The sequence below is a fragment of the Quercus lobata genome, chromosome 7, assembly GCF_001633185.2.
Source record: "Quercus lobata isolate SW786 chromosome 7, ValleyOak3.0 Primary Assembly, whole genome shotgun sequence".
NCBI lineage: Eukaryota > Viridiplantae > Streptophyta > Magnoliopsida > Fagales > Fagaceae > Quercus > Quercus lobata.
In genome coordinates, this window is record NC_044910.1 from 13,669,923 (window position 1) to 13,726,761 (window position 56,839).

The window sequence follows — 56,839 nt, forward strand, 5'->3', positions numbered from 1 at the left end:
TTAGTTTTTTTTTAGCATCAATTATTTCTTATTCTAAAAATTTTAAATCAAGTATATCATATGTCTTACTTTAATAATGTTATCTATTTTTAATAATATCAATATCACTATTTTAATAATGTTTTTGTCTTATTGAATATGGTGTTATTTGTTTTAGCATGATGGTCTGAAGGGGTTTTAAAGGGTAAAGTTGGGTTTTTAATAAAACAAGTGGGCAATTCGGTAATTGAACCAACAATTCCTGAAAGTTGAAGTGGCTTTTTTGCAAAAGCTAGCCGAAGGTCCTTTGGCTTTTTGGGGGTCTTGCACTTTTTGAAAAAACAACTTTCTTTCTAAAGCAGCTTTTTAATACCCACCTGTAAGGGTAAAATTCCCAAGTCAAACAATGGGCCTTGGGCCCCATACAGAGTCCAGCCACAATCGAGGAGAAAATGGGGCACCAAAAAGACTTCTAGCCCAACCCTAATAAGTCCAAACTTATTTAAAAAGACGTCCGAGGAGGAATGTCTCCTCAGACGTACCAAATATAGGCCCAACGTGCACCCTATCCATAATGAGGAATCACTCCAAACGAATATTGTAGTAAGGATGAGCCTCACAGAGTCGGGAGAAGGAAGAGAGTATAGGATGTCCAGGGGGAGACCACAGCTGCCGCATTAAATGGAAGGAAGCTACTTTTCTGGCCGTATTAATGTGGAGAAGACAGGCGAACAGTGTTACCTTAGCCACTGCAACTCACAGAAAGGTAAGGTAGATGTCCGATGAGACAGGCACTCAAGTGAAAGTCCAGATGATCAACAAGTGTAAGACTCTTATTACTTTAAGGAGGCTATATAAGAGAAGGGCATCCCCATGAAGAGGGGATCAGAAAAAAGGAGAAAGAAAGGAGAGAGAGAGAGAGAGAGAGAGAGAGAGAGAGACTATAGTCTTTAATCAGAAACCAAAGTGCACCCATACGCCTCCTCGGACCGAACATCTAGTGGACATAAAGGAGGTATTCTTACGTTCAAATCGCTGCACCCAAAATTAACTAACATACACTTCGTTAAGGCCTAATTCTGTAACCCATTCTCTATAAATTCATTGTCTAGGGCTCTTTGGGCCAGAGTCACTTACTTGTTGGGCTTGGGCCCCAAAAATTGCCCCTACAATTAGCGCCGTCTATGGGAAGAACTTGTGTCTCGACAAGTGAAACCGTTAGAAATGGAAGGTTCAGGTCCGCGCCAAACCGGACACACAGACTCCCAACGGCAAGACAACTTTTTGAATCTCGAACGGGGGAAAGATCAAGATAAGCAACGAGAGGGCAGTATGAACACTTCCCACACGGGCAGAAGTCGCTCGAAGGGGAAAGGTCACGCATCCCATAAGCGAAACGATCGCAAGGCTTTACAACAAGAAATCGATGACTTGAAGAAGAAGCTGCGCCGAGCGCAGCGAAAGCGTCCTTCACCCGGCTCGGACACTAGTAGTGAGGAGGACAATGAATACAGGCAGAGATCAAAAACCCCTCCAAGCGAGACTTTTTCCTATGAGGAAGAGCAACCTCGTAAACACGGCCACAAAAGCCCATTTTACCAAGGCCTGGCCAACGATGCCATGAGTAAAGCCCTAGACCGCATCTCCCAGTTGCCTTTCACGCGTAGAATAGAAGGAGCAGAGCTTCCTCGGCGGTTCCATCAACCAACCTTTGCCATATACAATGGTCGGACAGACCCAGTAGAGCATGTAAGTCAGTTTAATCAGAGGATGGCCGTCCATTCCAGGGACGAGGCGTTGATGTGCAAGGTGTTTCCGTCCAACTTGGGACCTATGGCGATGAGATGGTTTGATGGCCTTAAGCCAAATTCCATAAATTCCTTTAAGCAACTGACACAGGCTTTTGGTTCCCGCTTCATTACCAGCAGCAGAGTCCCTCGACCCCTAGATTCCCTCCTATCCCTGTCCATACGCAAAGGAGAGACACTGAAGGCCTATTCAGACAGGTACTGGGAAATGTATAATGAGATAGAGGGAAACTACGATGACGTTACCATTAGCACATTCAAGAGGGGCTTGTCGACAGAGCATGGTTTAAGAAAGTCCTTGACTGGGAAGCTGGTCACTAGTGTGCGCCAACTCATGGACAGAATTAACAAGTACAAAAGGGTCGAGGAGGACCAGCAGACGAGGAAGGGCAAAGCGAAGGTTGTCCCTCAAGAGAGGAGGGACTTCAGGTCGGACCGCTTTAACAGCAGTAACAGGCCGAGAAGAGACTGCTCGGAACAGTCTGGATCCACTGGGGCACAGGCAGTCCATGTTGTGTTCCGAGAACCATTACACAAGATCCTAGAGAAGGTAAAGAGTGAACCGTTCTTTCAATGGCCAAGCAGGATGGCAGGTGACCCCTCGAAACGTAACCAGAATATGTATTGCGCATACCACCAAGAGCCCGGTCACATCACCGATGATTGCAGGAATCTGAAAAACCACTTGGACCGGCTTTTCCGAGAGGGGAAGTTGAGGCATCTATTACATCACCCTGTGGGATGGCAGGAACAATCAAACATCGAAACCAAGCAAAGCACATTGAGGCCACCCATTGGCACAATAAATGTCATTCTTGCCGCACCTAGAAGGACCGGATCCAGTCCTCTCAGAGTGATGTCAGTGGGCAAGCTCCCGCCTGAAGCTGACGACAGGGAATCCAAAAGGGCCAGAGCGATGGCCACGCCCTTAATCGGATTCTCGGATGAGGACAAACTGGGAACCCTTCAACCCCACGACTACGCCCTAGTCGTCACGCTCAGAATTGGAGGTTATGACGTGAAAAGGGTGCTAGTTGACCAAAGCAGCGCCGTGGAAGTAATGTATCCTAACTTGTATAAAGGATTGAACCTGAAGCCAGAGGACCTGTCGGCATACGACTCCCCTTTGGTCAATTTTGAAGGAAAAACCGTCACCCCGAAGGGCATGATTAGGCTGCCTATACAAACAGACTCAGACATGGTGGAAGTGGTCTTCATTGTGGTAGATGCATACTCCCCCTACACAGCCATCGTGACCCAACTGTGGCTTCATGCACTAGGGGCTGTATCATCAACCTTACACCAAAAAGTGAAGTATCCGTCAGGAGGTCGAGTGAAAGAAATAATAGGGAACCAGGTAATGGCCCGGCAATGCATAGTGTCAGCAATCTCACGATGACCAAATAGTGAGCCCTCCACCTCAGCCGAGAACGGCTTATAGCAATTAACGACCCCGGTCCCAGCCCCAGGTAGTGGACGATCCACCATGGAGGTGAGTTACGAGGATCTAGAGAAAGTACTTGTCGGATCAGACCCAAAGAGGTTTTTTCAGGTCGGCTCAGAATTACCGCCCCAAGAAAAGGTGATACTGATCGATTTTCTCAGGCAGAATGTGGACGTATTTGCCTGGGACGCCTACGAGGCCCCTGAGGTTGACCCAGATTTCATTTTCCATCACTTTAATGTTAACCCTGCCATAACGCCTAAGAAGCAGCCTCCTCGGCGACCATCGAAAGAGTATGCAAACGCCGTGAGAGAGGAGGTCACAAAACTGAAGAAAGCAGGGGCTATCAAGGAGGTATTCTACCCCGAATAGTTAGCCAACACAGTCGTGATAAAAAAGAAGAATGGGAAATGGCGGGTCTGCGTAGATTTCACGGACCTAAATAAGGCCAGCCCAAAGGATCCTTTCCCCATGCCATGGATAGACCGATTGGTGGATTCGACCGTCGGACACCCCTGAATGAGTTTTTCGAACGCCTTCCAAGGCTACCATCAGATACCCCTAGCTGCCGAGGACCAAGAAAAAACATCTTTTGTCACCTCCGTCGGAAATTATCATTATAAAGTGATGCCCTTTGGCTTGAAGAATGCTGGGTCAACCTACCAAAAAATGATGACCAGGATGTTTGAACAGCAGATGGGTAAGAGCATCGAAGTTTATATAGACGATATAGTGGTAAAAACCAAATTGGTGATCAACCACGTCAAAGACCTTGGCTATATCTTCCAAATTCTGAGAAAGTACAGATTACGCCTAAACAAGTCCAAGTGTTTATTTGGGGTGGGATCAGGGAAACTCTTAGGTTACATGGTGACCCACAAAGGCATCGAAGTTAACCCTGACCAAATTAGAGCTATCCATAGCCTACAGCCTCCTCGGAACCCCAAAGAGGTCCAAAAGCTCACCGGCATGATTGCCGCTCTAAACAGTTTCATTTCCCGCTCAACGGACAGATGCAGGCCTTTTTCCCTCCTATTGTACAAGTGGAAAGGATTTGAATGGACTGAAGAGTGTGCTTTAGCTTTCCAGCAGCTTAAGGAATACCTCGCCCGGCCACCAATTATGTCCAGTCCTGAAGCCGACGAGATGCTGTTCGCCTACATTGCTGTAGCCTCTCATGCAGTGAGCTTAGTACTGATCTGAGAAGACAATGGCACACAACGGCCCGTCTACTACGTAAGCAAATCGCTGCACGAGGCAGAGATCCATTACCTCCCCCTCGAAAAGGTCGTCTTGGCAATCGTACAAGCCACGCGAAAGCTCCCCCACTATTTCCAGGCACATACTGTAGTTGTACTAACCCAACTCCCCCTGAGGACCATACTCCGGAGCGCCGACTACACGGGCAGAATTGCCAAATGGGGGACGATTCTGAGCGCCTTCAACATTAGATACATGCCTTGCACCGCTATGAAGGGTCAGGTCCTAGCAGATCTAGTAGTTGAATTTACGGAGCCCATACCAAAAGGAATGGGAGGAACACTAAGCCCTGACGGGAAACTGATCAGCGCAATCTCGCAGCAAGAGCCCAGTTGGTGGAAAGCACACATCGACGGCGTGGCCAACCAAAGGGGCTCAGGGGTAGGGCTTGTTCTGGTCTCCCCTGAAGGGATCACCGTTGAAAAATCGTTGAGGCTTGGTTTCTCGGCCACGAATAACGAAGCAGAGTATGAGGCACTATTAGAAGGAATGTCAATGATCCAGAAACTGGGCAAAAAATCCGTGAACATGTTCTCGGATTTGAGACTCGTTGTGGGACAAGTAAACGGGGAGTTGGAGGCAAAGGATGAAAGAATGCAAGAGTACCTCGTCCAAGTTAAGCGCCTACAAACCCATTTCTGTCACTTCAATCTGGCGCACGTGTCCAGGAGCGGGAACACCCATGCTGATTCTCTTGCAACGCTTGCCACCTCCTCGGCTCAACCACTTCCTCGGGCTATTCTAGTAGAAGATCTCTACCGCCCAACGACGAAGAGGGCCAACCCAATACGGGTCTACAATGTCAGGGCTGGACCTAGCTGGATGGATCCTCTAGTGCTGTTCTTAAAACATGACGTCTTACCAGATGATAAGAACGAGGCCGACAAGATTAGAAGGAAGGCTCCTCGATTCTGGTTGTCCGAGGACTCCAAACTGTACAGGCGCTCATTCTCAGGGCTGTACTTGCTGTGTGTGCACCCAGATGCCACTAAACTCATCCTAGAGGAATTACACGAAGGAATTTGCGAAATTCATACGGGGGGTAGGTCCCTGTCCCATAAGGCCATAACGCAAGGTTACTGGTGGCCGAGCATGCAGAAAGAGGCGCAGGAATATGTAAAGAAGTGCGACCAGTGTCAAAGGTTCGCCCCGAATATACACCAGTCGGGCGGAAACCTTAACCCGCTGTCCAGCCCTTGGCCATTCGCACAGTGGGGCCTAGACATCCTAGGACCATTCCCCAAAGCAGTAGGGAACAAGAGATTTCTTCTCGTCAGCATAGATTATTTCACAAAATGGGTCGAAGCTGAGCCGCTGGCAAACATTAGGAACGTTGATGCCAAGAAATTTATTTGGAAAAATATCGTCACTAGATTCGAAATTCCTCATACCCTGATCTCGGACAACAGTCTCCGGTTTAATAGTAAAGCTTTCAGAAGGTATTGTAACGAGTTGGGAATTACCAACAGATACTCCACACTGGCTTACCCGCAGGGTAATGGGCAGGCGGAAGCCATCAACAAAACTATAGTGAATGGGTTGAAAAAGAGGTTAGACGACGCGAAGGGGAGGTGGGTAGAAGAGTTGCCCCATGTCTTGTGGACGTACCGCACCACACCTCGCAGGTCCACAGGGGAAACCCCCTTTTCAATGACCTACGGGGCTAAGGTTGTTATTCCTTTAGAGATAAACTTCCCGACACAAAGGACCACCGCATTCTGCCCCAATGCTAACAACAAACTTCTGGAAAAGAGCTTGGACCTCATCGAGGAAAGAAGAGAGGCGCAATGGTCCAGCTTGCCTACTATCGGCAAAAGCTCAAGTAAGGTTACGACGCCAAGGTGAAGCTAAGGCCCTTGGCGCCTGGGGATCTGGTATTGAGGAAGGTCCTGGGCACTGCGAGAAACCCTGTGTGGAGAAAACTCGGACCAAATTGGGAAGGCCCATATCGTATCACCTCCATAGCCGGCATAGGGGCCTACTTTTTAGAAGATTTGGATGAACGTGTAGTGCCACACCTTTGGAATGTAAATAACCTGAAAAGGTGCTGTTATTAATGAAAGACGTAATTCTTGATGCCATACTATTGTGCAGCTACTTGGGCTAAATGTTAAACAGAACCCAAGTCCTGTCTGGCTCCTCGGACCACAGTCTTAGGGGAAATTAACAACTCTACCATTTTCGCAAAGTGTTAAACAGAACCCAAGTCCTGCCTGGCTCCTCAGACCACAGGCTTGGGGGAAATTAACAACTCTACCATCTTCGCTAAGTGTTAAACATAACCCAAGTCCTGCCTGGCTCCTCGGACCACAGGCTTGGGGGAAATTAACAACTCTACCATCTTCGCTAAGTGTTAAACATAACCCAAGTCCTGCCTGGCTCCTCGGACCACAGGCTTGGGGGAAATTAACAGCTCTACCATTTTCGCTAAGTGTTAAACAGAACCCAAGTCCTGCCTGGCCCCTCGGACCACAGGCTTAGGGGAAATTAACAGCTCTACCATTTTCGGTAAATGTTAAACAAAACTCAAGTCCTGCTTGGCCCCTCGGACCACAGGCTTGGGGGAAATTAACAGCTCTACCATTTTCGCTAAGTGTTAAACATAACCCAAGTCCTGCCTGGCTCCTCGGACCACAGGCTTGGGGGAAATTAACAGCTCTACCATTTTCGCTAAGTGTTAAACAGAACCCAAGTCCTGCCTGGCCCCTCGGACCACAGGCTTAGGGGAAATTAACAGCTCTACCATTTTCGGTAAATGTTAAACAAAACTCAAGTCCTGCTTGGCCCCTCGGACCACAGGCTTGGGGGAAATTAACAGCTCTACCATTTTCGCTAAGTGTTAAACATAACCCAAGTCCTGCCTGGCCCTCGGACCACAGGCTTGGGGGAAATTAACAGCTCTACCATTTTCGGTAAGTGTTAAACAAAACCCAAGTCCTGCCTGGCCCCTCGGACCACAGGCTTGGGGAAATTAACAGCTCTACCATTTTCGCTAAATGTTAAACAAACCCAAGTCCTGCTGGCCCTCGGACCACAAGCTTGGGGAAATTAACAGCTCTACCATTTTCGCTAAGTGTTAAACAGAACCCAAGTCCTGCCTAGCTCCTCGAACCACAGGCTTGGGGGAAATTAACAATTTTACCATTTTCGCTAAATGTTAAACAGAACCCAAGTCCTGCCTAGCTCCTCGGACCACAGGCTTGGGGGAAATTAACAACTCAACCATTTTCGCTAAATGTTAAACAGAACCCAAGTCCTGCCTGGCCCCTCGGACCACAGGCTTGGGGGAAATTAACAGCTCTACCATTTTCGCTAAGTGTTAAACAGAACTCAAGTCTTGCCTAGCCCCTCGGACCACAGGCTTAGGGGAAATTAACAACTCTACCATTTTCGCTAAGTATTAAATAGAACCCAAGTCCTGCCTGACCCCTCGGACCACAGGCTTGGGGGAAATTAACAGCTCTACCATTTTCGCTAAGTGTTAAACAGAACTCAAGTCTTGCCTGGCCCGTCGGACCACAAGCTTGGGGGAAATTAACAACTCTACCATTTTCGCTAAGTGTTAAACAAAACTCAAGTCCTGCCTGGCCCCTCAGACCACAGGCTTGGGGGAAATTAACCTCGAAACAGTCTTATCTAATTATTGACTATCATTTTTTACACATTCATTCATGCTTGCCCACATTGTGTAAATCTCTAACAATGCTTGGTTCTCAACAGTTAGTGGCAGAATAGATATTCATTCATGATGAAAGCAGAAAAGGAAGCAGTGCAACAAAATTTAAAGGAAAATGACATCATTCATTGAAATCCAAAAGCTTTTCTTTTACAAACATTAACAGGACAAAATGTAAAGGGTAAGAAAAGCAGCTACAAATAAAGTCCTACACTATTTTCCTAAGTCTTAACCCTGAGTAGGCTCAGGTTGATCATCTCTTGCCTGAGGTCCCGAAACAACCTCCTTGGCTTACGCGACAACATCCCTGATTGTGAGACTGTCCTCGGGCGATTTATCCTTCGCGGCCGGTTGCATTTCCTCAGCTTCAGGCATAGGGGAGTCCGAGGTTAAGGCCTTCGTAGGGAGAGGCTCCTCAGGAGCAACCGAGTCCGGGATCTCACGAATATCTTCCGGAAAAAAGACATTCTTAACTTTCCAGAGATCGGAGTCCGCTGGAACTGCTGCCCGATCCAAGGCTGCATACGGTGGCCACCTCCTCAGTTAGCCTAACCTCCGTATCCCTGACTCCACGATCATATGAGGTCGTCACTGCTGCCTCGGCCGCCTCCTTGGCCACGCGAGCCGCCTCCTTGACCTTTGATAGCTCGGCCTTGAGATCTAAGACCGTCTGCTTCTCTGTCGTGAGTTTTGCCTCGGACTGATGGAGCTGTTGGCGCAGATCCTCAGCCTGCTTGGTAGTGTTTTTAAGTCCAGCCTCGGCGCTAGCGCGACCCTTTTGCGCCTCCTTCACTTCGCTACTCAGGTGATCCTTTTCCTGCCTAAAAGCGTCGGCAGCCTTCTCAGCAACGAGGTGGGACTAAGCCTCACTGTTCAGGTCCTCGCGAGCCTTCTTGGCCCACTCCTCGGCAACAAAAATTTATTGAGTGACCTGCGCAAAAAATAGAGGCCTAATTAAAAGAAAATAACGAATAAACAGATACGGAATAAGAAAACTGGATAAGTGAAGTCTTCACTTACCATAGCCATATCTCTCTTCAGCGACATGAAAAAGTCCGGTTGTCGAGTAGCCTGGAGACCCTCCATATCGCGAGGCAAAAGAAGGGGCTGTTGTAGGGCCTCCGCCAGGAAGGACGCCTGTCCTCGTTGGGACTCCCATAGAGTCGCGTCCCAGGAAATCGGAGCGCCATCCAACTCGAGTCGTGGCGACCAGGTCTGCTATTCCCTCCGAATAGCCGCCTCGTCTCGGCTGTCAACGGACCTGGTCCTCTTCTCCTTGGGCTCTTTGACCTTCTTCTGGTGCTTGGCCTTTTCAGGGCCAACCTCGCCCTCCTCCAATTCTTCCACAGGCCTCTTCCGCCTCAAATTGTGCATAGGCTGTAGTGCTGCATCAGACGTGGGAGGAAGGGGAGGAGAAGCCTTGGAAGTAGCCTGTTCCTTTGGGGCATCCTTGGAAGACTACCCCTTATTTCTGTTAGAAAGGAGGCCCCTGAGACCAGACCTTGGTTTCAGATCTATACCTTCTTCCTCAATCTCTTGGCTGGTATCAACTTGTGCAATTACCAAACCAAGATTGGGGGCTGCCGAGGCACGGTCTAAGTCTGAATCGGAGTCCGAGAGCTCTACTGGCCTGGCCGACACCTCTCCCTCCTCAGCGAAGTGGAACTGGTCTATTTGATCTTCGAGGGACGAGTGCGAGGAACCAGCTTTTTCCCCTGGGACAACTGCTGCGGGAAGAGCACGCTGAGCAAGCATTTGGACGGGAGGTAAGTCTCTCGAAGCAAGAAATCCTGGTACAGAGACGTCGATGCGTGCTAATCGCGGACTACCAGCTCTGATGGCTTGATCAACATCCACTAGAGCGCGCGAAAGGGGCTTGTAGTCCAAGATCAGAGGAGCAGCCCGTAGTTGCCCGTTTGCGCTCACGAAGATTTCAGACCTCAGGAGGAAATTGAGTGCCAGGACGTTGACCAAACTTAGCCGAGGAGTCGTTCGCTCCTTGTCTGCGAAGCCCAAAGGAAGGGTTACGTTAGTCCGAGGAGGCAAATGAGTAAAACCAAAACTGAAACAAAAAAAACAAAAAAAACAAAAAGAAGAAAACTCAAGGCTAAGGTCCCCTCCAAGGGATCTAATTCTACGGTGCCCCACCTGGTGTTCCTGCCTTGACTGGGTAGTGAATACCGTCGTGCCATAGTCCGGAGACAATCAAAAGGTCGTCCTTCAAGCCTTTGTTGGACTTGGGAAGGCAAGATATCAACCTCACCTCGTCGGACCTGGATTTTAGGTAATATGACTCGCCGAGGCTATGGCATTCATATAGATGAACCACGTCGTGCCATGAAAGGCCGAGGTTCATCTGATCGTTCAAGGCATCTATGCACCCAGGATCCGGAACATGTTCGCGACGCACTGGTGGGGGGTCAACCTATGACCACGCAAATAATCCCTAGTTATCCTCCCCATAGGGATCGTCATTCCTTCTTCCACAAAGGCTATCATTGGAATGGCGACCTGCCCCGTCATTCTCTTGATCAAGATTTCCTCCAAAGAGCAATACTCTAGACCTACTTCCGGCGGAATACGGTACTTAGCCCTGAAGCCTTCCATACCGGCCGGAAAGTCTACCATTTTCTCAAGCTTACCCATCCCCCTAATCCTAGGTGACGCAAAGACGATTTACTTAAGGAAAGACGCCGGGAAAGGCAACGGAAAGGAAATGAGCACTTACGGGTGAGGAACTCACTGGGAATCATCAAGGGAATTTTTGCGGAGGTTTGAACGCTTTGAAAGAGAAGGTGCTGGAGTGCTCTGGGTGCTTGAGTGCTTTTCCAAAAAATGGGAGTAAGTTCCTTTAAAAATCTTATATACCCGGGAGAAGCTAAACGGACTTACTCCCGCCCAGAGAAATGGAAAGAATATCAACCGTTGATTTGGCGCCCCACCGTTGGATTGAAAGGATATAAAGTCGCTAAGTGCTATAATTAGCGCCTCGTGGGTTACGAAACACCTTTAGCAGTAATGAGGCACGTGGGGAGCATACATTCGTACGGGTGAAGCAGGAATCCACATTAAATGACCCTATGAATGTCAAAATCCCGCCTTTTCTCCTCGGATAAGAGAGAAAGAGCCAGAATTTTGAGGGGCTATTGTAAGGGTAAAATTCCCTAGTCAAACAATGGGCCTTGGGCCCCATACAGAGTCCAGCCACAATCGAGGAGAAAATGGGGCACCAAAAAGACTTCCAGCCCAACCCTAATAAGTCCAAACTTATTTAAAAAGACGTCCGAGGAGGAATGTCTCCTCGGATGTACCAAATATAGGCCCAACGTGCACCCTATCCATAATGAGGAATCACTCCAAACGAATATTGTAGTAAGGATGAGCCTCACAGAGCCGGGAGAAGGAAGAGAGTATAGGATGTCTAGGGGGAGACCACAACTGCCGCATTAAATGCAAGGAAGCTACTTTTCTGGCCGCATTAATGTGGAGAAGACAGGCGAACAGTGTTCCTTGGCCACTGCAACTCACAAAAAGGTAGGGTGGATGTCCGATGGGACAAGCACTCAAGTGAAGGTCCAGATGATCAACAAATGTAAGGCTCTTATTACTTTAAGGAGGCTATATAAGAGAAGGGCATTCCCATGAAGAGAGGATCGAAAAAAAGGAGAAAGAAAGGAGAGAGAGAGAGAGAGAGAGAGAAAGACTATAGTCTTTAATCAAAAACCAAAGTGCACCCATACGCCTCCTCGAACTGAACATCTAGTGGACATAAAGGAGGTATTCTTACGTTCAAATCGCTGCATGGCCCAAAATTAACTAACATACACTTCGTTAAGGCCTAGTTCTGTAACCCACTCTCTATAAATTCGTTGTCTAGGGCTCTTTGGGCCAGAGTCACTTACCTGCTGAGCCTGGGCCCCAAAAATTGCCCCTACACCACCAAACACCTAGCATTTTGAACTTAGAAGTAAAAAGTGTTTTCTTCCATCTAAAAGTGCAAATATACAGGCACTTATAGAAAGTATAGATATTAAAATTACTGCTCATTAAATATTTCAAATTAGATTCTAATCTTATTTTAACTTTGCTTGAAGTGTCATTTCAATTAGATTTCACAAATTCAATTTTACTAAAAAGTTTCTTACTAATTTAAAATTGCTTTTAATCCATTTTAAAAAAAAAAAGTAAATCCATTTACTTACTAACTTTTGAATAATGCTAGATATACAAATTATTTTTCAAAATATTTTACAAACTGCTGATGTGGTGAATGATTGTTGGTAATAAAAAATTGATATTAATGATGGGCCTAGATGAAAATTAATAAGAGGTTGGCCACATCAACATTTTATAAAAATGTTGTAAAATAGTTTGTGTCTGTAACATTGCTCCTAACTTTTAATCGATATATTGTTTCTCAAAAAAAATATTTAATATAATTATAATTACAAATTCTTACAAGCACTTGATGGAAAGAGGGAAGCAAAATAAAGAGGGAAAGTAAGCACAAAGTTTTTTTAATATATATATATATATATATATAATATTTTGTTATAATTGGTGACTCTAATTCACCACAATTAGTTATTCAAGTTCTCATTTTTGTAATATTCTCCTCTTTGAAGGATTTGGTTTCGTTTGAATTTGGTCCCAACTTCCAATCAAGAAAAGTTAAGGAGCCAATAATAAACAAAAATACAAAGAGCAAGCAAGGGGGGGAAATTTTAACTATACAATAGGTGGAACTACAAAGCAAGGAAGAAAGAAAATTAGACATATTGGCAAGCATGATATCCGCACAGTATATCGAAATAAATGAAATGCTAATGGGTTTATGGGGTCATGCAAATAGTTTAAAGGCGTAAATGCACTTTTGGTTCCTATATTTTGGACCGTTTCTCGATTTGATTCCTAAATTGATTTTGCCCCTAGGTGAGTCCCTTCTTTTTCATAGTCGTTTTTAAAATAGTCTCTGCTGTCAACCCAGTTACAAAAAATGTTGAAGTGGCAAACGAAATGCATTGTTTGTTGACGTGGCTAATAAAATAATAGTTAAAAAAATTATTTAACATTTTTTAAATGCTATGTCAGCATTTAAATTAATTTTAAAAAAAAAAAAAAAAAAAAAAGCTAGCTAAGAAATTTTTTTTTTAAAAGTAAATTAAATTTAAGAAAAAAAAAAACCTTCAATCTAATTTAAACTAAAATCATTTCTTAAGAAAATAAAAGTTCATAATCGTTTTAATTCTTTTTGTTTTTGTTTTTGGTTAACCTCATCAGCTTAAAAAAAATCTTCGACTCTCTCTCTCTCTCTCTCTCTCTCTCTCTCTCTCTCTCTCTCTCTCTCTCTCTCTCTCTCTCTCTCTCTCTCTCTACCACTAAGCTCACAAGCTCAGCCTTCTTATCCACCAGGCGTCGTAGCTCACAAACTCATAAGCAGATCACGTCGTGAACGTTGGTGACCCTGCACCGGTGGCTCAGCCTAATAGTTCAACGGAGGAAAGATTGAGTCGATTCAGAACCTTGGGACGAAGAATCCGCCGTTGTTGTTGGCATCGGACAGCGTGAGAATCTTCACAAAGGACAAGATTTTATCCTCACCCGCAGCGGCGACATCATTTTGGCTCCTAGAAGGCTCCGATGGATGGTTGATGAAGTTCTATTAAGCATGAATAGGATGGAGGAGGAGCCTGGCGAAAACCTCATCGATAATCGGATCGGTGAGGAAATCAACAGCAGAGATTCGGCAAAGAATGAGAGGATGGAGAGAACTTTAGGGGAGAGAAAAGTCGGAGGAGGAGAGGATTGCTCCACGTGGCCTTGAGGGAAGTAGTAAACCCTAGAATAAACGATGGGGATTTGGACCTTGATGTTCTGGGTTTGTATGTGTTCTAAGTTTGTTTGTGTTCTAAGATTTTGCCCAAACTGTTTTGGGTTTATATATATATATGTGTGTGTGTGTGTGTGTGTGTGTGTGTGTGTGTGTGTGTGTGAATTTGTATATTTTCTGGATTTATGGGTTTGATTTCCAAGAGGTTTCAATTTTGATTGTGTTGGAATTTTTTGTGCTGAGATTGATTTTGAGTGGGTTAGTCAATTGGGTTTGTCTTGATTTGGAGAAGAACAAGAAGAATGAAGTTCTGGGTTGGAGGATTCTAGGTTTGACATATTTCTGGGTTGGAGGTTTGATGATTTTTCTGGGTTGGTTTTCTCATGTGGGTTTGGGTTTGATGATTTTTTCATGCTCTGGAGGTTTCGGTGGAGGATAGGGATTTTGTATGAAATTTTGCATTGTTCTGGGTTTGATTGTTCTTGGATTCGGAAAGAACATGAAGGACAAGTTCTTGTGTTCCTACCTAAAAAATAATGAAAGCAATAATAATAATAATAAAATTAGATTTAAAAGTTTTTTTTTTTAATTTAGTTTGAATTAAATTGAAATTGAAAAATATGAATTATTTTTATTTTTTTAATTAAACTGACATGGCTTTTTTTAATTCAAAAAATGCTGACGTGGTATTTAAAAACTATTAAATAAAATATTTTATTATTATTTTATTAGCCACATCAGTGATTAACATGCCAACAATGCATTCCGTTTGCCACTTCATCATTTTCCGTAACTAGGTTGATGCCAGAGACCATTTTAAAAATGATTATGAAAAAGAAGGGACTCACCTAGGAGCAAAATCAATTTAGAGACCAAATCAAAAAACAGCCCAAAATGTAGGGACCAAAAGTGCATTTACGCCTAGTTTAAATTATCTACAATCACAAAATAATTAGGTTTTTTTTTTTTTTTTTTAAATTAAATAACTACAACAATAGGAATAGGATAGAGGGAATTTGTAACTTCTTTTTTATTTTTTTAAGAGAAAGTTTCAACTTATGACTTCCACTCCTGATAATAGCTCTTTTTTGTCAGACCAAGACACCAATTGGTTTTTGGTATAGATGGGAATTGAACTTCAGATCTCTTATTCAACCATCAAGGAATTTGTAACTTATATATAAAGAAAATGCAATCAGTTTGTTCATATTAGTGACTACATTATGCAAGTATCACCATTACAAATAAGGATAATATATTTCATTTTTAATTATCAAATACTATAATTTAAAATTTATGTAATACATGAAAGATAAAAACCAGCTTCTTTTCAGTATTAATAAGATAAAAGAAAATAAAACAAGAGGCTGGTCTAGATCAGCCTTAGCATACAGATGTCGAATTCCATCAGGTTGATCAACATGACAATCTCTTATTTACAAACACAATTCAGAATCATGGAAATTGGCTTTTGAAGTATTTGTAATTTTTCTCTTGAAAAAGTCAGATATTGCAATTAGATTTCCCTTAATCTATAAATAATTAAAAGTTATATTTGTTATCTAGAAATCAATTAGTATTGCAAAGTTTTTTTTTGTATTTTTTTTTATAATTAATTAAAAACAAAAGCATCCAAACAATCTTTTGGGTGGAACTGAGCTCTGGCTTTTGATATGAGCCAATGAGTTGGTGCTTGGCTAAGAAAAAAGCAGCACTAAAACAAGTCAAGTATTCAACAGTGTTTAGTGCCAGCACAATGCCAAGCAGCACTAAAACATGAATCATTTACTGGGTGAGGATTGGAAACGTGGCTTCACCGCAAGACGTAATCTTACGTTGCCACATGTCATTACCTGAGGTTGCCATGTGGAAATAATTGAGTCAAATTGTATACTTTTTGGAGATAATAATTAATATACTTATGAACATTATTATACTTAAAATTGTACAATTTCTTTATAAAATCAGGACATGCGTTTAATAATGTAAAATTGGCACATGCTATTAAATTGCATTTTTCAAAGAAATTATAGAGACGAAAATGGGATACGGATATTGGTATGGATTTCTCAACCTTTAAAAATGACATTAACTTGATTTTAATTTTTTTTTTTTATAGTTAAAATTAGGATTGCCCCTACTTGACCCGAACTCAACAGAACCATCCGACTCAAATAAATCTAAATCGAAGTCTAACCAATCTGATCACTATGATAGTTGATGACAATTTTATGTGATGCAAACTTGACATTTTTAATTCGAATGTCAGTTTTTGTTTCTCTCCACCAATTAAAGTCAAATCGACCGACCAACAAGGTTAGTATTCCCTTTCTTCTCAACTTCTCCCACTAACCTAGTTCTCTCTCTTTCTCTCTCATCCAGTGTAATGGTGATCTACATCTTTGTCATTGTCCTTTGATAGAGATCTTAAGACATTCACTACATCGCAATGCACTAGCCTTAAAAATCACAATTTCTTAGTTTCGATCAATCCAACTAGTGGGTTTATGCTCACCAGGTTGTTCAATTACCCATATGTCAACAATAGCTCCAACTTTCTAAAATTAAATAGGGTTGATAAGGTTGTCAATTTTATATTTAACTCGAACTAGCTTATGAAAATTATGACTATGGGACCAAATTGACACAATCAAATTAATTTAATAAGGCACCAAATTAAAATTTTTTCAATTATTAAAGACCAAATTAGTAATTTACAATTTTATTGTTGTGTATGTAAACACTAAAAGTTAGGCTATAGTGGGTTTTAGTTAGTACAACTAATAAAGTCTCTAATGATTAAATAAAAGATTTAGAGTTTAATCTCTACATACATAAAAAAATTGATTAATAGCTTAATTTGATGATAAAGAACTATAATTGGAAGCGAAAATCATAAATTGAAATAGTCTTTAAAGAAAAAAGTTAGGCTGTAAGTACCTTCCCCACATGCCACATGTTAAGAATACTGATTTAGTATTTAACTTGCATCCATATAGTAAGGAGGAGTCTTTGGTAATTTCATACTCGCCACGATAAATGACAGCCCCAAGAAAAGTCCCTTTTTTTTTGGTTTCGTACACTACACACACATCCGTGGCTCCCCCAAATGGCAGAGAGCAACGCCAACACCAACACCAACACCAACACAGACCAAACCCCCACACTATCACACCCTTCTTCTGACCCATCAACAAACCCATCGGAAATCTCAGATTCCAGCCACAACCCACCAATCCCCACCACCTCCGATAGCCTGGACTCAAAGAAAAACGACCAAGACACTGCCCCAAAACCCAAAAGGCGCAAAAGCTGTCCAAAAGCTTTAGACAAAGTCCAAGAAACCTCCAACTTCAACTTCACTTTTGACACCAAATTCAACGGCTGCACTCCCCAATTCACACCCAAATTTGGGTCTTTCAATTTGGTGGTATCAGCTAAGGAAAAGGTCAAAGAAGGAGCTCAAGAACAAGAACAAGAACAAGAACGAGAAGAAGACGAAGAACAAGTTGAAGTCAGTGAAGGGAGAGGAGTTGTGAGCTCACTGATAGCTGTTGATGGGATTAAAGGGGTAGAATGAAGTGTAGGGAATCTTGGGTTTAGATCAATTACTATTAATTGTTTGAGCATGTGATAGTTTTTGGTAAGATTTATATGATTTTCTATATGTATTTGGCTCTGATTACTATGATGGTTCTGGTTCTGGTTCTGGTTCATGAATTGGAATCAAATGAAAAGCTCAATTAATATTGCAAATTGGAATCTTTTTTTCTTATTTAATTCAATTATTGAATGTTTAAAGTGGCTTTCTTTCTATCTTCATTCTTCAACTCAACTAGCTAGCTTGCTTTTGGAATTTCAGTTAAGAACTACAAGTTTGTGTTGTGTGGGCTGAGTCACGCGGGTTTTATTCACTTGCACGTGTATCTTCTTTTGTTTTTGGAATTGTCGGATATTAAATCAATAATCAATCAATGGATTGCTTGCCAAGTGTCATGTGTTATTGATGGGTCCAATATAGAGTTTTTTTTTTTGGGGTAAAAATATAGAGTTATTTTAAGATTATAAAATTAACCACACATTTTTTTCACAACGGTTATATATAATTGATTATAATTGGTTACCTATCATTTTTATATAAACTTATTATTTTTTTTTTAATATTCAAAGCTAGCCACGTAAAATAATTGTGTGAAAATATTTGAAAAAATTTGCAATCTTATAGAATTATTATTCAAAATATCTCATATATATATATATATATATGTGTGTGTGTGTGTGTGTGTGAGAGAGAGAGAGTCTTGCTTGTTTTTTATATTTTTATTGAATAAGAATAATTTCTATAAGAATGTACTATAGTTAGGTTTAGGCTTATGGCGTCACTAAATTTGTCTTTGTTTTGCTTATTAGTGGATTACTTGTGAGCATGGATAGCAACTGGTAACTAGTGTCGAATTGTTTTGACAAAAACTGCAGGTTAGAGGCATGCACGGCAAGTTTGATAAATAAGTATTTTATTATTGTTATTGTTTTATTTGTGTCATAAAGAAATGCAAGCTGTGATGGACATTGGATACTATTGCTAATCGTTTGCTGGCTTGAAGTTGGTCTTTTTTTCCGTACACTGAGTGGTTGACTTTATTAGTTTTGTAGTGATAAATGATGATTTTTCAAAACTTAAGAGGAAAAAGAAATTGTGAAGTTAATCATTTAATCTAATTATTGCCCTTCATATATGAATCTAAACTACTCTTATTAAGTGAAGATTAATGCATAGAAAATTTTTAAATGAGAGTTAAGGAGGAGATAGGGCTTGAACTCCAAAAATCATATTCTGATACTATAATAAATTATTAATTTTTCTAAAAAGTTAGACTTTTAGAAAATTATGAATTTAATAAATTAATCTAATATGCATTTTTTTGTTAAATTATTATTATTTTGCAATTAGTTAGGTTCTAGCATTTTGTCATTGGTCTACTAGATCACCACGAGGAAGCATTGAGGCTACTAATTCCTTCACCCAATGGCCAAGGGCAGCAATTCATGTTTGTGTCAGTTTATGAGTATTAAACTATATAAGTTAACATGAACATGTTTATTAATCATGTCACAATCTCTCTATGCCAACATGACTTGTTTATTAAATAAGTTGACATAACACAACTCACATAATTATTTTAATAGACGAATTATGTTAGGATTGACACAACCTAACATATCCCATTTGATAAATAAGTTATATAGTGAAATTAACATATTTACCTAACACAAGTAATTGGTCAAAATTTCCCCCTCAAAAGAAAAAAAAAAGTAATCGGTCAAAAATTCTCGAATATATACTATATAATGGGTATGTATACAACTAGATTACAAAAAAAGTCACCAACAACTAAAACTAAAATTCAATTAAATAGGCCAGATGAGTTCAAGTAGGCTTCACGTGTCAAACTTGAATTAACATGTTTACAGGTCAGTTCAGGTCGACTTGAATTTGACATGAACATATTAAGCAAAAAAACTTGCTACTTTCATGCTATGTTCATGTCATGTTCACAAGTCAATGGGCATGTAAGTTGTCTTCTTTAAGTACTCTTGAAAAACTTGCTACTTTCATGCTATGTTCATGTCATGTTCACAAGCCAATGGGCATGTGAGTTGTCTTCTTTAAGTACTCTTGAGAGGTTAATAATCATAAACTTGCTTGTGTTTCTCAATGAGATTATAAATAAAATATCTCTAATATAGCTTTAATTTAAGAGAAATTACATGATTAGAAGGTTTTGTTAAAAATACAAATCAACAATCCTATATTGATACAATTTCTTTTTTAGTAAATTAAGACCATGCATTATTGTTGATAGGAAAACTCTTAATTTACATTATTCTAGCAATGTAAGATTTACATTAATAGTACAATACAAACTTATAATTACACTTGCTGGTATTTTATTCAGTTTTCAAAAGGTGCCCATGGGGGATACAAGTGGCACCATGGAGAGAGGACATATTTTAAGGGAAAATCACTGGATAGAACAAAATTAAAATATGGATAAATAGGTTTTAATTAGCTTAATTAGTAAAGTTTCTTATAGTCAAATAAGAAATCTGAAGTGTAAACTCTATTTATACCAAAATTCAATTAGTGTTTTAGTCTGATGATAAAAAGTAAATATCATAAAGGGGATGTCATAGGTTGAAAATCTATCATATCTAAAAATAAATTTAAAAAAAAGAAAAGGGTGGAGATGAGCATTGTTGATTGTAATAAATAAATAATGTAAATCTTAACATTAATCATATTTCGATTTTAAAAACTAAGTTGACCAAAGATTGGTACGAGGGGGCTGAAATACATCCCTCCAATCACATTAATACTGACCCCATAGGAAATAGACATCCACAATCCCAAACAATCGTTCAAGCTCACTTCTCTGAAAGCTGTTCAAAATCCGTGGAGCAAAAAGATCATGAAGCTCCATTCTCGCTTCAAAAACAAAGAAGTGAAGTAGACATGGCACTGGCCCTTATGTACATGTAAGCAGTCAAATACCCTTTCCTTCTGAGCTAGGGATGACATGTTCAAGACTATGAACTCCATGTTCTTTGACATTATCATTGAGGGGTTGAAACACTTTGGTTCACAACCTGTTCTAACTTCTAAGTCAGAAAGCTTATCAACTGAGTCTGAGGACTTCTATCGTTTATCCTTAAAAAAATGAGTCTGTTTGATGGTGAATTATTGCCTTATTGGAGATGGTAGTACCTGGGGTGAGGTCTGAGAGACTATTTTTTGAGCCTGATGACACAAGCTCGATCTTGGAGAAGGGCAAAGGATGATGGGATTCCATTTGGAAAAAGTGTAGTGTTGGTAATGGATTGTCTAATGAGCAGAAAGATTGGGAGTTCTTGGAAGGATTGCTAAGGTGGCATTTGAGGATAAATGGTAAGAAGAATCATGGGTTCATAGTTGGTGCCTTTGTGGATCTGCTTATTGGTCTTGTTGCCACTTCTTGTTCTGATTCAACTTCTTATTCTTATGCTGTTTCGATAAAAGAAAATTTTATGAACTTACATAGTTGTTCCTCCTTGTTGGGAAACTTTTTAAAACTTTAAAAATCTCCATCATTGGTAAAATTTTCATTCAATGTGCACACATCCCACAAGATGAGAAAAAAAAATCAGTAATCTCTTTCAGTTTCGCTGTTGTTATGGAGAAAGTAGGATTGTTAGTCTATGTTTTGCCAAACAATAATTAGAACTAAGACCAGCGGCGATTTTAGGAATTTTTTTTTCAGGTGTTCAGTAAGAAATTTAGAGAAATCACTCAATGATTGACAATGATAAGAGGTTTCAAAAATTATACAGAAAATCTCATATATTGACCCCAAAAATATGTAAGTAGATAAAATTTTACAATTTCCTTTTATGAGTTTTTCATATTTTACAATCGTTGCATGTTAGTCTCAATTATCAATGCTGAAGTATATAATAGATAAAATATTTTGTTTAATAATTTTGATTGATTATTTGACCTCTCTGGTTGTTTATGCCGATCTCAATTGGATATTAGCATTTGATTTATTTGTCTTACTTGCCTTATTTCATTACATTGATCAGGATTTAATGGGATTTTTCATAAATCCTTTCATAATCAACAAGGAGGTCAATGGTAAGAATTGAAAGGGAAATCAGTATTTAGTCCTAACCAATGTAACAAAATAATCAGGCTCCACTTTCTCCCATGAAATAAGTTAGCAGAACTTCACAACTCCATGTATCAGTCTTTTTCAATCAAACAGAAACTTCACTGCGAAAGCACGCAACTAAATCAATTTCAAGACTTTTTTTCGAAAAGAAGTTACAAGAGATAACTAAACTAAAAACAACTGAATAGGGGGGCCTAAACTAAACGACGAGCCCAAGTCAAGTGTATGAATTGAAAGTGAGATCAACATCACTTTTTTTTCAACCTATTTTATCATTTAAAATATTTTCTTCATCAAATCTTATTAGAGATATAATTAGAGAGGTGTAATGTCAATTTATATATATATATATATATATATATATATACATCTTATTGGGGGAGAAGAATTCAAACACTAAACATCTATGTTGGAAATACTAAGAAATGCCAATTGACTAATTATTGACATTTATGTCATGAAATTTAGTAATTTATATCACCCCTATATCATCTAACCATGTGTTGGAACTTTTTTGTCATATAATGATTTGTATAAACAGATGTGTATACATTTTTTTTCAAGGGAAAATTACAACTTATCCACCTATAATTTGACTGAAATTTAAATTGTCTACTGTAAGGACACAATTCTCTGGCGGCCCAATAAGGATGTTGGGCTCGCGTACGAAAGATCCCTCACAATATGATTTGTAGAGAGTGGGCTTGAAAAGCTAGCCGTTGGTCAAGTGGCGTTGTCCGGTCATGGCTTTAGAGGAATCTACGTAGAAAAAGGGGATTGGGTATGAACATTTAAGCCCTGAGGCGTCGTACCCCGTGGGATGGAGCTCCTCGGAGTTGATCCGAGGACCTGTTGAGGTCTTCTCTCGGTTGCCCAACGACGGACTTTCTTCCATGAAGTTCGGTGTTCCTGAGATGTTTTCCCATGTCGTCTCTCTTTTTTCGGAGGTGGAAAAAAGGGGGCCTCCCTCAGATCTACTTACTTCCTTATTTTATACTAGCTTGCATTCGTTTCCCTTCGTCCACGTGTAGGGTCAATCTTTACGAACACTGACATTTGTCCCATCAGTCCAATCCCGGAATTGTTGGGGATGGTTTGATAAAGCTGCAGAGTACGGCTCTGTCAGGCGTCGGGCCTTATCTAGAAGGGTAGTATGGATAACTTCCCCAAGATATTCTGGATTTCCTTACTAATTCGTCCCTATACCAGTTTTGCCCCTTTATTCTGGTGGGATTAGGGATCTGCCGAGGACTAAACTGTCCTCGGCTGCTTCCCAAAAATTGTTTTGTGCTCTGCGTTGTAGAGCTTGGGCCACAGCTCTCCTCGGATTGGGCCTTCGGACGCTCTAAGGATAAATGGGCCTGGTCCACGAATTGTTGGGCCCCACATCTACCTATGGTTTAAAGTTTGATACTTTACTTACCTGAGATTTGACCAAAATTTAAGTTACTTACCTATGGATTGAAATCTCATGATGTAAGTATTCTGCTGGATTCTTTTTTATCTTATTTGATCTTGTATTTGTATGTTTTTTTGTGTTTTTGGAGAAGAGAGACATAAAAGTATAGCAAATTTACATATTTAGCCATATTTTTAATAGAGTTGAGTTAAGGAAATCTAACTAAGCTAACCTTTCTCTTAAAAAAAAAAAAAAAAAAAAAAAGAGCTAACCTCGAGTGGATAAAGTGTCAAATTTCAAATCACAGGTAAGCAACTTAAATTTTAGCCAAATCACAGGTGAGTAAGTTGTAATTTGCCATTTTTTCAATTTTAAAAAATTGTTGGCTAATTATTAAAATATAAACTTTTTTTTCTACATAATGTGGTTGTGAAAGTGAAATAAAGGTAATTTTGATTAATTAAAAATATTAACTTAAATATAATTATGAGAAATCAAGTATTTAATTTACAAAATTACCAAAAATATTGATCGATAATAAATTAATGTATATTCTTTCTTGAATTTTTTTCATTTCAAACAGTTGATTCATTAGAACTAGATTCACTATGCTAGCTTTTTAAGAAGGTAGTCAATTTTAACGTGATATCTCCATCTACTTCATCTTCAAGTAAAATCCGCACACATTTTAATCTTAAATTCTAGACTAGCATAGCCCTTCTACATGCATAGTTAGATTGCTAAACTAATTTTTCTTCATAATTTTCAATGCTATGCCCTTTTCAATATGTTCCATGCAGAATTTTTATATTGTGATTAGACTTAAATGAAAGTCAAATTAGACTTTCCAAGACCCGGTCTTCCACAAAAAACTAAAAGATAGAGGAAATTGCAAAATGTGTAATGTGAAAACTAATTATATATACATATTGGTTCTAGTAGTTAGGATTGTTTTGAGTTTTTTATGTAATTTTCCGCATGTACGGTAGTAGTCCTGTCGCTGTGCTTATGTAAAACATACGAAGTAAATACATGGTTGTAGAATTTTATTTTGTTACAAACTTACATAGTTTATAAGTTAAATCCTTTTTACTGTTTTGTAGTTTTTTAAAAACTCTCTCTTTTTCTCTCTCACACTACACACACACACACGTACATATATAAATGACTAAAATGCAATTACTCCTCTAAAATTAAGAGTGATTTGAGTTTGCACCCTAAAGTTTAAAAATTGATTTTATCACCTAAAAATTTTTGAATTTTTATTATTATTTAGATTTAGGTGTGAGTAAGTTTTGCCTTTATTCTCAAACTCACGTTTTAAGTGTAGAGTCTGTTTTAGAGATTTTGGAACAAAATAGCCAAAGGAGGAGATTGTTAAGTTGCGATTTTCCATGTTAGTTTTATTAGCTTTAATTCTGTGCCAATTTGATTGTGATCCTTTTAATCATTTACCTATGTATTTATGTTGGATTTATTGTAATGAGTTTAGTCTACATTTGGTGAAAAACTATTCAAGATAGGAAATTTCGCAACTTACTCGTGACTGACTTGTATGAAGTTCACGTGAAAAGCACATGCATGAAGTTCAAACATCTGTTGTGTCAGGATGTTTTATGACTTGCTTGCGACTTAACTAACCCGCAAGTGACTCGTGAAATGCACTAACAGCTAAATTTTGGTATCTTTTCCTCTCCTTCACCAACACTATATATACCCTCATTACTCTCGCAATTGAAAGGAGAGTTTCTAAGAGAAAACCCTAGAAACACCATTTGAGAGTTAGTGATTGTCATCCATCAATCCTTTCACTATTCTCTTAGTTTTCTCTACTCTCTTCCCTCTCCAATTTCCATATCCATAAGAGGAATTTAGCCCAAACACAATATACACACATTCTGAATGTAGAGAGTTGTTTTGAAGCATTTGGGAAGCATTGGGTTCATACCAATCTTTGGTAGGTGCAATTGGGCTTAATTGTGAGATTCGAAAAGCTAGCGAAGATAGAACTCTATGAAGTTTGTTGGAAGTTGGAGCTCGGAGGGTCTTTGTGTATTCATGTACTCCAATTGACTTGCTAGTGAATTATTTCGGCTTGTTAAGTTGCAGAAAGGTTTTTTCTGCTAGATTCTCCAATTTTTCTCTTCTATAACACATGCGTGCATGTTATCTTGTGTTTGCACTCTCTTCTCCCTTACTAGTGTTTATATTTCTTGTCAATTATGTATACACATGCTTTAGTTTATGCTTTCGGTTGATTATTCGCTAATCACATATATTCTGATTTTATTGTGTTAAACATAAAATTAATCGAGACATAATTTTAATTTGAGGGGTTCATAATTGGTTCTAATTAGACTAGTGAGCTTTCATTTCCTTACGGTCAGTTGGGTTTTTCAATGAAATTCATTTGAGTACAAGTGTGTGGGTACTGTGTCATGTGGGTTATGCTCATAAGTCACTAGTGGATTGCCTGCCAAGTGACATGTGTTATCGAAGGATCCAATCCAATATATGTACGTACTTGGCGTTATTTTTTATTTTTTATTTTTATAATGAATAAGCATTGTTTCTACAATTCAGCAAAAAATAAAAAAGCATGGTTTCTATACAAGAATGAACTATAGTTAAGGCTTATGTGAATAATTTTAAGACCACACTTATTATCAAACTCTTTTTTACAACTATTTTATGTAATAGAATATAATTGACTATATACCACTTTTACATAAATCCATTACTTTTCTTTTTCTTTTTTCATCACTCACAATTTATCACTTCAAAATTATGATAAAGTTATGATACAAAAACATTTGATCCTACAATTTTCAGACGTCACTAAATTTCTCTTTGTTTTTCTTATTAGTGGATTACTCATAAGCATGGGTAGCAAGTGGTAATGAGTGTCAAATTGCTTTGACAAAAACTGTAGGTTAGGGGAATGCACCGGCAAGTTTGATATATATTTTATTATTGTTATTATTTTATTAGTTTCGTTAGTAAAAGCAAGCTATGATAAATACTTTTGCTAATAGTTTTGCTGGCTACAAGTAGCAATTTTTTTTCTTATCTTGAATGGTAGACTTTATTAGTTTATGAGTTTTTTTTTTTTTTTTTTTGCTAAATTATTATTGGTTTGTAATTTTTTTTATTGGTTTGTAATTATTTATTTTTATTTTATTTTTTTTAAGAGTTTCAACCTATCAGACCAAGACACCAAGACATCAAAGACTTTACTAGTTTGGCAAACTAGAATCCGAGAGGTTCTAATGTTCTGTCATTTGTCTGCTGACTACTAATAAATCACTACGACTACGATAAAGCAAATGAGGCTGCTGATTCCTTGACCCAATGGGCGTGTGATGTGAGTTGTCTTTTTTGGGTTCTCTGGACCAAGCCTATGCTGTGATTGAAACATTAGTTCAGGAAACTTGTTTGTGATTCTCAAGGAGATTATGAAAAGAGAAAAAAGGATAAAAAAATTCTCTAATGTCGCTTGAATTTAGGGAAACTAGCATGTAACTCCATGCAAACGCATGGATGCATTTAAAATTAAATAAAATTTTTATTATAAAAAATATAAATAATTAGTCAAAATTTTTTTTTTTAAGCATGTAACACATGCATTCATGCATACATATAGATAAATTTAAAATTAAACACAATTTTATCAGAAAATATAGATAATTAGTCAAATTATTTTTTTAAAGTAAACGCAATTAGTCACATATCAAAATTCTTACCTAAATTTAATACTACTTATGATCAATTTTTTTTCTCTAATTTTTAGTAAAATAGAACGTGTGGTGCTTTTTTTTTATGTGGTGATTTTTATTTTATTTATTTATTAAGAAACATATGGTGATTTTTATTGAGTATATCTGATTTTTTTTTTGTTTTTTATTTTATTTTATAGTTCATTAATATTAAATTCTTAGTATTTTGCACTCATTAACTCACTTGTCACAAAAATTAAAAAACTTAAGTAGACAAATGACATAAACTTAAGTGGATAATTATGGTGCAGTTTTCATATAAATTTAGACACATGACGCAAAATTGGATTATAATTTCAAATTCTAATTCAATTTTCTCTAAGTTTTACCTATTAATATATATATATATATAGATGACTTATAAATTTGAATTTTTTTTAGTTATATGATTATGTTTTTTATGATTTATTATATTGGACTCCTCGTTTTCTACACTAAATTAACTAATTTGGCACAAAATTTTAAAAATTTAGATTAGATGGGACACGTGTCGCAAAATTAAACTCTAATTGAAATTCAATTTTTATACTAAATTAACTCACTTGACTCAAAATTCTAAAATTTAGATTAGATGAGACACATGGTGCAAAATTAGACTCTAATTGAATTCCAATTTGAAATTTAATTGGATTTTCTCTCTGTTTTACCTATTATTATATATATAGATAACATGAATCTCTTTTATTAGAAGGTTTAATTAAAAAATATAAATCAACAATCAGTTTTTTATTTTATTTTTCCTTCTATATTTAATAAAGTATGAATATACTTCATGTTTAGCACAAAAAAAAAAAAGTATGAATATACTTTATTGCTAATTTGTAATATTTTAATGGTGTTTTGGGACGAGTCCAAATTTTCTGTCCCACTTTTCCTACTCCAATTTATATTCCACCAATAAAAACTTGCCACGTGTTCACCTAATTAATTAAAAACTATCATTATTGACTTATTAATACTACCATTATTAATTAATAGTAGTACTTAATTAATTAGGTGAGCATATGGCAAGTTTTTATTGGTGGAATATAGAGTGAAGTAGGAAAAGTGAGACAGAAGATTTGGACTCGGGGAGAAGATGCGCGTGAAGGAAATAGCACCCAATACAACATATTTAAAACAAGGATATGGAGTAGCAGCATCAGAATACAATAATGGCCTATTTAGTTTGAACCTAACTCAAAACTCAGTTTTCATTTCTCATTACTCAAACTCTATTCCCATATCTCATTTCTTTATCTCTACTTTTCCATAACTCCAACAGATTTTTGTTTGGGTCTTGTTTTCAAGTCCATATTTTAATTCTTAAACTCAATTTTTTGATAAAGTGGTGGAGCTCATACATTGTGCTTGGTCAAAACGGTAACAAGAAGCAAAAACTCAATGCCATAGCTGAAACAAGAATCACAATACCCACATATTTTTCAGTAATGTGAATTAGATAGCAAAAATAAAATTAAGAGAGAGCACACATAAAGTTTAGACACTGCCAGCCAACTCAAAAGGCATCATTCAGAATGAAAGAGTTTCTTTGTCTCTCTAGAAGCCGGGTCTTCCCTTGGGTAGTAGAATTGTTTGTCCCTTCTTTCTGAAGGAGAGTTTGTCTCTGCTGCTCGAGAGTTCTAGGGTCTAAACTCTAACTTCTCCAACACTGTAGATTTGTTTTGTCCCTTCTTGTGAAGGTGTTGTTAGGTTCCTGGGGGTACCACATGTATTCCTTGGCTTATGGGGTTTTTGTTCAAGGGTTTTGGGAAACTGTTTTTACAGGTTGTGTGTTGGGAAATTCAATTAAACTCTATGGAGGGACCAGCACAGTCATGGAAGCGCCTTTCTTTGTCAATAAGAGAAGGGCCAGAATGCTGCATCACGGCTTATCACACAGAGTCGTCCACCGGGCCGGAGAAAGAAGCAGACGGTGAACGTTACAATCAAGGAGTTTTTCCATAATCAAGGTGTAACGCAAGTTGTGGCCCAGGATTCTATGCAGCAAGAAAAAAGTCTGATAACAATGGCCTTACCCTCCCTGACGGCGATATCTCAGGCCATCCCATGGTGAATGTTGGACTTACAGAGGTTGAAGGTGAACGTACCGGCTGCACTGAAGAAGTTAATGCTAAGACAAAAACTCACAGGTCTGATTGTAATGCCAGGTCAGGTATTAACATCCATAACTTGGGTCCTGACTTCACGCATGGAAGTAATAGTGAGCTCAATATGGAAGTTAATGTCGTGGTCAATAAGGGGAGTAATAACGTGTCTAACTTGGGAAGTAATTCAATGAGTAACGGTTGGAGTGATACGAATCTCACTAATCATGGTAGCCCGGAATTTTCGCTGCCATTGTCTCCCACAATTAATGGGATGTTAAGCTGTCCTAAGGGCATTGATACGGAGTTAAATGCGGGGAATGATGACAGCTCACCAATTATTGCTCCTATTAACTCTAATTCCCAGCAATCCCAATGGCAAGTGTTTAATATGGTCAATATTCCAGGCAAGGAAAAAAGCGCAACAACAACAATGAAGGGTAATGAACCAGATCAGTCCAATCAGCCTCCACACCGTGCCATTTGGAAACCTCCTCCATGGCCGATCTTGAAGGTGAACTCTGATGATGCAATTTTCCGGGAACAAAATTCTGTGGATGTTGTTTTGGATATGAGAGGTGGATTAGTGTTGTTTTGGAGATCGACTATTGATGTAATTGTGGAGGGTTCGGGCACAAATTATATTGATACAATGTTTCAAGAAGAAGATAGGGCAAGGATTGGAGTGATCATTCGAGAATGTCAAGGAAAAGGCTTGGCACACATGGTCGGAATCATCCCTCTCCCCCTAATTGTCATAAATATTGAAACTTTGGCTATATCAAAGGCTTTACAGTTTGATGCTGATCTGAGTTTGGAAGATGTCACCTCAGAGGGAGTTTCAGAGATTGCAATGAACACTTTGAATGCAGATTCACAGTCTTTGGAATCCTTTGGTTTACTTAGTCATGATGTTAAATGTTTTGCAAGTTTATTTCATTGTATTAGGTTTTCACATGTTCATAGAGAAGGATTGTTTTATTCTCACATTAAGAGAAATGACAATGGGGCTGCTCATAGTCTGGCTAAAAATGCATTATGCATACCAGATTTTCAAGTATGGATGGAAGATGTCCCATCTCATATTGGTTCGATTTTACAATTGGATGTAGTTGAATTTTATTAATAAAATCCATCGGTTTCTTTCTCAAAAAAAAAAAAAAAAAAAAGAGAGAGAGAGAGCACACAAAATCAAGAGAAAGCACACAAAACCCAACAACCACCAAGGAGTACACCACCATAAACAACCCACAAACACACCGATCTCAACCCACAAACCCAACACCACTATAAACAACTCATAAACCCATCGAGAAATGGATCTGTATTTGGGATGAGAAAGGCAAAGAAGAAACAAGAAGAAAAAAAAATTGGGATGAGAAAGGTGAAGAGGAAAGAAGAAGAAAAAAAGAAAGAAGAAAGAAATTAGAACTCAGTTGCTCTAGGTGTTAACAAAGAAGAAAGACAAAATAAAGAAAAGGTGGAGAAGAAAGAAAAAAGAAAGAAAAGTGGAGGAGAAGAACGATGAGAGAGAGAGAGAGAGAGTGTGTGTGTGTGTGTTAATAAAGTGAAGTAAGGTTCTGACATGATAAAGACATGTGAGTCCCAACACTTTATTTTTTTTTACAAGTTTGCCATTGAACTCAGTTTGATAAGAGATTTCAATAACGTTATTTAAATTTTGTAAAAATATGTATGAATGAAAAAATGTGTGAAAATACGTGTTGTGGTATTTAATCAATTACCAAATAAGGCCTAAAAATGTGTTTTCAATTTCCATAACTATAACTCATTTTTTTTGAGTTATCAGTTATGAGAACTAAGAATAAAAACTAACCAAACGTGAAAACTTGATGTGGGGCCCATGGAATTTGGGTTTTGAGTGATGAAAATTGAGAATTGAGTAATTAAGGGCCTGTTTGGTTTACTCTTAACTCAAAACTGAATTCTCATATCTCATTTCTCATCACTCAAACTCAATTTTCATAACTCATATCTCTATCTCTACTTTTTTCCTTAACTCTATCTTATTTTTGTTTGGTTTCAAATCTGGGTGAGCTTAACTCAAAATTTTGACAAAGTGGTGGAACCCATGTACTGTGTAGATCAAAACGATAACATGTCTCTCTCCTCCATCTCTTTCATTTTTTTTTTCCTCTCCTATTTCACGAAACTTGAAACATTGAAACCTTTCTCCTCCCATTTTCAACCTCTACCACCTCCAACAACCCACAAACCCACCAATTGCAATTCTCAAAAACCCAACCCACCGCCATTGTTTTGCATCCACCACCGTACAAATCACCAAAAATCAAACCCATCCACCATAGTAAATCCACCAACACCTTCAACATCACAACAAATTCCTTTACATATATATAATGAAAATAAAAATAAAAAGAAATACTAGAAAAAATTACCCCACAAAATCCACAACTCCAAGCCTAAAAAGCACACCTTAACTCGATTAAAATGCAAATCACAACTGAAATCGAAGTCCTCTGCCATCATTGCGTGAAGAAAAAGAAAGAATGAATAAGAAGAATAATAATAATAAAATAAAATAAATAAATAAATAAAAGAGAGAAGCAACTGTCATAAACCCATCAAGAAAAAAGAATGAAAAAAAAAAATTCAGTGTGAAGAGATGAAGAAAAAAAGAAGCAGCAACTATGAAGAAACCAAGAAAGAAAACAGAAGAGAAGAATGGCGCTGGAGTGAAGAAGGAAGAAAGAAAAAGAAAAAAAAATAGAAAGAAAGAGAGAACCAAAACCAGGCGTGTGACCCGAAGAAGAAAGGAAGAAAGAAAGAAAAATAAGAAAGAGAATTGATGTGACAAGACTTTAGGTGGATCCTATTATTTTTATGTATTTACTAAAATGTCATGTAACTCATAATTTAGAAATGTGAAAACATCGAAATTGTGTTTTCATTTTCCATTATCCACATCCAAAATTTTGAGTATTTGAGTCATGAAAACAGTGATCCAAAACTAAGCCAAACAGATGGTCATCTGTGGGACCCACTCGATTTGGATGATAGATCATGAAAAGTGAGTGATATCACTCAGTTTTCATGATATCCAAACAAGCTCTAAAATTGCTAAACCAAACACTCCTTAAGTGTCATAGAAAATTAAGGATGAAGCACCACATGACAACAACCTTCAATTACTATTGAGGCCCTAAGTATTAATATAGGACTCATTTCTCAACGTAACGCACATCCAAGACGTATCTCACTTGTTATCTTATTTCTCACTTTCTTCCTCAGGATTCACTGCAAGGTGTTAATTGTTAATGCAAGTATGCAGTCCCTAGCACAATAGCTACCGTCGACCCCTCCCCTAACCTAGATTCTTCTTAAATTCTCTCTTTTTGAGCTTTATACCACTATACACCGATCATCATTGCCATTCCATGGCGATGACGTATTCTCTCTCTCTCTTCCCAACTTTTTTATTCTCACTCCATCTTGCTTCAGCCTCTTCTCCCTAGATCGAAACTCATGGCTGCGATTAAAACCCTAAGCTTTTATCACCATCACTCGCCACGATTACTACCGGTGGTGTCTAATCCTAAGCTCAACCCTCTCTCCCTTTTCTTGGATTCCTCTACCTCACTCACTCTTGAACAACTTGGTCCCTCTCTCAATTTGAAATGAATTTAAGTAAATAGTGAAACTCAAATACTAAAATCAGATTCTCTTTCAATGATATTATCACTAAGGCAGATAAATTTATGCACTTGAACATTACAGAAAGGTTGTGAATTTAAGCAAATGTTGGTGATCAAACGCTGTGAAATTGAAGGAAATAGAATTATAGAACCCCCCACCCCCCCCCCCCCCCCCCCCCCCCTCAAAAAAAAGAAAAAAAAACCATTGTTAAAATTATATGAGATGATAAACAAAACACAACGAAGAATCAATGATAGTAGCCACTCCGATGACATAGTGTTATCCTCCTGTAACTCCTGCTCTTCTTTGCTTTTTTCCCTTTTATTTTTTTTATAGGAAAAAGGACCTGTAGTTCTGTCTGATGCTCCACATGTTGGTGTTTGAAAAGTCCAAGGTTGCAACCTATGATTAATCAAATTTGAACTCTTTCTATATTGTAACGCTTATTCAAACTCTAATAAATTAAGAATATATATCATAAGATATGATATTACAACCAGACCCCACTGATTACAAAAAGTCTGCTTGTCGCATCAAACTATAGGAAATAATTTCTTTTTGATAAGATTAGCCGTCGTATATACATCACATATTGAATTTCCAAATATTAAAGAGGAAAACATGAAGAAGATTGAAACCACAAAAAAAACAAAACAAAACCAAAAAGCCCCAAACAAAAAGTCATAGATGATGAAGAAAGTAGAGCTTGTGTTCGTCCCAGCATCAGGGTTCAGTCACCTTGTCCCAACTATTGAATTTGCCAAGCGCCTGATACACCAAGATGACCGATTCTCAATCACCATCCTCATCATGAAGCACCTCTTGGAGCCAAACTCAATCACATATTTACCATCCATAGCAGCCACTGAGCCTTGTATCAAACTCATTGACCTACCCCAAGCTGACCCTCCTTCGCCGGAGCTTTCAAAATACCCAGAAACCTATTTTTGCACCTCTATAGATAATTACAAGCCCCATGTCAAACGCGTGGTTGCTGAACTTGTTGATCAGTCTCTATCTAACTCCAGCTCAGTCCGAATCGCCGGGTTAGTCCTTGATTTCTTCACTGCTCCAATGGTTGAAGTGGGCGATGAGTTTGGTATACCTTCTTATTTGTTCATAACAACTAGTGCAGCATTTCTTGGTCTTATGCTCTACCTTCTGGCACGGCATGATGACCGAGTTGATGCCGAGTTGGAGGACTCCGGCCCTGAGTGGGCTATCCCGAGTTTAGTCAACCCGGTTCCTATTGAGGTAAAGTAATATTACATACTAAGGTTGCGTTTGGATTGGGCGTTTTCTGCCCAATCCTGCGTTTACGTTTTTCCAAAACGTTTTTTTTTTTTTTTTTTTTTCACGCGTTTTGGGTGTTGCGGCTACTGTTCATGTACTGTTCAATGAATAGTAGCCGCAAACTTTGACTTTTCAAATTTTTTTGGACCAATCACAGCACATCGTGTACTGTTTACGGACCCACAAATTTCACTTTTCAGCAACTTTTTCATTAAAAATGGGTCTCACGATACTATTCACACATTTAAAAATTATTTCGCTACAGTGTTTTTCAGTTTTCAGTTTTCAGCTGTATCCAAACGGACCCTAAAGGTACGTTTGATATCTACTTATTTGGTTGAAATTAAAAAAAAATTGCTAAAAATACTATAAATAAATATAAAAAATCCATAAATAGTACCAAAAATATAATAAGACCTATAAATAATAATAAAAATAAACTGAATGGTAAAATAAGTTGACAAAAATAATCTTTACTAAATGAATTCACCACTGTTGATCAACTAATACTTATAGCATATGAAATTGGGCCTAAAATTGAGTGTGTCCAATGTCCATAGAATTGTTGATTTATGTAGTATTCCACATGATTTTATTACCTCAATAGTTATGAAAAAATTTAGGAAAAAAGAAATTGTGACTCTGCAATTATTGATTCAGGTTCTGCCTACACCATTGTTCACAAAGGAAGATGGGTATGCTGCTACTATGAAGCTTGTGAAAAGGTTCAAGGATGTAAAGGGCATTATAGTGAATACCTTTATGGAGATGGAATCATATGCTTTGAACTCTTTTTTGGATGGTGAAACTCCTCCAGTTTATCCCGTTGGACCAGTGGTTAGCCTCACGAGTGGGGCCCACTTGAGCCCCAATGGGGTCCCCTACAAGCATATAATGACATGGCTTGATGATCAACCTGCGTCATCAGTTGTGTTCCTCTCCTTTGGGAGCATGGGAAGCCTGAGTGAACCCCAAGTAAGAGAGATAGCATTTGGGCTTCTAAATGGTAACTTCAGGTGAGTAACTGATCTATAAACACAATAATTTTGTAACATTTTTACCAACAATTTAACTGGCAAATTTTTACTTGAATCTACAACTGACATCATATTATTACCTATAACAAGTTGTCACATTGATAATTGTAACTTTTTTAATAAAATTTTTTGTAGTTCTTATTAGACCATACTATTTACCATAATTTTTGTCACAACTTGCTAAATTAATTGATTGTAAATGGTGAATTACTTACACATGGATCTATTATTTCTTAATCATTACTTATAGTCCACCGTATTAGAATATGAATAATGGCAAAATTAGTTTTAACACAAAAATTGCAGCCACACACTTTTGAAAATTTTTGACCCTAGACTTACTGGGTTCAGGTTCCTATGGTCTTTACGTGTTCCACAACAAAAAGAAAAGGAAAAAAGGTTGGGGCCCAATGACAATATGGAGGACTTTTTGCCTGAAGGATTCCTTGAACGTACAAGTGGGCATGGAATTATATGTGAATGGATTCCACAAGTAGAGGTTTTGGCACATAAGGCAATTGGAGGATTTGTATCACATTGTGGATGGAACTCAATCTTGGAGAGCTTGTGGTTTGGCATACCAATTGTAACATGGCCGTTATTTGCTGAACAACAACTGAATGCATTCAAACTAGTAAAAGAGTTGGGATTAGCGGTGGAGATGAAATTGGAGTACAGGAATGGTGATCATCTTGTTTTGCAGGATGAGGTAGAGAAAGCAATAAGATGTGTCATGGAAGGTAATAGTGATGTGAGGAGAAGGGTGAAAGAGATGGGAGAGAGTAGTAGGAAGGCTGTGATAGACGGTGGATCTTCATATACTTCTTTAGGACTTTTAATTGAGGATATGGTTGGCAACGTATGATCGGTTGTTGTCTTTGTAGGTGAGAACCAAAAAAACATTTGTCTTATATATGGAGATTGCCTTGCTCTGTTTTCAATATTGAGTCCTCTAGTGCTATGCTTGTAATATGTTATTCTCTTTCAGCTTATGAAATAAAATTTTTATTCTTATTTTTATTTTTTTTAAAAGAGGACACTTTAGTGGTGTTTATGTGACAATCTTAGAATGCAATCAAAACCATGTTTTAAAAAGCTGAACGATTAAAAGAAACTACAAAATAGTGAAGTTCAATATATTAAAGTTGAATTGGATTTAAACCTAAGGTCGAACCGTGACTATATCTTAATAATTTAATAACAATACTCATCAATTAATTAGTAGATTATATTTATAAAAAATATAAATAATGGTATTGACAATTTTTATTTTCGAATGTACTTTCACATCTTGAATAAGACAAACATAAAATAATACAAAGCATAACTAATAATATAATACCTAATTTATAAAAATAAATCAATAAGTATAAAAAATCAAGAATATGGATTCCTATTCTCAAATTAATCTCACCATACCTTGTCACCAAAAACAAACCCATTCTTCGTGGCCAAAATGTACACCTCTTCTACCTAGCAAAAATGTTGCCTCCGTTCACCATTCACAACTCATAATGGCATTTAAGTGGTAGCTCAGCGACGTCATGTCTCGAATGGCTTAAATCAATCAAGAGAATGCTAAGAGGCTTTGAGAGAGAGAGATGACAACCATTTGAACAAGCTATAGGGCTATTTTTTTAGTTTGAAAAACCGATTTAATATATGGCCAGTTCACAATTAACCCAGTTTTTTTTTTTTTTTTTTTTTTTGAGAATCAATTTTGGTAAGTTTTATTAATCAAGAAAAGGCTTGTCAATCAAAACATGAGTACTGATATCAGGAAGAACAGACTCCATCCAGACAGTTAAAAAAGAGCATAATCTGGCTTTCTTTGCCAAGGCATCGGCAACAGAATTATCTTGCCTACAGACATGGGAAAAACTAAAGCTCTGTAATGAGTTTACATAAACCAGAGAATCCTGAATAAGATGACCAAAAGCAAATTGAAACATATCACCTTTTTGAAGGGAGTTGATGAAAATTTCCAAGTCTCCTTCCAAAATGGGATTGCGAAGACCTACTTCCTCGACAAAAAGAGCTGCTTGCCTAGCTACTATTAATTCTAACTGAGTTAACAAAGGGGGGCAATGGTATTTTTTCAGATAACTCCGCCATAACTTCTCCTTCAAGATTCTGAATGACCACACCCAATCCCGCTTCACCTGAGTCATGGAACATGGCACTGTCGAAGTTTGTTTTGTAACCATTCCTGTTAGGTGCCGTCCATTTCACCCTTGCAGTTCGGGTTTGCTTCATCCTGGTCTAGTCTGTATTCAAAACTATAATAAAAATGTTCTTATAAATTAAATGATTATTAATAATTTTTTTGTACAAATTATAATTAATGGTTGGGACTAAATTAACCTTCTTGTATTTTATTTATTATTGACCTTGTCTATTTTATTTATCGTTATATTGGATGTAGTCCTTCATAATGTTGTGTTGTTCAATTATAAATACACATAATGAACTCAAAGTTTATTGGAAGTAAAAAATACTTAGGTAAAGTAGTGCATATGTGTTGTACATGAGTTTCTTTACATAAATTCAATCATTTGGTTTTATTGGGGCTTGGATCAAAGCTTACTCAAGAAACATTGGCCACACTACTAGTCTACTAGCAGAATTATGGGCAACAAGAGATGGGCTAAGCATGTGTATTGAATGATGTAATCGGTGTTCTGACAATTAATGATGTAATCGGTGTTGTTTCTTAGTTTGTTGAATGAAGTTTCTTTTTTACCAAAAAAAAAAAAGACTAATGAATCTGTTATATAATTGAATTAAATTGGTAATGGGAGAAGATATCACAATTTATGTTACATCGATCAATGTAATCACATAAGTATAGGTTTTTTTTTTTTTTTTTTTTTTGAATCATGTAATCACAAAATTGAATTTAATTAAGAAATCTAAAATACATACTCAAAAGAATTATATCTAAATTTTGCTGTTATCAAATAATCTATGTCACATTACTGTTGACTGTTGTACCCAACCTAGGACAAATGATGTTTTAGTTTTTCCCAATTATGTTTTTTTCCGTCCCTTTCTAGCTTTTCTCTCCGTTACCCTTTTTCCCTCCAAAAGTCTTTCCTGAATAATATTTTCATAATTAATGAGCTCCCATATTATTATGAAAAACTTGCAAAGCTTCTTCTTTACTCTTCTCTTCCTCCATGAGATATATAATCCTTTATGAACAGGATCTAAGGCCAAGGCTTGTGAGCATTATCTAAGAACGATTTTTAATCACCATATGGATGTGCCATAAATAGGTCATTGGCAAGCCTGTACTCGTTTCTCTGCCTTTGGCACTCTTTTCATGCCCCATAGTTTTACAAATCTTCAATAAGTTCTAATTCAAATGACATCTCCTCCTTTCTACGTAAGAGTAAGAGATACGAAGTGAATTTATAGGTTCAAAACTCACTACATGTATTTGTGACCAATCAAAGAAATATTCCAACAAAAAACTCATAAAGTTGAGGTTTAAATCGTGTCCTGAATAAGGGAGGAAATTTTGCCTTGACGAAGGAGCTGAGCAACGACAAGGCAGAATAAAGTGAGCTGATCAGTAAGGCAGCCCATGTAATTTCTTAAGAGTTTAATGCTGTAACATTTAAGATTACTTTTTCTTTTCTTTTCCCTCTCCCAATTGCAACCAAACATAACGTTAGTACTTAGTCCTCTCCAGTAACGTTTTCCATCATACAGATGGAAAAATAAAAAAGTTTCAACAAGACTTTGGCTCTTACAAAAATAAAAACCAAATCAAATCAAATGATATTCAAAAAGGGCTCTTAGTCATGAAATACCAATTAATTAAAAATCTTGTTGTCCGTTATCATTTATGTTATTGGAAAAATTTGTGGAGAGAAAGAGAGAGAAAAAAAAAAAAGGATGAAGAGAGGAGAAAAAGACAAAATTTATAAGACATGGGAAAAAATTTCATCCTTTATTATATTTTATTGTTAAAGAAAAATAGAAGAAAATTATTGATGTGGTGAACCTATTTTAATTAGAAAATTGGAATTTAAGTATTATCTCTCAACCTCTCATTATTCTTCCGATTTTAAAGGAAAAGAAGAATAAATTTGTGGAAAAGAAAAATCCTTTCATTTCATTTATTCCCTCCCCTCCATTTCATTCAACAGAAAATAAGAAAAATATCTTATCCCTACCTTGTTTACTCACCTCCTTTTCCTTCTACCTATCAAAAATTGAATAAAATTTTAAAATAAAATAATGCTTAAACAACCAACAAGCTAATATATATTTTCTTTTTGTAACCAAATAATCTGATATTCGTAAAATTTGAGAGAGAATATCTTCTCATCTCTAACGTCATGAACAACCAAAATCTAATAAAGAATCCCATCAAAAAAAAAAATCTAATAAAAAATTAATATATATCATATGATAATGAAATGACAAGAGGACCCCATCACATAAAATTGTGGGAAACAATATTAGCTGTTTAACATACATCACATATACATTGAAATTCAAAAGTAAGGTTAAAAGGGAAAACAAGATTGGAACAAAACAAAAATAGAACCCAAAAACCAGTAAGTCATATAGGTGATGATGTAGAAGAAAGAAGAGCTTGTGTTCGTCCCAGCACCAGGGTTCAGTCACCTCGTCCCAACAATTGAACTGTCCAAGCACTTGAGAAACCGAGATGACAGATTCTCAATCACTATTCTTATCATGAAATACCTCTTGGACTCAAACTCAGGGTCTGTTTGGATTGAACTTATTTTTGCTGAAACTAAAAACTGAAAACACGATAGCAAAATAATTTTTAAATGTGTGAATAGTACCGTGAGACCCATTTTTAATATTTTTAAATACGTGAATAGTGTATGCACAGTACGTGAATAGTACATGCACTGTTCATAAACAGTAAATTTTGTCTCTAAAAGTCAACATAAGCAGCTTAAAAAACAAAAAAAAACAAAACGCCAGATGCCAGACGCAGATGCACAATCCAAACCACACCTCAATCACATATTTACCATCCATTGCAAACATTGAGCCTTGTATCAAACTCATAGACCTACCCCAAGCTGACCCTCCTTTGCCAAAGCTTTTGAAATACCCAAAGAAACCTATTTTTGCACCTCTATAGATAATTACAAGCCCCATGTCAATCGTGTAGCTGCTGGCTAAACTTGTTGAGTCGAGCTCATTCCGAGTGGTTGGGTTAGTCCTTGATTTCTTAACAACTCCAATGGTTGAATTAGGCGATGAGTTTGGTATCCCTCCTTCTTATTTGTTCTTAACATCTGGTGCATCATTTCTCGGTCTTATGCTTTACCATCTGACTAGGCATGACCTAGTCGATGCTGAGTTGAAGAACTCAGACTGAGTGGGCTATCCCAAGTTTTGTCAACCCGGTTCCTAAATAATGTTACAAACATAATATTTTATTATTAATTCTCACAATAAATTTGTATTAATATATTCACAACAAATTTCACAAACAGTTTAATTGTCAAGTTGTTATTAATTACCACCGCACATCCTTGATGTGATGGTCACTCCGCAAGTATAAGTGATTGTGGGGTGTGGGTAGGGGTGGCAATTTTTATCCATATCCATGAACCCACCCATTACCCACCTTATTTGGATAAGTCTTAACCCAACCCATTTAAATATTTGGATTAAATGGGTAAAGGCCCATTTGGTTATTTAATTATATGGGTTTAAATGGATAAACCCACTAATAACCATTAAACCCATCTAAAATTTAAATTTAAATAAACCCACTAAACCCTTCTAAAATCTGAGACTTAAATAAACAATACAACTCAATCAAAAAAATAAAATAAAATAAAAAATAAACATTACAACCTTCTTAAACCCAAAACATTAGGCCCTCAATCAAATTTAAAATTTTAAAAAAAAAAAAATTCCTACATTTTCTCATCATCCAAACAGACTTGTAACAAACACAAAACCAAAAATAGCGCAGACAGTTTCATCGGGAAGGACTGAAAGGTCTCCGAAAGCGTCAGTATCATCCACGGTATCGCCGAGTTTCTTCACGATCTTGATAGCTCGGAGATCGATGATATCGGGTTTCGCTGGATTGACTACGGAGAGAACGGAATCAACGACGAGCGGAGCGAGGAGACTGGAGTACTGACTAACGACCTTGCTGTTGAGACTTGAGAGAAATGGAAGCGGACTTGATGAGAGACTCGCGATTGGAGAGCTCGATGAGGACAGCCATGGCAGTGAGGACATCGACGGCTTTGAGAGCGGCCTTATGTAGAGAATCGGAAATAACCGTAGGGTGAATACCGTGGGAGAGCAGAGAGAGGCACTGACGGAGGAGAGCGTTGACGATGATGACGACGGTGGTGGTGCCGTCACCAGCGGCGGTGGAATCACTATCTTCCTTTGTTTTGATGGACTTTCTCTTGTCCTATTACATTTCATTTTCTCAAAGTGTTGTTTCACTAGCCACTAATTAAATGGGTTAAATGGGTGGGTTACTAATTAATTGGGTTGGGCGGATAATGGATAATTAATTTATATATAAACGGGTCATAAATGGATAAATGGGTAATTACACACCCAACCCATTTATGACCCAATCCGCCCATTTGTCGCCCATTTGCCACCCCTAGGTGTAGGGGATAAGAGTCGGAGTTCAAGTCTTCAAGAAAGAGTTTCACACACATATACACTTAAATTATATTAGAGTAGAAATTATCTTGTATCAAAAAAAAAAAAAAAAGTTGTTATTAATTATCTCCTCTACTCACTATTAATATCATTTTAATGTCTATCATTTACAACTGGTCACCTTACTAGTTGTAAAAAGTTTTGAGGAAAAAAAAAAAATTTTACTCAACTTATTGATTCGAATCTGCCTACACTGTTATTTATTAAGGAAGATAGGTATGCTGCTACTGTGAAGCTTGTGCAAAGATTTAAGGATGTAAAGGGGATTATAGTAAATACATTTGCAGAGACGGAATCATATGCTTCGAGCTCTTTTTCGGATGGTGAAACTCCCCGAACCCGAATATATCCAATTGGACCAGTGGTTAACCTTAATAGTGGAATCCACTTAATCCCCAATGGGGTACACTACAATCATATCATGACATGGCTTGATGATCAAGCTGCATTATGAGATGTGTTTCTATGCTTTGGGAGCATGGGAATCCTAGGTGAACCCCAAGTAAGAGAAACAGCATTTGGGCTTGAGAACGGTGGCTTTAGGTAAGTCATAGGCAATATTTTTGTGGTATATTTAACAAAATTTGAGTTGCTAAGTTTCTACTCGGTTTTATCTGAATTTACTATTGACGTCACTTTTTTACCAGTTAATAACAACTTATTACATTGATGATTCTAAATTTTTATGGCATTCAGGTTTATATGGTCTTTAAACGGTTCAAAACAAAAGGAGAAGGAAAAAGGGTCAGGATTCAATGACAACAAGAACAAAGAGGACCTTTTATCCAAAGGATTCCTTAAAGGAACAAGTAAGAATGGAACTATATGTGAGTAGATTCCACAAGTAGACATTTTGGCACATAAATTATTTGGAGGGTTTGTGTCACATTGTGGACGGAACTCAATTTTGGAGATCTTGTGGTTTGGTGTACCAAATGTAACATGACCATTATTTGTTGAACGATAGTTGAATGCGTTTAAGCTAGTGAAAGAGTTGGGATTAGCGGTGGAAATGAAATTGGTATAGGAATGGTGGTGATCATCTTGTTTTGGAGGATGAGATAGAGAAAGCAATAAGATGCACGGGTGGAGGGAGGGGGGCGGGGGCAAGTGGGGGCAGGTGCCCCCCTAAACTTTCAAAATTTTCACTAATAATAATATTATACTGAACTAATTAAAATTTCTTATTTGCCCCCCCGACACAAAAGACAAAAAACTTTTCTATTTATTGGGTTGTACATGTACTAACTTGTCTGACTTTTTCTCAATTCACGGAGAAATTATAAGGTCCTCATGATGGACCACATCATTTGTCCACCATTCCAGTAAAAGACTCCCACCTATTTAAAATTGCTGAGTCAGTATTCAGTTTTTATTAAAAAACAAAAAACAAAAAAAGAAGAAGAAAAGAACAACCTCTATAAGGAATAGGAGTTAGAACTCAGCCGCCTAATGGAATTTTGAAAACAAAAACCTACTACAACTCTAATATAAAATTATGGGTCCCACCTGATAATGATTAAAAAAACAACAACAACCTACTACTACACAGAATAGGAATCAGAACCAGAAACCTAACAAAACTCCACACACACACACACACACACACACACACACACACACACAAAAGTGTATATATAATATAATCAAAGGATGCTTGACGCCTCCCACCAAAAAAAAATATATATATCTTTTGATACCAGTATCTTTTGGTTTGTACCTTAGAGTTTTTGTTGAGTTTTTCAAAGCATTAAAGCTGGGTTTTTAAAAACATTCAAGCTATTGAGTCACATTTAAATATTCACAAGTATATTGCATACTCTTGATACATTTACTTTGATTTTTTTTTTTTTTTTGAAGAATCAAATTATATGTTTAAACTATTTATATGTAGATGGATCTCTTGATTTGACTATTTTTTACCATGAATTTATAATTCAAATTATATGTTTAAATTGTTTGTATTTATATTGGTCTCTTAATTTGATTATTCTTAACCATAAATTGATAATTATTTTTCTTTATTTTAAGGATATGACATATATTATTTGTAGTTAATGGAGATTATGGACAATCCTGATCATAATAATAAGTCCAGATCAAATCCTAAACGAATTCGTATCGAAGTGGATGTTGCAAATCTTCCCACGATTCCTGGTTTAAAAATAAAAATTTCTGATTATCATCCTAATGAAAGAGATCAAATTAGAAGGCATTATCTACAAAATAAACCTTGTCAACTAGTTGACCATGATTTTCCACAAAGTCAATTTGGCAAAACTAAGCGTCGATTTAATCCATTCTGGTTCAAAGAATATGCTAGTTGGTTGGAATATAGCATTACGAAAGATGCTGCATATTGTCTATATTGTTATCATTTTCGACCTGATACTGGTGATCAAGGAGGGGGAGACTCATTTGTTATTGAAGGATTCAAAAATTGGAAAAAAAAAATTTACAGAATCATGTTGGGGATCACAATAGCACACATAATATAGCTCAAAGAAAATGTGAAGCTTTGTTAAACCAAAGACAAAGTATTCAAACAGTTCTAAACAAGCAATCAGATGTTAAGAAAAGGGAGTATCGAACTCGTTTGAATGCATCAGTGGATTGTATTTTTTTTCTACAACAGCAAGGATTAGCATTTCGTGGCCATGATGAATCTAAAGACTCCAATAATCAAGGAAATTTTCTTGAATTATTAATGAAGAAATTGATAAGGCAGTCCTCGAAAATGCTCTTGAAAATCATCAAATGACCTCTCTTGATATCCAAAAAGAAATTGCAAATGTTGCAACCGTTGAGACAATAAATGCTATTATTAAAGATATTGGAGACTCATTATTTGCTATTATAGTTGATGAATCACATGATATGTCTACTAAAGAACAATTGGCAATCGCTTTGCGTTAAATAGACAAATTGGGACATGTGAATGAGCGCTTTTTAGGCATTACACATGTTAATAATACAGCAAAAGTGACACTAAAGATTGCAATTGAGGAAGTATTTAATGAACATAGCTTAAACATTAATAGATTGCGGGGACAAGGCTACGACGGGGCAAGTAACATACGAGGTGAGTTAAATGGACAAAAAACTCTTATTTTGAAAGATAATCATTTTGCCTATTATGTTCATTGCTTTGCACATCAACTTCAACTAACATCAGTTGCAGTAGCAAAAAATCACATCCAAATTGCAACCTTTTTTGACTTTGTTGCAAAGGTATTCAATATTGTTCGAGCATCATGCAAATGTCATGATATTCTTCGCGAAAAATGTAGTGCTTAAGTTATAAAAGCACTAAAAAATAATGAAATTTCAACTAGTCATGGCTTGAATCAAGAAATGAATCTAAAAAGACCTGGAGATACACGTTAGAGTTCCTATTATGGTGCACTTTTAATCTTATTCACATGTTTTCTTCTGTAATTGATGTGATTGAAACTATTATAGAAGATGGTTTAGATTCTAATCAGAGAGCAGAAGCAAATATCTTAATTGGTTTACTACAAACATTTGAATTCATGTTTGATTTACATTTGATGAAAGGTGTGCTTGGCATAAGTAATGAGTTGTCACAGGCATTACAATGAAAAGATCAAGATATTGTGAATGCTATGAAGTTGGTTGACATTTCAAAGCAATGTTTATAGGTCATGAGAAATGATGGGTGGAACTCTTTGCTAGAGGAGGTTTTTGCATTTTGTGCAAAAAATAATATTGATGTCCTTGATATGGATGATTTATATCAACATAGATCACGACGAAAAGCTCAAAACATGAAAAATTCACATCATTATCAAGTGGATCTTTTTTATAATATTATAGATATGCAACTTCAGGAACTTAATAGTCGTTTTGAAAATTCTAAATTACTACCTTGTGTTGACTGTTTGAACCTAGATAACTTATTTGCAGCATTCAATAATGAGAAATTGATTCAGCTTGCTCAGTTTTATCCAAGTGATTTTTCAAAAGTTCAAGTTTCTTTCTTGGATAACCAACTTGAGACATACATCCATGACATGTGGTCCATTGAAGAGTTTTTAACACTTAAAGGAATTGGATAGCTTGCTGAAAAGATAGTAGAAATGAAAAAGGATGTTTCATATCCATTGGTTTACTCATTAGTGACCTTGGTATTGATCTTACCAGTTGTAACAGCTACTGTTGAAAGTGCATTTTCAGCAATGAACATAATAAAAAATTGATTACACAATCGAATAGGAGATCAGCGGATGAATGATTGCTTAGTTACATATATTGAGAAAGATATATTCAAGACTATTGAGTGTGAAGAAATCATGCAACGGTTTCAAAATATGGAAAATCGTTGAGGGAATTGAGTAAGTTAAGATAGGTGTGAAAAAATAAATTAAAGTTTACATTTTATGTTAGATTCTGTATGACAATTACATTAGCATATAGTTGCTTATTTATTTTGTTATTAATATTAATTAATTTTTTACTTTCAATATTGTCTTTTAATCTCCCCCCCCCCCCCGACCTAAATTCCTGGTCTGCCACTGATAAGATGTGTCATGGAGACAAACAATAATGTGAGTAGAAGGGTGAGAGAGATGGGAGAGAGTGGTAGGAAGGCTGTGATGGATGGTGGATCTTCATTCACTTATCTAGGACGTTTAATTGAGGATATGGTTGGCAACATATTTGTGTATTTGTAGGTGAGGGTGTTAAAAAAAAAGTCTTATGTTGGATATGGAGATTGCCTTGCCCTATTTTCAAAATGTCATGTTTGGTATGTTGTTCTTTTTAGCTTATGAAATAAAATTTTTATTCATAACCAATATATATATAACCGAAATCTTTGACTTTTTATTGACCTCTTTAGAGCTTGCCACATCATTATTTTTGTTTAGTCCAAACTTAACAAAGAGTGAAACTCTCTCTCTAACAAGTTCAACTTAAACTCAAACGTTGATAATTTATCTTCAAATTTGCGAGGTTAATCATGAACACTATAAAAGTAGTGCAAACCCCAATATTTTTTTTAAAGCCAGGTAGAGTTATGAGCTCTTCTTCTGTTATTTTCTTCTCCTCTACTTCATTTAAAAAAAAAATTTATTTAATGGTTTTTCATGTAATTTTTAGATTGTTTCAATAACTTATTCTTTGATTATATATCTTTTTTGATATTTTGGAAGTTTTAACATCTAAATTTGTGTAATCACACACACACACACACACATATATATTATCTAAAATTTGTAGGCTTTGAATCTTTTGATTTCTTTCAATAATTATAACCTTGGATTATTCTTTTAAATGTAACACATCTTTCTTTTATATTTATCTATTGTTTATTCATATATATTTTGTTTTATTTCAATAATTTCTAAGCAGTAAATCATCTAATTCTTTAATATTTTTTGGTCTTTCAGAAGTTTTAATATCTGAATTGTATTCTTAAGTCATTGCACATTCAAACAATGACTTCTTCATAAAATTTTAACACAAATTAAAATTATACAAGAGCAAATCATGCAATGGTATAATTTCTTAATCAATTTAAGATTTTATAAAATTATTTTAGTTTACCTCACAAATAGGTAATGTGGGGGCCAATTATCTAGAAGGTACTATTAAAACTGTATGAATTAGGCCTATGCCCCAATCCAAGGATATTAACCAATCTGAGGATGGTCAAAGATTGTATGTGATAATCCAAAATACGTCCGAGGAGAAAAGTCATCTCGGAAACGGAGATCCGAGGTCAGTAAGAATGTCTTATCATCCTGGACACTCTTCAAGGTTGCATCACAACTAAGAGTCGGACATTGGATAAGGGATAAGCAAAGGGAGGTAACAAATATCTTCAAAAGCTGCTACCTCCACATTAAATACCTCCCAACTAACTCTCTGGCCGCATTAATGTGGAGGTGATACCTGAACAGTAGTCAAGCAACCTTACAGCTACTAGTTGATGGTTCTGGGAGGTGTTAGATAGGACAAGAAAGAGTTCCTAGAATCTAACCTACACGTGTATGGTAGAGATGATACCAAGATGGTAGTATATAGCATGGGAAGGTGGCCTAAAAAAGGGGATCGGAAAAAAATCAAGAAATTTTTGTAATAATACTGTGAACTCTTGTAACTTTGTTCATAAACAAGACATTATAACAAAAGCTCCTCCGGCCGTGCCGAAGACATATTTTCTTATCTTACTTGTGTTTAATGATCTTAAATCAGCAACTTTTATTATCTTTCTTCTGGAGTAGAACTAGTTCTTTCACCCACGCTCTACAAATTCATTGTTTGGACTTGTTGGGTTAAAACCCTATCTTATACTGGGTCCAATCCAAATTCAATCCTTACAATTGGCGCCGTCTATAGGGAGGACTTGATCTATTCTGAAAGAGATTCGGGTACAACGTTTGAGATGGAAGAAACAGGTCCACACCAGGCAGCGATAGGACCACTCCAAGTGGATGCTAATCTACACCAAGCAGGATCAAGGGGTTCTTAACATAGCAATCCACGTAGGAGCCTCAAACGGAGAGGAGATCGTGAGGGAAGTGTGCACACAACTCATACTAGTAAAAGCCAGTCTCGAGGGAAGAGCCGTGTTTCCCATGCAAAGAATGATAGGGACATGCAACGTGAAATCGATAAATTGAAGAGGGAATTGCACCACGCACAGCGAAGACATCCATCACCTAACTCCAAGCCGTCCTCTGAGGAGACAGATGGTGCTAGCTATAGACGGAGATCCAGAACTCCGCCGAGCGAGACTTTCTCCTACGACGAGGAGTATCACCATAGACGTAGATATAAGAGCCCGCCTCGCAGAGGCCTAGGGAATGATGCCATGAACAACACATTGAGTCAAGTTTCTAAGTCACCCTTCACGCGAAATATAGAAGGTGCGAGTCTGATTCTATCAACCTACATTCACCATTTATAATGGTCGAACAGATTCAGTGGAACATGTTAGTCATTTCAATCAAAGGATGGCTGTTCATTCTAAAGATGAGGCTTTGATGTGTAAGGTCTTTCCATCTAGCTTAGGCCCAGTGGCAATGAGGTGGTTCAATGGTTTAAGGGCGAATTCTATTGATTCCTTTAAGAAACTCACCCGGCCCTTTGGTGCTCGCTTTATCACTTGTAGCAGGGTTTCTCGGCCTTTGGGATCCTTGTTATCTATGTCCATGTGGGAGAGGGAAACTCTGAAGGCCTACTCAGATAGATACTAGGAGATGTTTAACGAAATAGACGGAGACTATGACGATGTGGCCATTAGTACTTTCAAGGCTGGCCTCCCAACCGAGCATGACCTGAGGAAATCTCTGACTGATAAGCCTATTACCAGTGTGCGCCAACTTATGGATCGGATTGACAAGTACAAAAAGGTAGAAGAAGACCAAATACAGGGGAAAGGAAAGGCTAAGGTGATCCCTCAGGAGAGGAAGGATTTCAAGTCAGACAGGTACAATAATAATCGACCTCAGAAAGATTTTGTTGGGCAGCCAGGATCTGCCAACACCCAGGTGGTTAATGCCGTATTCTGAGAACTAGTACAACAGGTTCTGGAGAAGATTAAAAACGAGCCGTTCTTTAAATGGCCGAACAAGATGGTAGGAGATCCTGTGAGGCACAACCAAAACCTTTACTGCCAATATCATCAGGATCATGGACACACCACCGAGGATTGCAAAAACTTGTGGGACCATCTAAACCAACTAGTCCGGGAAGGGAAGTTGAAGCAACTCTTGCATCATTCCAATGGTTGGGGAAGCCAAACGGGTTCGGAGCTTCGGGGAGATGCTTCTTCAAGACTTCCTCTTGGCACAATAAATGTCATTTTTGCTGTCCCGGGGAGGACCGGATCTTGTCCTTCCAGAGTAATATCAGTATCTCGTTACCTAGCTGAGGAATCCAGCTTAATGCCTAAGAGAGTCAAGATGGGCATCCTACTGGTATTAGGTTTTTCAGACGATGACAAACTTGGAATCATACAGTCCCATGATGATGCTTTAGTGGTTACACTTAGAATTGGTGGGTACGATGTGAAAAGGGTGATGATTGACCAAGGCAGCGGAGTTGAAATAATATACCCTGACTTATATAAGGGGCTAAATTTGAAACCTGAAAACTTAACAGCTTACAGTTCTCCATTGGTGAGTTTTGAAGGTAAAATGGTCTTTCTGAAAGGTCAGATCAGATTACCTGTGCAGACCGACCCGGATGTGGTGGAGGTGGACTTCATTGTTGTAAATGTTTTCTCTCCATACACGGCCATTATGGGCAGACCCTGGCTTCATACCTTGGAGGCCATCTCCTTTACTCTTCACCAGAAGATAAAGTACCCATCTAGAGGCTAGGTTTTAGAGATATTAGGAAATCAGTCTACAGCCAGACAATGCCTGGTAGCGGCCATCCAACATCGGTCACCACTGATAATGGCCTATAGCAATTAGAAACTCCGGTGTTGCCCTTTAATGGACCAACCGACGAAGCGAAATGTGAAGATATTAAGAGGGTAATTGTTGGCGATGATCTGGAGAAGTTCTTTCAGGTTGGAGCTCAACTGCCTCTGCAGGAGAGGGAACAATTGGTTGAATTCCTTAGAAAAAATTTTGATATGTTCGCATGGAGCGCATATGAAGCCCCGGGTGTAGATCCAAGTTTCATTTGTCATCATCTGAATGTTAACCCTTCCATCACTTCGAAGAGACAGCCACCTCGACGTCCGTCAAAAGAGCACGCCGAGACTGTCAAAAATGAAGTAACAAAGCTCAAACAGGCAGGGGTTATCAAGGAAGTTTTCTATCCTCAGTGGTTAGCTAACACGGTAGTGGTAAAAAAGAAAACTAGGAAATGGCGTGTGTGTATGGACTTCATGAACCTCAACAAGGCTTGTCCCAAAGATCCTTTCCCTATGCCTCGGATAGATCAGTTGGTGGATGCGACAGTGGGCCATCCTCAGATGAGTTTTTTGGATGCCTTTCAATGATATCACCAAATACCATTAGCGCTGGGCGATCAGGAAAAGACAGCCTTTGTCACTCCCACTGGAAACTATCACTACAAAGTGATGCCTTTTGGTTTGAAAAATGCAAGGTCTAATTATCAATGGATGATGACAAAAATATTTGAACCCCAGTTGGGCAGGAGCATTGAAGTCTATATTGATGATATGGTTGTAAAGAGTAAGGTGGTGTCTAAGCATGTGGGAGATCTTACAGATATTTTTGGAATTCTGAGAAAGCACAAGTTATGCCTGAATACTTCTAAGTGTTCGTTTGGTATAGGCTCGGGAAAGTTCTTGGGCTACATGGTGACTCACAGGGGAATTGAGGTGAACCCTGATCAGATCAAGGCCATTAATAGCTTGCAACTACCTCGAAACCCCAAGGAGATCCAAAAATTGATCAGGATGACTGCTGCTTTAAACCGATTTATCTCCAGTTCAGCAGATAGGTGCAAACCCTTTTTCCTTTTGCTGCAAAAATGGAAAGGATTTGAATGGACTAAGGAGTGTGCTGTAGCATTTCAACAGCTTAAAGAATACCTATCTCAGCTGCCCATCATGTCCAGTCCGGTGGTGGACGAGGTTCTGTTTGCCTACCTGGCGGTAGCCTCTTATGCGGTAAGCTTCATTTTGATACGAGTAAACAGTGGCATCCAGAGACCAGTCTATTACGTAAGTAAGTCACTTCATGAAGCCGAGGTGCGGTATTTATCACTGGAGAAGGCCATCTTGGCAGTAGTACATGCTACACGAAAACTCCCCCACTATTTCCAGACGCACACCGTGGTTGTTCTAACCCAATTACCGCTTAAGTCAATACTTCGAAGCACAGATTATACCGGGAGGATTGCTAAATGGGGTACGATTCTAAGGGATTTTGACATCAAGTATATGCCTCATACCTCTGTAAAAGGCCAGGTCCTCACCGATCTAGTAACTGAGTTTACTGAATTTCCTGAAGAAATAAATGTGAAGCAACCTGGCATGGATGAAAAATCAGTTGGCCTAATCTCTACACAATATCCCCCACCCTAGAAAGTATACGTGGATGGAGCAGCAAACCAGTGGGGATCAAGAGTGTGGCTGGTTCTGGTATCTCCTGAAAAGATCACCATTGAAAAATCTTTGAGGTTGGGGTTCTCAGCTACAAAAAACGAAGCAGAATATGAAGTTTTGTTGATAGGAATGGAAATGGTTTAGAAAATAGGTGGAAAGACAGTGAAAATGTTCTCAGATTCAAAACTGGTCGTAGGCTAGGTGAAAGGGGAATTGGAAGCTCGAGATACAAGAATGCAAGAATATCTAGGCCAAGTTGGGCATATGCAAACAAAGTTTGAATTCTTCGACTTATCGCATATCCCCAGAAGTGGAAATACCCATGCAGACTCCTTGGCTACCCTTGCCACTTCCTCGGCACAGGATTTACCCTGAGTGATACTTGTCAAAGACTTATGCACCCCTACCCCAATAAAGAGAGACTTGCTCCAGGTCCATTAAATCAAGTTAGGGCCGAGTTGGATGGATCATATACTGCAATTCCTTGAAAGGGATATATTTCCTGAAGAGAAGTCAGAAGCTGAGAAAGTACGAAGGAAAGCTCCTCGGTTTTGGCTGTCCGAGGATAAAAAGTTGTACAAACGTTCTTTTTCTGGACCATATCTGCTTTGTATACATCCCGAGGCATCAGAATTACTCCTAGAAGAACTATATGAAGGAATTTGCGGAAGTCACTCAAGAGGAAGATCCTTATCTCACCGGGCCATTACTCAAAGATACTGGTGGCCGGGCATGCAAAAGGAAGCACAAGAATATGTTAGAAAATGTAATCAGTGTCAGAGATTCACGCCAAACATTCACCAGCCTAGAGGAGTTCTTAATCCTCTTTCTAGCCCTTGGCCTTTTGCTCAATAGGGTTTAGATATTGTGGGCCCTTTCCCTAAAGCACTAGGAAATAAAAAGTATCTGCTAGTCGGCACAGATTATTTCACCAAGTGGGTCGAAGCTGAACCTTTGGCTAATATCAGAGATGTGGATGTCAAAAAGTTTATCTGGAAGAATATTGTTACTCGATTCGGGGTTCCCCATACCCTCATCTCGGATAATGGCCTTCAATTTGATAGCAAAGCCTTCAGGCAGTACTGTTCTGATCTAGGGATAAAGAATAGATATTTCACTCCAGCCTATCCGCAAGGAAATGGGCAAGCTAATGCTGTCAACAAGGTTATAGTGAATGGACTTAAAAAGAGGTTGGACGATGCAAAGGGAAAATGGGTGGAGGAATTACCGCATGTCCTTTGGACATATCAAACAACGCTTCGACGGTCAACTGGAGAGACCCCTTTCTCAATGACATATGGGGCCGAGGCTATAATCCCTCTGGAAACAGGTTTCCCGACGTTGAGAACAAATGCATTTACCTCAGACGGCAATGATGGGTTGCTGGAAAAAAGTCTAGACTTGATCAAAGAACGAAAAGAGAATGCAATGGTCCAACTAGCCTACTACCAGCATAAGCTCAAGCAAGGTTATGATACCAATGTAAAGCTAAGACCGTTGGCCCCAGGAGATTTGGTGTTGAGAAAAGTTTTGGGGACTACCAAGAATCCAGCCTGGGGAAAATTAGGGCCTAACTGGGAAGTGCCATATCAAATCACCTCAGTGGCAGGAATAGGTGCATACTATTTGGAAGATCTAGACGAAAAAACTGTACTCCATCCTTGGAATGTAAACAACCTAAAGAGGTAGTATTATTAATAAAAGTAGCCCTGTTTAGTCTTTCCTTAATTCATCCCAATCACATATCATGTGTTCTCCCATCTATTGAAGTATTAAACAGAAATTAAGTCATGTCAGGTTCCTTGGACTACAGATTCAGTGGAAATTAATACCCTTTGACATCTATTGAAGTATTAAACAGAAAGTAAGTCATGCCGGTTCCTCGGACCACAGACTTAGTGGAAATTAATATCCTTTGACATCTATTGAAGTATTAAACAGAAAGTAAGTCATGTCAGGTTCCTCGGACCACAGACTTAGTGGAAATTAATATCCTTTGACATCTATTGAAGTATTAAACAGAAACTAAGTCATGTCAGGTTCCTCAAACCACAGACTTAGTGGAAATTAATATCCTTTGACATCTATTAAATTATTAAACAGAAACTAAGTCATGTCAGGTTCTTTAGACCACAGACTTAGTAGAAATTAATGCACTATGGTACCTACTAGAATGCTAATTCAACATGAACTTAAGCATTTAAAGGAAATAAACCCCTGATCCCTTTTTTCGGAGCACAAGGTTTGTTATCACCTAATAAAGATGTAAACCGCAGTAAGCCCATGAGCATCACTTAAAGTATTCTGGGGGGCCATGGACTTAGCTTTATTTTATCAAACATTAGAACATTTTCTTGAAGTTAAACTTGTTAGAATTGGTAGATTCAAAATATGTCTTAATATTACTACGGATTCAATGGTTACAATCCACTCTGATTACCAATTAAAAATAGGTGTAAACTTTGTTTTTCTCTTGTGTAAGCAACTTTGCACTTTCTTGGCATATGATTATGTTCAAACAAAGGACAGTCAAAATGAAAATTACTTAAAAAGAGAAATACAATATAAACAATAAAACAGATAAAATAAAGATAAAATAAATAACAACTTATACAATTTTCAGAAAGTAAAAATGCATATTTCATTAAAACATGTCTTGGAAAAAACAAATTCCATTACAGAAATCGTAATTACATTACAAAATCAAGATTCAATGTTTCAATTTTATCTGAAGCTTGTCCTTGGAGGTCTTGTTAGCTGGTTTATCCGCTTCAGTAGGAATCGTTTTCTCCTTCTCTTTGGGGGCTCCCTCGGTAGGCATAGTAATTAAAGCTAAGGCCTATTCAAAACCTTGGGAAGCTGCCCCATCTTGTGGAACCTCTGTGGCCTTGTCCGAGGATGTTTCCTTTGAAACTTCAAGTTCCTTTGGCTACTCTTGCTGATTGGGAGGAAGAGAATCCTGAGGCTGTGCTTCCTCGACTAGGTCAGCAACTGTAAAGGCCACCTCACTGTGAGTGGTAGGAAGGTCCAAGGCTCGTATGGTTGGTGGGAAGTAGATGTTTTCCAGCTCTGTTGAGAGCTTCCTCCCAAGTCTGAGCACAATAGGTTCGACATACGGCAGGGACCTCTGCCCGGAGGGTATCCTCGATCTCAGCTACGCCGATGTCTTAACCATGCTGTTCAACCTCGTCCCTAGCCTTCTCAGCCTTTATATTTGCCTTCTCGGCTTCAGCTTTCAATTTTTCAGCCTGATCCTTGAGCTTCTGGGCTTCTTCTAGTTTCTTCCTAAGGGCTGATATTTGCTCCTTGGAAGAAGTTAGCTGGTCATTGGCCTCACGAAAGCACTGCCTCTAGTCCTCGGCCTGTCTCTTAGCGCTCTCCAGAGCCGAGTCAGCACTCCTCCTGGCCTTCTCCTCCTCGGTCAGCTTTTTCCTTAAATCTGGATTGCTTTGATCAGCAATGTTGAACGATTGCACAGCTGCTACATGCCTCTTCCTCTCGTCGTCCAATTGTTGATAGCAAAAGTTGATTATTTCCTCAACCTTGAAAGTGGCTTGGACAGCTTGAAAGAAAAGGGTTAATAACATAACAAATAACCAAAAAAAAAAAGGATAGCATCATACCATGCCCAAATATCTTTTCAGGTTAAGAAAAACCTCATTCTTCCTGATGTTCCTCAGCTCGGCCATATCGTTCGGGAGTAATAGAGCCCCCTCTAAAGCTGAGGCAACATGGCATCCAATACCCCCATTGAAATCCCTGAGTGATGCATCATCTCTCAGGGGTTCACCATTTAGCATGGGTGTTGAAGGCCAAGCCTGAGGCTCTGAAGGCTGATTATCCCCCCTCTCCACACCTCTCTGTGATGTATGGCTAGTCCTTTCCTGCTTTGCAGCTCTTTGGGTCTCGTCTTCATGAGCAAGACGAGACCTCCCAACATCTACTACATCTTTTCCCTTCTACTCTCTCTTCCTTTTTGGATCAGCAGGATCAGGTTTGGATGGCAGAGACGGCTGAGGAGGAGGAGGAGGAGGAGGAAGTTTTGTCTGTGCGGATTTCCCCGGTGCACCCTTTCCGGGCTGGGATTCTATTAATTCCATCAAACTCTTTTGGGATTTCCTCTAAATACCCATCTCGTCCGAAGTGGTGACTTCTGCTTGATGCTGGAAGTCAACGTCAGCCGATGTACCCTCAGGAGATGGAGCTTGGTTGAACACTTCAAATTCCTCAGAGGAATCTGACAAATCTACGATCCCCTCTGGACTTTCTTCTTCTTCTTCTTCTTCTTCTTCTTCTTTTTCTTCTTCTTCTTCTTCTTCTTCTTCTTCTTCTTCTTCTTTCTCTTTTTCTTCTTCCTCTTCCTCTTCTTCAAGAATGAGTTGAGACGAGGATGCTCCTACTAAAAGGGTGGCTACAAAGAGTGGCCGAATAAGAGGTGTACCTTCAGGAATGGGAATACCCTTTGGAACAACGAATCCTGCGTAGGCAACACTAATACGGTGGAGCCAAGGATCGTTGGCTTTTATCACGTACTTAGGGGCTTGAAATGCGAGAGAAATGGGTGTGTACCCAAGAATTAGGTGCGCCGCTCGCAATTGACCGTCGACTTCGTTTACGTACACCTCAGACCATAAAATCCTATCTAAGCTCTCTTTGTTGACTAAGCTGAGCTGGGGTTTAGTAGAACGCTTATCTGCAAAATCATTAAGATGGAAGAAAATTTGGTCAGAAGCAGAGATATTGGGAAATAAAAGAGAAATACAAGCCAAGACACATAAATCTACGACTATACCCCCACCTGGTTTTCCCTTCTTAGTCGGACAGGGTAGGCCATCATGCCATTCCCCAAAAAAGATTAAAATGCCTTCTTTTAAGCCTTTGTTTGATGTAGGGAGGCACTGGATTAACCTTATTGCGGGATACCTTGACTTAAGATAATATCTCTGTCCCGTCAGATGGTGCAAGTTGTATTCCCAATTCACATCATGGTTGGTCAAATTTAGGTTCATTATCTCATTTAGAGCTTCTATACTCCCCAATACCCTAAACATATTTAGGGCGCACTGTGAGGAAGATAGTCTAAAGAACCTAAGATAGTTCCTAGTGA

At 38.0% G+C, this 56,839-nt stretch overlaps 3 protein-coding genes and 1 pseudogene across 3 annotated transcripts; all 4 read left to right on the forward strand.

The window, feature by feature from the left end:
- Nucleotides 1-17,029: 17,029 nt before the first annotated feature.
- On the forward strand, nucleotides 17,030-17,704 carry LOC115953738. Its single transcript, XM_031071503.1, has one exon. It carries the CDS (start codon nucleotides 17,107-17,109, stop codon nucleotides 17,575-17,577), a length of 471 nt encoding a protein of 156 aa, XP_030927363.1. The 5' UTR covers nucleotides 17,030-17,106; the 3' UTR covers nucleotides 17,578-17,704.
- Nucleotides 17,705-33,237: 15,533 nt separating this feature from the next.
- LOC115952301 (UDP-glycosyltransferase 71K1-like) lies at nucleotides 33,238-35,859 on the forward strand. Its single transcript, XM_031069405.1, has 3 exons — nucleotides 33,238-33,900; nucleotides 34,600-34,955; nucleotides 35,328-35,859. The coding sequence occupies exons 1-3, from the start codon at nucleotides 33,334-33,336 to the stop codon at nucleotides 35,839-35,841; spliced, it is 1,437 nt and encodes a 478-aa protein (XP_030925265.1). The 5' UTR covers nucleotides 33,238-33,333; the 3' UTR covers nucleotides 35,842-35,859.
- Nucleotides 35,860-39,566: 3,707 nt separating this feature from the next.
- LOC115951634 lies at nucleotides 39,567-46,369 on the forward strand (annotated as a pseudogene).
- Nucleotides 46,370-48,901: 2,532 nt separating this feature from the next.
- Nucleotides 48,902-50,026, forward strand: LOC115951635. Its single transcript, XM_031068801.1, has 2 exons — nucleotides 48,902-49,054; nucleotides 49,229-50,026. Exons 1-2 carry the CDS (start codon nucleotides 48,902-48,904, stop codon nucleotides 50,024-50,026), a joined length of 951 nt encoding a protein of 316 aa, XP_030924661.1.
- The last annotated feature ends 6,813 nt before the right edge of the window (nucleotides 50,027-56,839 follow it).

What these genes read in the sequence shown, in the direction of transcription:
- LOC115952301 (XM_031069405.1), top strand. Translation starts at nt 33,334, where the DNA reads ATGATGAAGAAAGTAGAGCTTGTGTTCGTCCCAGCATCAGGGTTCAGT. An exon ending in TCAACCCGGTTCCTATTGAG is followed by an intron (nt 33,901 to 34,599) that starts GTAAAGTAATAT and finishes TTATTGATTCAG; the next exon opens with GTTCTGCCTACACCATTGTT. An exon ending in CTTCTAAATGGTAACTTCAG is followed by an intron (nt 34,956 to 35,327) that starts GTGAGTAACTGA and finishes TACTGGGTTCAG; the next exon opens with GTTCCTATGGTCTTTACGTG.
- LOC115953738 (XM_031071503.1), top strand. Translation starts at nt 17,107, where the DNA reads ATGGCAGAGAGCAACGCCAACACCAACACCAACACCAACACAGACCAA.
- LOC115951635 (XM_031068801.1), top strand. Translation starts at nt 48,902, where the DNA reads ATGTTTAACGAAATAGACGGAGACTATGACGATGTGGCCATTAGTACT. An exon ending in GGATTGACAAGTACAAAAAG is followed by an intron (nt 49,055 to 49,228) that starts GTAGAAGAAGAC and finishes CTAGTACAACAG; the next exon opens with GTTCTGGAGAAGATTAAAAA.